The 72,089-nt window shown below is 42.4% G+C and overlaps 1 protein-coding gene across 1 annotated transcript; it reads right to left on the reverse strand.

Annotated features, from left to right (window-relative positions):
- Window positions 1–16,773: 16,773 nt before the first annotated feature.
- TMEM178B (transmembrane protein 178B) lies at window positions 16,774–45,635 on the reverse strand. Its single transcript, XM_089917311.1, has 2 exons — window positions 43,904–45,635; window positions 16,774–40,472 (listed from the first exon to the last, which is right to left on the reverse strand). Exons 1-2 carry the CDS (start codon window positions 44,283–44,285, stop codon window positions 40,345–40,347), a joined length of 510 nt encoding a protein of 169 aa, XP_089773437.1. The 5' UTR covers window positions 44,286–45,635; the 3' UTR covers window positions 16,774–40,344.
- Window positions 45,636–72,089: the final 26,454 nt, after the last annotated feature.

Genomic DNA, 72,089 nt, shown 5'->3' on the forward strand with positions numbered 1-72,089 from the left:
TATAATAAAAAAAATTTAAGTCAACTCTGGGGGTCCGTGAGAACTTTTTCCTTTTAAACACCACTCTACTCCTTACACACGGGCCTCTTCCTCAGATGTGAATGCCCCCTGGGGGTTTTCTGTTTTAACAATGGGCAAACATATCTTTTTAATTTTTTATACAATTTTTAAGGGCTGATTTCCATTTACAGTTATTACAGAATATTAGCTATATTCCCCATGTTGTACAATACATCCGTGAGCCTATCTTATACCCAGTAGTTTGTGTCTCCCACCCTCCCACCCCCACTGGTAACCACTAGTTTATTCTGTGAGTCTGCTTTTTCTTGGTTTATTCACTAGTTTGTTGTATTTTTTAGATTCCACATATAAGTGATATCACACAGTATCTGTCTTTCTTTGTCTGACTTGTTTCACTCAGCGCTAACTCCCTCCAGTGAATGCCCCTTTGTCGAGGTTGATCTTTGTATCCCCCATGGAACCCTGCTCCTAGCAGAATGCTCAACGAAGTTTGCCATTGATTGGGTCATTGAACTTTGCGCCTCATTCACCTGATCCCACTTTAATGTCTCAACAGTTTCTTGTCCCTTTCTCTTCCTTCTCCAGACTATAGGACCCAAGTTTTCAAATTTCCATAATTCCTACTTTTCATCAAATCAAGGGAAAGTCGGGAATCCTACGCCTGGCATTCAAGACTGTACACAATCTGATAACTCCAAATGTACTTTTAACTCTTTCCCTACAATAACGCTAACCCAGCTTTTCTGCTCACACCTGTTACATAACACTGGAGCTTCCTCTGCCCTTCCTCCCCACCCACTCACCTCCTTCTCGGGATGTGCCTAGTCCACAAGCTCCACTCACACAGACCTTCCCTTTTCCTTTCTGCAGTAGCACTCACCCATTTTGGCCTTTCAATGCCTTCTAAAGTAACCAAATGTTCCACAAGACTCCCCAAGCTATAAGCTTTCGGAAGACAGGAAAAATACCCCACTACACTCTTTAATTCCATAACTTAGACTGAATTCCCCACTAAAAGCAGAGTCTTTGCTAACAGCTTATGTTCACGCAGCAGGTTATCTGGGATGGATCCCAGGAGTGGGAGTGAAGAACTAGGGGTGAGAGAAACACAGGAGGGCAGAGAGCCAACACAAAGTTGCATGAATGAGTGCTCTCTGTGTGGGTCCTAGTGTGGCTCACTCCATCGCACTGGCCCCTCTGAAGATGAACAGAATATGGCTCAGAATCACCCATCCGAAGGACAAAGAAGGGAGCAATTCACCACCAGCTCCCACCCCTCACTGGTAAGGGACAACCCATAATAGGTGTTGACTCCTTTGCACTCCAACGGGCCTCCCAATGATGGCTCCCAGAAACCTATGAGCAGAAAGGGAGAGCTATGTGGTGCAGCTGAAGCAAGATGCTTTCTCGTTACACCTGTGTGAGGCTGCTTGCCCAGTAATGGCTGGAGTAAAAGATGGGTTGAGAGGATGTGAAGCAGGACACAGAGATGTCTGATACAGACCCTCAGTACCTTAATGCAATGCTATACTTAAAATAGGTGTGCTGTCCTTAATGGTGAAATTAACTCACACACTTCCTCCTTGAGGACCTTGCACACCAATCAGTGATATTCTGTGGTCATCTACTTTCAAACCTGGAAAACTCAAGGCTTCCTCTTTATACCAATTATAAACGTTCTTTGATCCCCATATTAAAATGCCCTTAACTGTGAAAACAGCAAGAAATATAATCATGACTTTAGATTTTTACATAGCATTTCTGAACACTTATTACCTAAATAACCTTCTCCCCCTGTGTGATGTAGCACAATTAGCATACCCAGAAATCAGAGGTTAGAGAGCTCAGATGGTGGTTAAATGGTGACCAAATTAAAATGGTCTCTTCAATTCAATTCCACAAACATTTGCCGAGTCCCCATTGTTTGCAATATGCCGTTATAGGTGCTGAAGAGATGAAATGAGTATGCCATGGTCCCTGGCCTCAGGAAGCTTACCCTCAAACTGAAGATGGTCCAGCTTATCACCAAGGTAGACAACAAGAGGAGCCCCAGAGAAACAGATGCACTGGAGTTCAGAGGGAGGGGGCTCCCATTCCGATGGGGGGGATTGGGAATGGCTTCCTGGAGAAGAGGATGTTGAGATGGGCTCTGACTGGTCATTCCACCTAGAAGGATGCTCCCAGAGAGAGGCATGAGAATAGGAATAAGAAGACTCATTTGGCTGGGCGATGTCTTCACCTGGGCCCTCCCACGCCCTTCTAGTCCAATGGTTATCAAGTCTGATAGTTTTCAAGCTGTGTTATGTGGAGTCCCGGGAACTCGGAGAACAGATGGACAGCAATGGGACAGATGGGACAGAGCACAGGACTTTGAGGTCCCCTTCCCACTTCAACTAGAGCAGCTGAGTTAGAAGAAAATGAACTCCACTGTTAAACAAGCATTTAAAAAGTAAAAACTGGGGCTTCCCTGGTGGCACAGTGGTTGAGAGTCCGCCTGCCAATGCAGGGGACACGGGTTCGTGCCCCGGCCCGGGAAGATCCCACAGGCCGCGGAGCGGCTGGGCCCGTGAGCCATGGCTGCTAAGCCTGCACGTCCGGAGCCTGTGCTCCGCAACGGGAGAGGCCACGACAGTGAGAGGCACGCGTACCACAAAAAAAAAAAAAAAGAAAGAAAGAAAAAAAAAGTAAAAACTGCTCTTGGAGTGGAAAGCACTGGTGCAGGAGTTAGGGACCCACCCTGCTACCACCAACCAGCCACAGGAGCAGGACCTGGAACCTCGAGGGCCCTCGGTTTCCTCACCCTCATCCTCAACACGTCTCAAAATGTCTCCAACTATTCCTGCCATTGCAGAATTGTTAGACAGCTTCAGGGGAAGCTACGTAACATTTGGAAGCCTGGTGGGGTATTCACTGATAGCCAATGGTCTGCCTCTGGCTAAAATGCAGAGCAAGCTCCCAGGTCACAATACACTTCACCTCTTCTTCCTCCTCTTCCCCACATGAGGGGCTTGAGCAGTAAGATAAATGAAACGTGCTCCGTGGCCACTCACCCAGCAAAAGCCATTTATCACCCGGGCCAAGTGGGTGAGTGGGTATTTGCAGAACGGAACGCACGGTTTTGAGGGGTGCTCTCACTTCTCTGATGAACAAGAGAAAGACCTTTGCTGTTACCTCCCTGGAGTCCTTAGGGTCACCCAGCTGCAGACCATGCAGAGATGTTCTTGCTAAAAGGTTAGGAACTGTGAAGTGGAAAAGAGGGGAGATTGCTGGTACCTTGACCTGAACTATTAGTAGATTTTTACATTCTAATCCAGTAATAAGACAGAGTCAGTGAGGTAGTTTCTGAAGATAAACTGCTTTGAGGCAAATAAATCTTCCAGAGTAGAATTAGCCCAAAAAGCATATGAAAATGTCCTGCATGTGTTTAATTCTTCCTGATGACCTATTATACACATGGGCAAAAAAGAAAGATCAAATATCAACAAATAGCAGGAAAAACAATTATTGACTTTGTAAATTGTGCATCCTTAATACTTCTGATCTAGAGACTAATGTTTCTGGCTTCGTCATGAAATGCCAAAATTGTTAGCTTTGTTCAACTACATCTATAAATTAGTATACACACTTTAGTTTACTGAAGAGTGTAATCCGAATGAAAATAGTGATATAAGCAAACACTCATTTCTGGCAATAGAAAAATAAATAGAAACACAATCAATCCATAGCATCATTCATTTGTCCTACTCTCTTTTCTCCTCGGAAAAAGTTTTTATAAAGTGTTCCAGCACTGTTATGTCTGAGGAGATGATGGAGAGCCTTTTTGATTCTGACCCTTCCTCCTTCTCTTTATTTTTTTTAATCCAGAATTAGCATCAGAAAATCCCGGGACCCTTTTAAAATTTGTCTTCTCAGATTCTATGAAAGCGGGCTTCTCTCCACAGTTGAGGCAAGAAGAAGCAATCCATATTTGAGGAACTTTCCCTAGGCCAAGGAATTGTCAGCAAAGACACCATCTGTGAAGCAATCCTATATAACATAAATGGAAATTTAATGTATCAGATAAACAGAGGTTGGCAGATGTCACATTCTTCAAGTTGTAGGCAGTTTCACATGCCCGTGTTAGTCAGCAAAATACCACAGACTGGGTGCCTCACACAACAGACATTTATTTTCTCACAGTTCTGGAGGGTGGAAAGTCCAGGATCAAGGTTCCCACACGGTTCAGTTTCTGCTGGGATCTCCCTTCCCACTTGCAGATGGCCACCTTCTCGCTAAGTCCTCATGTGGCCTGTCCTCCGTGTGTACCCATGGACGGAGAGCCAATGAGCTCTCTGATGTCTCTTCTCATAAGGACACTAATCCTTTCGGATCAGGGCCCCACCCTCATGACCTCATTTAACCCTAAGTACTTCCCATTTAACCCTTGTGCTTCCCAGTGTAGTACAAATATAGCTACACTGGGGGTTAGGGCTCCCACATATGAATTTGGGGGGAAGGTGGGGAGATCGTGTACATTCTATCCATAACAACACCACAACACCACCTATGGAGAAATTTGTTATTCTCTGGAACTTAGGTAAATTATTTACTCAGTCAGTCAGTATTTATTCAGTTCCTAATATGTGCCAGGCAATTTCCTGATGTGAAAGGGAAAAGAGGAAAAAGGGGAAGAAATGTTCAAAGGAAAAGAAACAGTGAACACATGTTCATGTCCTAACAATGACTGCCTCGCTTCTTCAGATCTTCAGTTTTATATATTCACCTTTAAAGTGAGCTTATTGACTCTCAAAATGCTGATCTATACATTAAGTATGGTGCCTCAGGAGGAAGTAGTACAATTCAAATCACTATTTGTGTGTTCTTCCCAAGTTCTGATGCAACTGTATATTCTCAATTGTATTACTGAATTTCCACTACTTATTTATCCAAAAAAAGTTCTTTCTTTAATCAGTTCTTAATTCTGGAAGCCCTGGGGGACAGGACTTTGCCCTGTTCCAATGAAACTCACAGCTACATAGTGTCTGACATGTACTGACATTCATACAGTTGCTGAATGAATAAAGAAACAACAATAACCTTGCTCAAAATTTTAAAACATTGTTTTAGTAAAATTGTTAAAGAAATAAGCTCCTAAAATCCAATCCTATCTTTCCTACCATATGCCTTCTTTTTCCTAGAAATTAGCTTTCAAAAATGGTGCAAGGGACTTCCCTGGTGGCGTAGTGGTTAAGAATCTGCCTGCCAATGCAGGGGACGTGGGCTCGAGCCCTGGTCTGGGAAGATCCCACATGCCACGGAGCAACTAAGCCCATGCGCCACAACTACTGAGCCTGTACTCTAGAGCCCACGAGCCACAACTACTGAAGCCCACGCACCACAACTACTGAAGCCCGCGCGCACCTAGAGCCCGTGCTCCGCAACAAGAGAAGCCACCGCAATGAGAAGCCCACGCACCGCAATGAAGAGTAGCCCCCGCTCACCGCAACTAGAGAAACCCCACGCGCAGCAACGAAGACCCAACGCAGCCAAAAATAAATAAATAAAATAAATAAAATTTTTTTAAAAAGTGCAGGATTGTGTCTTTTAATCAACAGATCAGAGGTATTGTCAAACCCTATTTGATTTTTGCTTAGGAGTCAATGTTTGATTCCTGTGCTGGCATCATCAAAATCCACAGGGCCCAAGTGGACAGTGTCTTCCCCATCTTGGGTCACATTACTACCATCAGCATGGGTCTTACCTTTCATTCAACAATTATTTATGAAGCTCCTACAATTTGCCAAGCACTGACCTAGACACAGAGTGATGTACCCATGAGAAGAAACATACACAGTCCCTGCCCTTAGGATGCTTATACTCTAGTGAAGGAAACAATCATGATGATAAATGTGTAGTTACTACCTGGATTAAGTGTACTGAAGGAGAGGAACCCAGGTCTGTAAAACCTAAGAACAGGAAGTCAGGTGAGAATTCAAAGGCCTCGTCATTACCCATAATGTAAGTCTTCCATCATCACAATTTCAGGGTCACACTCTTTGTCCACCACCTCCTGAAGTTTGCAGTTTACTCCCTCTAGTGACCCATCTCCAACAATTCTTTGATCCCACCAGGATTTACATTCCATCGATCCCATCACTTTTTCACTATCCCTCATCTCCTCCTGACCTTTCTCTTCACATTTTCAAGCTTAGATGCCACAGTCTCTTTCACTTCTTCATATTCTATTCTAGCGAACTCTCGGTTAACTCTAACTCTTTGCCTTCTCCATGCATTTGCTCACACAGCAAAACACTCTAGAGAAAAACACATAATCATGCCATGCTAGTCTCGTGTTAAATGTGGAACCGCAAGCCTTGACTGAACCTTTAATGCTGCCTGCAAGGATACTACATTTCCAAGTCCGGCCCTTTGTCACCTGCTTCCCATCTTCACAGGTGATGATCTTGCATCCTGCAACACTGAGAACTGAGGCAATTGATAGAATTTTCACAAACTCCCACTACCACATCTGTCTACCTACCAGCACGTGCCTAACTACCACACATTCTGCCTTGCCTCCTGTTACTATAAATGAGCTGCTCCTACACCTGTCTGATGCAAACTTGTGCACTAGATACCATCTCCGTGTGCCTACTCAGTGACATCACTGTAAGGATTCTCCCCCTCTCCCACATCCACAAATTTCCCTTCTCTATTGGACCATTCCTGTTATCATGCAAATGTGTTATTTCTCCCACCTTTAAAAATCCCTTTCCTAGGCCCACTTCTCACTGCAGCTAATTCTCCATTTCTCTACCACTTTTATGACAAACCATAGTTGAGTTATTTATACTTGAGTTATTTATACTTATTTATAGTTCAGTTATTTATACTTTATATTTATCCAATATCTCCTCTTCCATCCTCTCATGAACCAACCCAACTGGGCTTCTGCTCCTCTACCAAAACAACCAGCAATGACCTCCAAATTGTCAAACCCATTGGGCAATTCTCACTCTTCATTCCATTTGATCAACCAGCAATATTTGACACAGACTACTTCCTTCTCCTGGAAATACTTTATTCACTAAATTTCCAGAATATACTGACCACTCCTTCTTGGTCTTCTTTCTCCTGGACCTCCTTATGTTGTAGTGCCCCAAGCCTCAGTCTTAGGACCTTTAGTCTTCTCTCACCCACTCCCTTGTGGTCTCATCTAATCATAGCTTTAAACACCATCTATGCTGATGACCCTCAAGTTTATATCTCCAGTCCAGATTGCTCGGCTGAACTCCAGACACATATATCCAAGTGCCTACTCTGCAACATCTAACAGCCATCTCCAACTTAATATCCCCAAAACCAAAGCCCTTATCTTCCCAAAGCCTGCCGAATCATTGTGGTCTCCATCTTGGTTGACGGCAACTCCATCCCTGGTCAACTGAAAACTCTGGAGCCTTCCCTGAGTCCTCTCTTTCTCTCACATCCCTCATATCAATCCAGGTTCACTTTACCTTTAAAATATATCCAGAATCCAATCACTCGTCACCACTTCTACCGCCAACACTCTGCCCCAAGCCACCATCACCTTGTCCGAGTTGTGAATAGCCTAACTGATCTCCCTGCTTCTGTTGTTGTCCCCCAAGTCTGCTATCAACACAGCAATCAGAATGATCCCAGTGGCTGCGATCCCATCTCAGAGTGGAAGCCAAAGACCTTACAATGGCCCTACATGAGCACATCTCCTGCTGCTCTGCCCCTCACTCACTCACTCACTCATTCCACTCCACTCCGCTGGCCTCTGGCTGTTTCTCAGGCAGGCCAGGCATACTCCAGCCTTAGAGATTTTACACGGCTACTTCCTCACTCTTCCTTCTCTTTCCCTAGAAATCTATATGTCTCGGTCCTTTATCTCCTTCAATGTCATCTACTTGGTGAGTCCTTTCCTGTCTGGCCTCTTTCAAATTGCAAACCAGTGCCCCACTCCTTATGCCCCCTACCTTATCCCATTTTTCCCAAAGCACTCATCCGCTTCAAACACAGTATATCATTTACTTATCCTGATTATTATCTCCCTGCTAGAATGTAGGCTCGGCCAGGGCAGGGACTTCATTTATTTTTTACTCCTGTATCTCAGGTGCCTGGAACAGTGCCTGGCACATTGTTAGTGCCCAGTGAATATATGTTGAGTGAATACACACAACAAGAGGCAGAGACACGGTCACTCAACGGCCACAATTAAAATACTCAAAGCTTATCCTGGAGTGAAGAGGGCGATGAGTAAAAGGACGACTGTGTTCCCATTAATGAGTTAGCATTTATTAGTGTACTTACACATACGTTCTTATCAAATTATCCGATTGTTACTTTGCAAAGTGGCCTGAGGCCAAAAGAAGGCGTAAGTATTTCTAAAACTTTCTTACAACCCAGCAACCTACTGCAAAGAGTAAATGACTGGGAATTTGTACTCCTAGAGTAAATGAGAAGTGGGCATGGCCCACCAAAGCCCTAAATGTCTTTAAAGTGTCATGTTTTAGCTTTAAAAGTCGTATACGTTTTGTACTTCTCTCTGTAATACATCCATTTGTTTTAATATAAAAATAATGTTAAATTGTTTAATTACTTGATTTCCCAAACAATCTTAGAGTAAAATTCACAAATGACAAAGGGGTACCATGTTTGTCCTGGGTATCACATACTCCTAGGGAGTATAGGAACTCCACTTTGAGAATCACAGGGCACTTTGGAACTACCGAACAACAACCAAGAGGGTTGCAAAGCCACACGGAAGCGTCAAAACAAGCTGGCCTGTTTCATAATTTTGCCTTGTCGGACGCTAAGTGACCCTTCTTAAAGGTCCTATTGAGAGGTTCCTTTGAATTAAACAGACTCTGTGTAAATTTCTGTCTTTGCTTTCACAGTCTTCTAATGACCACACACTTTGTTCTAGAGAGAAGCTCTGTTATCTTTAGAGAAGCTGCATGTCACTTTTTTTTTTGCCGTACGCGGGCCTCTCACTGTTGTGGCCTCTCCCGTTGCGGAGCACAGGCTCCGGACACGCAGGCTCAGCGGCCATGGCTCACGGGCCCAGCGGCTCCGCGGCACGTGAGATCTTCCCGGACCGGGGCACGAATCCGTGTCCCCTGCATCGGCAGGCGGACTCTCAACCACTGCGCCACCAGGGAAGCCCTGCATGTCACATTTTATGTTTTCCCTCTAACATCCTTTAGCAGCTCTAACTTGGAAGAAGTCATTACAACTGATGAGAGAAATTAAGGAGGAGAGTAATTTTAAAGAAAATGATATTAACATGCATTTCCATTTGTGGCTAAATAAAGCAAAAGGAATAAAATATTCCAGCTTTCAGATAAAATCTTGGGGTGGAGGCTGAGCCAGGCGCTACAGCTCAGCCAGCTGGTCCTTCCCTCACCACATTCTGATTACTACTCTTATCCCCTCTTTTCTCTTTTCCCTTCCTCCTCCATCATGTCCTAACATTTAGACAAAAAGCCACATTGGGGTTGGGGGTATAAGTCTGACTTCAGTGCAACTGTCCTCAAAGCGCATGGAGAGTTCTGACTTTCAGCCCATGTTATAAGCTGAACTGTGTCCCCCAAAATTCATGTTAGAGTCCTAACCACTGGTACCTCAGAATGGGACTGTATTTGGAGACAGGGTCTTTAAAGAGGTAATTAGGTTAAAATGACATTATTAGAGTGGGCCCTAATATATACGACTGACATCCCTGTAAGAACAGGAGATTAGGAAACAGACACACACACAGGGAAGACGGTGAAGACACAGAGAGAAGATGGCCATCTACAAGCCAAGGAGAGGGGCCGCAGAAGAAACCAACCCTGCCAGAACCTTCATCTCGGAGTTCCAGCCTCCAGAACTGTCAGAAAATAAATTTCCGTTGCTAAGCTACCCGGCCTGTGGTACTTTGCTACAGCAGCCCCAGCAAAGGAATACAGCCCATAAACCGTAGGTGCAATTCAGTAATGATGAAAGCAAGGGTAGGAAGGCGTGGAGGTAATTGACGATGGTGCCCAGATGGCAGAAATAGAGCAGCAGGCAGAGGGAGAATAAAACTCTGGAAATCTGAGTATGTTTTTAGACCTAGAAAGGATCTTTGTTTTGTTAGACAGCAGTTACTCCCTGGCACCTAGTAACACATCCTTCCACCTGCAAAGGAATTTCACCTCTTTTGCTGCCAGTGGAAGGCGTTCCTGAGCCCCACAGGAGCCCTAGGTCAGCCTTTCTAGGTTCACTGTGCATAAACTATGGGCTGAAAACAGAGATCCCTTTGCCCCCACAGTAGGAACCAGGACAGCCCACTTCCTGTGAGCCTCCAGGTAAGACAAAGGCTTTGCCACCTGCCCAGATGCTCTTCCTGCATCTCGGGAGGCTGGGGGAACATGAATTCTGTTTGCTTTACATTCAACACTGGTCAAATTTCTGACTTTGCTCAGATTCAACTGAAACACTGGTAGCAAGAGCTTGAAAAATGAATGAATGTGTTCCCAGTTGTGCATCGCCAGGCGGTGAATGGAGAAGAAACAAAGAAAATTGTTTCTATTCTGATACCCAGTTGCCCCAAGTGAGGAAGACTCTCTTCTCTTCAATAGTGATTATGCAGAGGATCTGTAAAGTATCCTGAGTCCAGTCAACCCTGTTTTCCTTTGCTATAAGGTTTACAAGGGAAAACCCATAATTCCCGCACTAACACAGTTAGTAAAATCTGCCAATAAACCTTCAAAGAAAATCTGTCAGCAATGCTGTTAGTCAATAAGTGGAACAACATATTGCATGCTACAAATTCAAACAACACACCTCATTACTGCACAAATTCAGGTTTCTTCCAAATCAAATTTTGTCCCCTAAAACCCCTAGTCCTCCATCTGAGCCCAGCGTTAAAAGTTCCCTCAATCATTCAACCAACGTTCAGAGAAAACCTACTACATGCCAAGCGGGGTGACAGAAATGGAGGTAGACAGATGAGATACAGCCTCTGCCTTCAAAGAATTCATTATCAGGCAAATTAGACAGACAAATAAATCAACAGATTAGAATGTAGTGTGATACGTGCTACACTAGAGGCAAAGTGAAAGAGAGATGGAAACAGAGAAAAAGGTGGTCCTTGTATTCAGGATTCTGGAGGCACCTGAATTGTGACTTCCAAGCCCAGAGGATGAGAACCACAGAGCACGCTGGTTTTAATGCTTTATGATCTCAACTCAGTCTAACAATCTATGTCCACCACCAACTGCTCCTCTCTTTCCTGATCCCATGGTCCACGTCACATGATTCAGCAGGTCTAGACTGGTCTCTGCCTTCCAAAGTCCACAGAAAAGATGAGTTGGCACCACCTGGGGAGCAATCAATTTTTTCTCTCCCCACTTGAAAGAAAACTAGGCAGCAGGGAAATGACAGATATAAGAGTAGAGGAAACTCACAAATGGCATGAAGTGCTATTCTGGGTATCTTTGGGCCCCTGGGGATAGCAGTAAAGGTAGCTAGTGGGCTGTGATGGAGAGAGTTCCAGATGGAGACTCCAGAGTCCTGGCTCCACCCACCTCAGCCACTTAACTGGACACATTTTCTTTAATGCCATCAGCTTCAACTTTCTCGTCTGCAAAATGGGGTCATACCATCTACCCTGCCTACCTCACAGGAAGCTTAGAAAATCAAAGGAACTGTGATAAGTAGAAATGTTCTTAAGCCTGAAAAACACTGTACAAATATGAGAGGGTTATAATTAACCTAGCCACAAAGCTGCCTTAGGGCTTGATTAAAATATACTGTACCCCTGTGGATCGACAAAGTGTGAAGATGGTTAAAAAATAGGGACAGCTACTCCTAAACAGAGACAGTTGGTGTGTGGGCAAACCCCCATAAGCATTTTCCACGCCAGGAAACCTGCATATGCTTAGAAACTAGCACGTTTCTGTTGGCCTTATAGCAGCAGTGTAGGAGAGCTCACAAAATGAAATCTGCAATAGGCCAACGCCACTGCCAAACACAACTGTCCCAACACTCAAGAAATATGTTGAACACCAACCTCTATCAATGGAATAAAATATACCCTGCACTATTAGATAAAGAAACCCCATTCAGAGGACATACACAGGATAAATGCAGATAGAACCTCTAGCAAAGTAACCATGTTTTGAACACTGACTGTTATGGACCAGATGTTTGTGCCTCTCCCACCCCAAATTCGTATACAGAAACCAAACCCCCAATGTGATGGTTCTGGGAGGTGATTAGGTCATGAGGGTGGAGCCTTCATGAATGGGATTAGTGCCCTTATAAAAGAGACTCTTGTGCCACGTGAGGACACAGCAAGAAGATAGCTGTCCATGAACCGGGAAGTAGGCTCTCACCAGACATCAAATCTGCCAGGGCCTCAATCTTGGACTTCCCAGTCTTTAGAACTGTGAGAAATAAATGTTTGTTGTATAAGCCACCCTGTCCATGGTATTGTTGCTACAGCAGCCCAAACGGACTAAGACACTGACCTATACGTTTCAAAGCTTATGAGTAAAAACCCTTTCAATAAGATTTCCAGATAGTGAAACTATTTCCACAACCTGACAAATGATTCCCAAAAACAGTACTTTTTCTATCTGATTACAGTAAATTTTCCAATACAATGAATGCTTTGTTTGGCTGAACCATTTAATAGTCATTCACACTCTCTAATGAAACTACTAATTACAAAATCTCTGCATTGCAGGCAATAAAAAGGGGTTGCTAACCTCTTCACAGCGCTTTAGTTCTGCCATCAAGTAGCAATTACTCTTCAACGGCCCTCGCTCTCTTTCACTGATTCTCACCTCAAACATCCCAATCAAACCTACTGAAAAACTAAAACTCACTCAGACATATAGGTAGGCATGCAGCACGCACACGCGCACGCACACACACACAGACACACGCACACTCGCACACACACTCCTACATACACTATCCGAGAACTAGAAGAAGAAAAATAGAGGTAATGACAAAGATGGTAGGGGACCCTCATATTCAGGTCATTCCTTTGCAATGGCTGATTCAGGAAGAGCAGGGCTTCAGCTCTGCACACTGGAAATGTAATTTTTAGTAATACGGTCATTAAAACTAAACTCCACTACAACAAAAATATTGGATACCTAATAGAGAGGTTGTATCAAAATATGCTACATATATTTTTATTTCTAGATAGCTATCTGTCATCCATCAGTCTCTCCAGCTGCTGTCACCAAACAAGATAGAAGAAAGCACTATGACACAATGAGATATGTCTGTTTCAGGTCTGTTACCATTACAGCAGCTTCCAAGCCACCAGAGCCACCTCAGAGAGCTACACACCTTATGCCCCAAGCCCCAAGGGCATCACCACCTGTACCAGGAAAAACACAAGTTAATAACTTCAACCATTTCCACTAAGGCTCTTTAAACAGCAGTGAGGGCCATAGCTGAAGAAATCAATGTTTACTACATGAACACTGGCAAAAAGAAAGGTGAAAATCTATTATTCTAGTTTTTAAAGGTTAAAGGGAAAAACAGGAAGGCTGCATAAAACATTTTACTGTAGTTCATTAATTAATTCATCAAGAGTTAGACAACAGGCAACAGATTTGGAGTAACTTTTGCCAAACCCAAATTAGGTTCAAAAGAGCCAAAATATTTTTTCCCAGATTTGCAGGTTACAGGCTTAGAATTGGGTGCCTTATCTAATGTTTCAAAGAATGTATCTCAAAGGATTATTTCAATAACTTAGAAAGTACTCAAATCAAGCCTATGGAAGTCAATTTTTCTCCTTTCCAAAGATCCATGAAAAGGAGTAAGAGCTTTGAGGGTACTTAAGTCAGAACCTGTCTACTTATAAAGCAGACAAACTATTTAAAGGCATCTGCTTGTTTAAACAAATGCAGAATGTATACGATCACTTGATTGTCCCGTAGAGCCCTTTAACGCTTTACCTTTGAGGTCAATATAATTACTCCACTGCTCAAAACACTTCTGGAATGTTTCTTTTGAAATAATTGTTAGAATAAGTTTATGAGCCACACAAGAAAATCAGCTTATTGCCATGCACTATGCATGCACTCAAATGCATTCAACCCTCATTTATATCCACAAGAAGAACTTCAGAGTGAATGATGTAAAAATCATTTCTATTTGGTTGAGCATGCTTTTGTATTTTCCTGTTAGAATGTAGTTGTTTTGGAACGTCTATAAATTTATTTCAACTGAAATAACAAACCACATAATGATGGGGGGCCAGACTGAATCAGGAATACCTGGGAGGCTGACCACTTTTCCTGCACTCCCCACAGAATCCAGCTTGCTATCTACTCGAAGCTGGTTATCAAAAATGCTAGCATCTCTCACACTTTACAGTACAAGGAGAAGGTATGTGTATAAGTGTTTGCACTTACAGAGAGTGCAGACTAAGAGCTTTCAGAAAGAAAATACTCAGTCAAAAGATCCAAAGGACCTTAAAAATGGACCCATCCAGTAATTCCCAATCCAGTCTTATTATAGACCACCTAGCCCACTCAAACATACTAAATTAGAAGTTATAGAGTCGAGGTCTAAGAAGCTGCATAGTTTTAAGCTGCCCAGGTGATTCTGACTGCAGCCTGAATTAAGAGACACCATTTTCATTTTACAGACAGAAGCTATAAAACAAAGGAGGCAGTGACCCCAGGTAAATGGCAGAGCTAGAAGTAGGACCCAAGGCTTTGATTCAACCTAGCACAGTGATCTTTCAACTAAATGTCACCAGTAGCTGTGATTAAGGACAATAACACATTGACACCAGTTGATACATATGAAATTGTGATTTGCTATGGATCTACAACAGGACAAATCAAGCTACTGTGCCCAATCAAGAGACTGGAACGTTACTGAGGATGGGAGCTCTATTCTGATCTGCCTCCCGCTTTGACGGCCTCAGCTTATGGTTCTTTAACAATAAATTGCTAGCCACATTTAAGTCCATTTCGACAAGACTACAATTCAGTGCAGAATGAATTAACATATAAACCCTTAATCAGAACCGAGATATGTAAGAAAGTGGAAAAAGGTAGCTATTTATAAGGATGTTAGAAAAGAATGTGTGACCACAAAATATTCATCCCATCTAATTGCTAAAATTTCACATTAGAAATGTATTCCTTTAGCTTAACACTTCTCCTTATCTGTAGCAAGTTCCTCTGGGAAGGCCTAGGCATTGAGCTTTGTTGGTCATTTACAACTGATAGTAAAGAACCTACTCAGATTCCTTCCTCAGATGAAGAGCTATGATAGGAAGGAAAGTACATTAATGTTTTAATAGAAAACATGGGATTCAATCAAAGGAGGAAAAGATTCTGAAAGGGGACACAAGGGTACCCAAAGACAAATTGCACAGCTGTGCCTAGTTCCAGTTTTGCTGTGGATGGTGTTGTATGGTCAAGCTGGCTTTAGCAAAGTTGAAGAATTTTGTTTTGGGGTTTTTTAACAGATTTTTTATTTGTTTTTGTTTTGATCTGGTTTTTGTAAATAAAGATGACCAGTACTGGGATCAAAAATGGATTCTTAAAAGAGCAAACATCATCTGCTCTTGAAAGATGAAGAGAAAACCCCAAAGAAACTAAAAACTGGAGACTTTCAGATACGTGCTTACCCATAAGGCACTTCTGGCCACAAAGATCATTTTGACAATTATTTAATACCAGAGACCTACATATACTTTATCCTGTTTAATCCATTCTGTTTTCTTGCAAGTTTTAAATATGATAATAGCCAACTGTCACTGTGTGCCAGAACTGTTCTTAAATCTTTACTTGGGGGAGAGAGGGAGAAGATGGCGGAAGAGTAAGACGCAGAGATCACCTTCCTCCCCACAGATATATCAGAAATACATCTACATGTGGAACAGCTCCTATAGAACACCTACTGAACGCTGGCAGAAGACCTCAGACCTCCCAAAAGGCAAGAAACTCCCCCACGTACCTGGATAGGGCAAAAGTAAAAAGGAAAAACAGACAAAAGCATAGGGACGGGACCTGCACCAGTGGGAGGGAGCCGTGAAGGAGGAAAGGTTTCCACACACTAGGAGCCCATTCGCGGGCAGAGACTGCGGTTGGCGGAGGGGGGAAGCTTGGGAGCCGCGGAGGAAAGCACAGCAACAGGGGTGCGGAGGGCAAAGCGGAGAGATTTCCGCACAGAGGATCGGTGCCTACCGGCACTCACCAGCCCGAGAGGCTTGTCTGCTCACCCGCCGGGGCGGGCGGGGCTGGGAGCTGAGGCTGGGGCTTCGGTCGGAGCGCAGGGAGAGGAGTGGGGTTGGCGGCGTGAACACAGCCTGCAGGGGTTTAGTGCACCACGGCTAGCCGGGAGGGAGTCCGGAGAAAAGTCTAGACCTGCCGAAGAGGTAAGGGACTTTTTCTTGCCTCTTTCTTTCCTGGTGCGCGAGGAGACGGGATTAAGAGCGCCGCTTAAAGGAGCTCCAGAGACGGGCGCGAGGCGCGGCTAAAAGCGCGGACCCCAGAGACGGGCATGAGACGCTAAGGCTGCTGCTGCCGCCACCAAGAAGCCTGTGTGCGAGCACAGGTCACTCTCCACACCCCTCCTCCGGGAGCCTGTTAAGCCCGCCACTGCCAGGGTCCCGGGATCCAGAGACAACTTCCCCGGAAGAATGCACGGCGCGCCTCAGGCTGGTGCAACGTCACGCTGGCCTCTGCCGCCGCAGGCTCGCCCGCACTCCGTGCAGCCCCCCCCCCCCCCCCCGGCCTGAGTGAGCCAGAGCATCCGAATCAGCGGCTCCTTTAACCCCGCCCTGTCTGAGCGAAAAACAGACGCCCTCAGGCGACCTACATGCAGAGGCGGGGCCAAATCCAAAGCTGAGCCCCTGGGAGCTGTGCGAACAAAAAAGAGAAAGGGAAATCTCTCCCAGCAGCCTCAGAAGCAGCGGATTAAAGCTCCACAATCAACTGGATGTACCTGCATCTGTGGAATACATGAATAGACAGCGAATCATAACAAATTGAGGAGGTGGACTTGAGAGCAAGATTTATGATTTTTTCCCCTTTTCCTCTTTTTCTGAGTGTGCATGTGTATGCTTCTGTGTGAAATTTTGTCTGTATAGCTTTGCTTTCAACATTTGTCCTAGGGTTCTATCCGTCCGTTTTTTTTTTCTTTAAAAATTTTTTCTTCTTAATAATTATTTTTTATTTTAATAACTTTTATTTTATCTTACTTTATCTCTTTTCTCTCTTTCTTTCTTCCTTTCCTTCCTTCTTTTTCTCCCTTCCTTCCTTCCTCCCTCCCTCCCTCCCTCTCTCTCTCTCTCTCTTTCTTTCTTTCTCTCTCTCTCTCCCTTTTATTCTGAGCCATGTGGATGAAAGGCTCTTGGTGCTGCAGCCAGCAGTCAGTGCTGTGCCTCTGAGGTGGGAGAGCCAACTTCAGGACACTGGTCCACAAGAGACCTCCAAGCTCCACATAATATCAAACGGCGAAAATCTCCCAGAGATCTCCATCTCAACACCAGCACCCAGCTTTACTCAAAGTCCAGCAAGCAACAGTGCTGGACACCGTATGCCAAACAACTAGCAAGAGAGGAACACAACCCCACCCATTAGCACAGAGGCTGCCTAAAATTATAATAAGTCCACAGACACCCCAAAACACACCACCAGACGTGGACCTAGCCACCAGAAAGACAAGATCCAGCCTCATCCACCAGAACACAGGCACTAGTCCCCTCCACCAGGAAGCCTACACAACCCACTGAACCAACTTGAGCCACTGGGGACAGACACCAAAAACAACGGGAACTACGAACCTGCAGCCTGCAAAAAGGAGACCCCCAAACACAGTAAGATAAGCAAAATGAGAAGACAGAAAAACACACAGCAGATGAAGGAGCAAGATAAAAACCCACCAGACCTAACAAATGAAGAGGAAATAGGCAGTCAACCTGAAAAAGAATTCAGAATAATGATAGTAATGATAATCCAAAATCTTGGAAATAGAATAGAGAAAATGCAAGAAACATTTAACAAGGACCTAGAAGAACTAAACATGAAACAAGCAATGATGAACAACACAATAAATGAAATTAAAAATACTCTAGATGGGATCAATAGCAGAATAACTGAGGCAGAAGAACGGATAAGTGACCTGGAAGATAAAATAGTGGAAATAACTACTGCAGAGCAGAATAAAGAAAAAAGAATGAAAAGAACTGACAGTCTCAGAGACCTCTGGGAAAACATTAAACGCACCAACATTCGAATTATAGGGGTTCCAGAAGAAGAAGAGAAATAGAAACGGACTGAGAAAATATTTGAAGAGATTATAGTTGAAAACTTCCCTAATATGGGAAAGGAAATAGTTAATCAAGTCCAGGAAGCACAGAGTCCAATACAGGATAAATCCAAGGAGAAACACGCCAAAACACATATTACTCAAACTGTCAAAAATTAAATACAAAGAAAACATATTAAAAGCAGCAAGGGAAAAACAACAAATAACACACAAGGGAATCCCCATAAGGTTAACAGCTGATCTTTCAGCAGAAACTCTGCAAGCCAGAAGGGACTGGCAGGACATATTTAAAGTGATGAAGGAGAGAAACTTACAACCAAGATTCCTCTACCCAGCAACAATCTCATTCACATTTGATAGAGAAATTAAAACCTTTACAGACAAGCAAAAGCTGAGAGAGTTCAGCACCACCAAACCAGCTTTACAACAAATGCTAAAGGAACTTCTCTAGGCAAGAAACACAAGAGAAGGAAAAGACCTACAATAACAAACCCAAAACAATTAAGAAAATGGGAATAGGAACATACATATCGATAATTACCTTAAATGTAAATAGATTAAATGCTCCCACCAAAAGACACAGACTGGCTGAATGGATACAAAAACAAGACCCATGTATATGCTGTCTACAAGAGACCCACTTCAAACCTAGGGACACATACAGACTGAAAGTGAGGGGATGGAAAAAAATATTCCATGCAAATGGAAACCAAAAGAAAGCTGGAGTAGCAATTCTCATATCAGACAAAATAGACTTTAAAATAAAAGACTATTACAAGAGACAAAGAAGGACACTACATAATGATCAAGGGATCGATCAAGAAGAAGATATAACAATTGTAAATATTTATGCACCCAACATAGGAGCACCGCAATACATAAGGCAAATACTAACAGCCATAAAAGGGGAAATCGACAGTAACACATTCATAGTAGGGGACTTTAACACCCCACTTTCACCCATGGACAGATCATCCAAAATGAAAATAAATAAGGAAACACAAGCTTTAAATGATGCATTAAACAAGATGGACTTAACTGATATTTATAGGACATTCCATCCAAAAACAATAGAATACACATTTTTGTCAAGTGCTCATGGAACATTCTCCAGGATAGATCATATCTTGGGTCACAAATCAAGCCTTGGTAAATTTAAGAACACTGAAACTCTATCAAGTATCTTTTCCGACCACAACGCTATGAGACTAGATATCAATTACAGGAAAATATCTGTAAAAAATACAAACACATGGAGGCTAAACAATACACTACTTAATAACGAAGTGATCACTGAAGAAATCAAAGAGGAAATCAAGAAATACCTAGAAACAAATGACAATGGAGACACAACGACCCAAAACCTATGGGATGCAGCAAAAGCAGTTCTAAGAGGGAAGTTTATAGCAATACAATCCTACCTTAAGAAACAGGAAACATCTTGAATAAACAACCTAACCTTGCACCTAAAGCAATTAGAGAAAGAAAAACAAAAAAACCCCAAAGTTAGAAGAAGGAAAGAAATCATAAAAATCAGATCAGAAATAAATGAAAAAGAAATGAAGAAAACAATAGCAAAGATCAATAAAACTAAAAGCTGGTTCTTTGAGAAGATAAACAAAATTGATAAACCATTAGCCAGGCTCATCAAGAAAAAAAGGGAGAAGACTCAAATCAATAGAATTAGAAATGAAAAAGGAGAACAACTGACACTGCAGAAATACAAAAGATCATGAGAGATTACTACAAGCAACTCTATGCCAATAAAATGGACAACCTGGAAGAAATGGACAAATTCTTAGAAATGCACAACCTGCCAAGACTGAATCAGGAAGAAATAGAAATTATGAACAGACCAATCAGAAGCACTGAAATTGAAACTGTGATTAAAAATCTTCCAACAGGGCTTCCCTGCTGGCGCAGTGGTTGAGAGTCCGCCTGCCAATGCAGGGGACATGGGTTCGTGTCCCGGTCTGGGAAGATCCCACATGCCGCGGAGTGGCTGAACCCGTGAGCCATGGCCGCTGAGCCTGTGCGTCCAGAGCCTGTGCTCCGCAACAGGAGAGGCCACAACAGTGAGAGGCCCGCGTACCACAAAAAAAAAAAAAAAAAAAAAAAAGTCTTCCAACAAACAAAAGCCCAGGACCAGATGGCTTCACAGGCGAATTCTATCAAACATTTAGAGAAGAGCTAACACCTATCCTTCTCAAACTCTTCCAAAATATAGCAGAGGGAGGAACACTCCCAAACTCATTCTACAAGGCCACCATCACCCTGATACCAAAACCAGACAAGGATGTCACAAAGAAAGAAAACTACAGGCCAATATCACTGATGAACATACATGCAAAAATCCTCAACAAAATACTAGCAAACAGAATCTGACAGCACATTAAAAGGATCATATACCATGATCAAGTGGGGTTTATTCCAGGAATGCAAGGATTCTTCAATATATGCAAATCAATCAACGTGATACACCATATTAACAAATTGAAGGAGAAAGACCGTATGATCATCTCAATAGATGCAGAGAAAGCTTTCGACAAAATTCAACACCCATTTATGATAAAAACCCTGCAGAAAGTAGGCACAGAGGGAACTTTCCTCCACATAATAAAGGCTATATATGACAAACCCACAGCCAACATCGTCCTCAATGGTGAAAAACTGAAAGCATTTCCACTAAGATCAGGAACAAGACAAGGTTGCCCACTCTCACCACTCTTATTCGACATAGTTTTGGAAGTTTTAGCCACAGCAATCAGAGAAGAAAATAAAATAAAAGGAATCCAAATCGGAAAAGAAGAAGTAAAGCTGTCACTGTTTGCAGATGACATGATATACTATACATAGAGAATCCTAAAGATGCTACCAGAAAACTGCTAGAGCTAATCAATGAATTTGGTAAAGTAGCAGGATACAAAATTAATGCACAGAAATCTCTGGCATTCCTATACACTAATGATGAAAAATCTGAAAGTGAAATCAAGAAAACACTCCCATTTACCACTGCAGCAAAAAGAATAAAATATCTAGGAATAAACCTACCTAAGGAGACAAAAGACCTGTATGCAGAAAATTATAAGACACTGATGAAAGAATTTAAAGATGACACAAATAGATGGAGAGATATACCATGTTCTTGGATTGGAAGAATCAACATTGTGAAAATGACTCTACTACCCAAAGCAATCTACAGATTCAGTGCAATCCCTATCAAACTACCACTGGCATTTTTCACAGAACTAGAACAAAAAATTTCACAATTTGTATGGAAACACAAAAGACCCCAAATAGCCGAAGCAATATTGAGAACGAAAAATGGAGCTGGAGGAATCAGGCTCCCTGACTTCAGACTATACTACAAAGCTACAGTAATCAAGACAGTATGGTACTGGCACAAAAACAGAAAGATAGATCAATGGCATAGGATAGAAAGCCCAGAGATAAACCCACGCACATATGGTCACCCTATCTTTGATAAAGGAGGCAGGAATGTACAGTGGAGAAAGGATGGCCTCTTCAATAAGTGGTGCTGGGAAAACTGGACAGCTACATGTAAAAGTATGAGATTAGATCACTCCCTAACACCATACACAAAAATAAGCTCAAAATGGATTAAAGACCTAAATGTAAGGCCAGAAACTATCAAACTCTTAGAGGAAAACATAGGCAGAACATTCTATGACATAAATCACAGCAGAATCCTTTTTGACCCACCTCCTAGAGAAATGGAAATAAAAACAAAAATAAACAAATGGGACCTAATGAAACTTAAAAGCTTTTGCACAGCAAAGGAAACCATAAACAAGACCAAAAGACAACCCTCAGAATGGGAGAAAATATTTTCAAATGAAGCAACTGACAAAGGATTAATCTCCAAAATTTGTAAGCAGCTCATGCAGCTCAATAACAAAAAACAAACAACCCGATCCAAAAATGGGCAGAAGACCTAAATAGACATTTCTCCAAAGAAGATATACAGACTGCCAACAAACACATGAAAGAATGCTCAACATCACTAATCATTAGAGAGATGCAAATCAAAACTACAATGAGATATCATCTCAGACCAGTCAGAATGGCCATCATCAAAAAATCTAGAAACAATAAATGCTGGAGAGGGTGTGGAGAAAAAGGAATCCTCTTGCACTGTTGGTGGGAATGTAAATTGATACAGCCACTGTGGAGAACAGTATGGTGGTTCCTTAAAAAACTAAAAATAGAACTACCATATGACCCAGCAATCCCACTACTGGGCATATACCCTGAGAAAACCATAATTCAAAAAGAGTCATGTACCAAAATGTTCATTGCAGCTCTATTTACAGTAGCCTGGAAATGGAAACAACCTAAGTGTCCATCATCGGATGAATGGATAAAGAAGATGTGGCACATATATACAATGAAATATTACTGAGCCATAAAAAGAAACGAAATTGAGCTATTTGGAATGAGGTGGATAGACCTAGAGTCTGTCATACAAAGTGAAGTAAGTCAGAAAGAGAGAGACAAATACCGTATGCTAACACATATATATGGAATTTAAGAAAAAAAAATGTCATGAAGAACCTAGGGGTAAAACAGGAATAAAGACACAGACCTACTAGAGAATGGAGTTGAGGATATGGGGAGGGGGAAGGGTAAGCTGTGACAAAGCGAGAGAGAGGCATGGACATATATACACTACCAAACGTAAGGTAGATAGCTAGTGGGAAGCAGCCGCATAGCACAGGGAGATCAGCTCGGTGCTTTGTGACCGCCTAGAGGGGTGGGATAGGGAGGGTGGGAGGGAGGGAGGCGCAAGAGGGATGAGATATGGGAACATATGTATATGTATAACTGATTCACTTTGTTGTAAAGCAGAAACTAACACACCATTGTAAAGCAATTATACTCCAATAAAGATGTTAAAAAAAAAAAAGAAGATGTGGCACATATATACAATGGAATATTACTCAGCCATAAAAAGAAATGAAATTGAGCTATTTGGAATGAGGTGGATGGACCTAGAGTCTGTCATACAGAGTGAAGTAAGTTAGAAAGAGAAAGACAAATACCGTATGCTAACACATATATATGGAATTTAAGAAAAAAAAATGTCATGAAGAACCTAGGGGTAAGACAGGAATAAAGACACAGACCTACTAGAGAATGGACTTGAGGATATGGGGAGGCGGAAGGGTAAGCTGTGACAAAGCGAGAGAGTGGCATGGATACATATACAGTACCAAACGTAAGGTAGATAGCTAGTGGGAAGCAGCCGCATAGCACAGGGAGATCAGCTCGGTGCTTTGTGACCACCTAGAGGGGTGGGATAGGGAGGGTGGGAGGGAGGGAGACGCAAGAGGGATGAGATATGGGAACATATGTATATGTATAACTGATTCACTTTGTTATAAAGCAGAAACTAACACACCATTGTAAAGCAATTATAATCCAATAAAGATGTAAAAATAAAAAGTAAGGTAGAGAAAGTAGTTCCACAAAATAATAACAACAACCAGAATGCAGTAATGGTTATTATTTATCTAAGCTTATCATGTGCCAGGCTCCATATTAAGCACTTTACATGCATAATTTAATTTGATCCTTGCAACAACTCAATAAAATAGAGACTGTTCCAGTTAAAAAAAAAAAAGAAGCCAGAGCGAGAACCTGGCTCAGATGCTAATCATGTTGTATAGAATGTAGTTCTGAGTCTCTTCCCTTCTAGATACCACATCGACAGCTGTCGATGCCCGTGGAGAGATAGGGCTTGATTGCCTAGAGCCACCATCAGCGCTTGCACTTCCTTTCACCCATCTGGTCCCTCTTATGGATGCAATGATGAAAGAGAGGTAGGAGTACAGAACAGGAAAGTATACAGGCACACCCCCAATTCAACCCAGCACTATGAGGCAGCATCCTGGTGTGTAGTGGTTGAAAGAATATGGAAAAAAGCAATAGTCCTTGTGTGGTTTCACTATTTACTAGTCACGCAGCAGATGGTAAACTTTTTTTGAGTCTCATGTGCCTCATATGTAAAATCATGGGAATAATTATATCTGCTCTCTAGGCCCCACATATCGGTGAAGTGCCTCAGGGTTTATCTGGTGAAAACAAGTCCTGATGAAAGGATATACTTGAGAGAATAAGCAACCTCTGAAAGAGAGAGAAAAAGTAGGTGAGAGAAGATTAGGGAGGAGAGCAACCTTTGAATAAACCTATTACTGTGACAGTTGTGAAAGAAAGTGGCAATAACCTAATCGGGAAATATGATAAGCTTAAAAATTTCTAAGAGCTTGAAAAACTAAAATTGGTCACGGCATACACCCTGAAAGATATTTTGTGGAAATTCAGAACCTGCTTGCTTCTAGATGGAACCAAATGTACTCCCAGCCACAAGCCAGGAGGGTAAAGAAAAAATCAAAAGTTACATGCAATTTTAGGTGGCAATGAATGACATTTCTCGCATGGTTTCCAAACTGGGACCTAATTTCCTCCCTATTTCTGAGTAGGAGGCAAAGGTGAAATTATACACCACCTGCTCCCCTAACTTGCACCTGTTACTCTTTGTCTCTAGAACTTATACAGTTTTTCTTAGATTTTTGAGTCTTTACAATCTGCAAAGAAGAAATCAAAGAGGCTAATGACAGCCACACCTTTTCAAAAAACATGCAGATAAGTGATTGCCTATAAATTCGACTCATAATTTTTTCACGATATCCAGACGCTTTTCTCCCCCAAGAAAGGGAGATTTTCTGACTTTAGTTCCTACACTAATCGTAGAAAATATTTGCTGCTGAGAGGTTACCAGAAATTCTTGGGCTTTGTTTTCCAGAGAAACTTACAGTATAATACACAAAAAAGACTAATTCCACACCACCATAGGTCTTCACTCATTTAACCAGTGGCTCTGAAATGCGGACACAGTGCGGCATTTTTAGGATGACAAGGCAAGAGTGTGTCTATTCAGACTGAAAATAAAGCAGCTTTATCTCAAAAATGAATGTCATCAGAGTCAAAGCATCCTAAGATCCTAATTAGAGTGATGCCTTAAATGAAAATACTGCAGAAGTTGTTGGTTAAAAGATCACTACAGGGCTTCCCTGGTGGCGCAGTGGTTGAGAGTCCGCCTGCCGACACAGGGGACGCGGGTTCGTGCCCCGGTCCGAGAAGATCCCACATGCCGTAGAGCGGCTGGGCCCGTGAGCCATGGCCGCTGAGCCTGCGCGTCCGGAGCCTGTGCTCCACAACAGGAGAGGCCACAACAGTGAGAGGCCCGCGTACCGCAAAAAAAAAAAATGAAGCCTTTTTAAACTTTTCGGAGCACCATACTTCAAGACACAACACATCACATTTTAACTAACACCTAAAGGCAAAATGTCTCAGAGTGTCCCACCGATCACCAGCCTACAACTGCCTAGAACAGTTAGGCTACCCTGACCAGTTCCTTTTTATAAAGCAGAAAGCAAAAGCAACACACATAACCAGAATGTAGTTCATTCTCCAATTCTGCTTTCTTCAGAGGAACTCCCATTAAATGCTCAGTGACAGTAAGATGCTGACATGATATAGAAACTCTCTTCTGAGACGTTTAAAGCTCTTGGCTCAAATTATCCCACAAGCTTGTAGTGTGAGCACGATGATAGATAACTTGCACCCAGAAAGATAGTCTCGGAGCCACATGTAAATCAATGAAGTTAGAACACTCCCTCACACCATACACAAAAATAAACTCAAAATGGCTTAAAGACTTAAATGTAAGACATGATACCATAAATCTCCTAGAAGAGAACATAGGGAGAACATTCTCTGACATAAACCATACCAGTGTTTTCTTAGGTCACTCTCCCAAGGCAAAAGAAATAAACCTAAAATAAGTAAATAAATAAATAAAATAAAATAAACAAAAGAAATAAAACCAAAAATAAACAAATGGGACCTAATCAAACTTATAAGCTTTTGCACAGCAAAGGAAACCAAAAAAGAAACTAAAAGACAGCCTACAGACTGGGAGAAAATATTTGCAAATGATGCAGCCAACAAGGGCTTGATTTCCAAAATAAACAAACAACTCATACAACTCAATAACAAAAAACAAACAACCCAATCCAAAAAATGGGCGGAAGACCTAAACAGACCTTCTTTCTCCGAAGAAGACATACAGTTGGCCAACAGGCACATGAAAAGATGCTCAACAGTGCTAATTATTAGAGAAATGAAAATCAAAACTACAGTGGAGGTATTACCTCACACAAGTCAGAATGGCCATCAGCAAAAAGTCTACAAATAATAAATGCTAGAGAGGGTGAGGAGAAAAGGGAACCCTCCTACACTGTTGGTAGGAATGTAAATTGGTGCAGCTACTATGGAAAACAGTCTGGAGGTTCCCTTAAAAAAAATAAAAATAGAAGTACCATATGATCCAACAATCCCACTCCTAGTCATATATCCAGAAAAGACAAAACCTCTAATTCAAAAAGATAACATGCACCCCAATGTTCACAGCAGCATTAGTTTCAATAGCCAAGACATGGAAGCAACCTAAGTGTCCATCAACAGATGAATAAAGAAGATGTGGTATATATACACAATGGAATATTACTCATCTGTGAAAAAGAATGAAATAACGTCATTTGTAGCAACATGGGTGGACCTAGAGATTATCATACTAAGTGAAGTAAGCCAGACAGGGAAAGATGAATACTACATGATGTCACTTATATGTGGAATCTAAAAAATAGTACAAATGAGCTTATTTACAAAACAGAAATAGACTCACAGACATAGAAAACAAACTTATGGTTACCAAAGGGGAAAGGCAGGGAGAAGGATAAACTAGGAGTATGAGATTAACAGATGCACACTGCCATATATACAACAGATAAACAACAAGGATTTACTGTATAGCACAGGGAGCTATATTCAATATCTTGTAACAAACTATAATGGAGGGGCTTCCCTGGTGGTGCAGTGGTTGAGAGCCTGCCTGCCGATGCGGGGGACACGGGTTCGTGCCCCGGTCCGGGAAGATCCCACATGCCGCGGAGCGGCTGGGCCCGTGAGCCATGGCCGCTGAGCCTGCGCGTTCGGAGCCTGTGCTCCACAACGGGAGAGGCCACAACAGTGAGAGGCCCGCGTACCGGGGGAAAAAAAAACAAACTATAATGGAAAGGAATTTTTAAAAGCATGTAGATATACACATACATACATATATATACACACACACACACACACACACACACACACATATGGATAACTGAATCACTTTGCTATGCACCTGAAACTAACACATTATAAATTAAACAGTTAAAAAGTACTAAATAAATAAATGATAATCTCAGATTTTTACTTACTTAAAACATGTGTTTCTTCCTGGGCTACATGGGCTACATCCCTTTCCTTTCACTCTTTTCTCTGTCTTCCTTTCTGCCTCAACCCTCTCCAGCAATTGCTCCAGCAATTCTTCCTTCTTTTTTCCCTGTACCATCAGTTTTGTCCCTGTCTACTGTGTCATTCCCATCAGCCTACAGTTACACTAATATTTCTCTAATTAAAAAAAAAAGTTCTTGAGTCTCTCTTAATCTAAATTTCTCAGTCCAGCTACCACTTCTCTCCTCACTTTTACATGGAAAACCCTTTTAAAAGTTGTCTAAACTCAGTGCCTCCAATTCCTCCCCTCCTCCCATTCACTCTTGAATCTACCACTGGAATCAATAACTTTCATGTTGTAAAATCCAAAGTTCAAGTCTCAGCCTCATCTTACTCGACCCACAGGCAGCCTTGCACACCGTTGATCACTTCCTTTTCCTCCTTAAACTACTTCCTTTACTTGGCTTCCAGGACACACTGCTAATTTTTCCCTCACTACACTAGCTGTTCTTTCTCGGTCTCTTTTGCTGATTCTTCCTCAACTCCCTGAGGTCTATAAAGCCCGTGTGTCCCAGGATTCAATCCTTAGACCTCCTCTCTTCTCTATTTACATGCACTCTCTAGGTGATCTCATTCCGTCTCATGACTTTAAAAATACGATAAGCTGATGACTCTTAAATTTACATCCCAAGTGAGACTTCTCCCCTGAACCCAGGCCAACATATCCAACTAGCTATAGACATTTCCACCTGAGCATTTAAAAGGTATCTCAAATGTTATCATGTCCAAAAGTGTGGATTCCCAAATCGAGATCTTCCTGTAGTCCTGACCATCATATTTAATGGCAACTCCATGCTACCAGGTCCTCAGGCTAAAAACCTTGATGTCATCTTTGACTTTGCTTTTTCTCACCCACCTGTGTCTGATCCATCAGCCAAAATCCTGATAGTTTTTCATTCAAAATATATCCAGAACCCAATCTCTTCTCCCCCACTCTAGTTCCATCCACTACCTATGTGGGCTAGTCTCCCTGCTTCCATATGTGTCCCACTGCATCTAATTATTAACTTAGCAACCTAAGTGATCCTTTTAAACCATGTCTAGTCTAATCATGTCACTCCTCTTCTCAGAACCCTATGATGGCTTCCCATCTCACTCCTTCCTATGGCCTTCAAACCCTGTGGGAGGTGGCTCTCTACTTTGCTGACATCATATCCTACTACAATCCCCCCTTCATTTCTTCCTCCCACCCAGCCATTCTTCCATCCTTGTTATTTCTCCAACATGCTAGCTGTTCTCCCACATCAAGGCCAATGTCCTTGTTACTCCCTCTGTCTGAAATCCTCTTCCCCCAGATCTCCCCATAGCTAGTTTCTGCATGCCCATCAGGTCTTTACTCAAAGTCACCTTCTCAGTGAGGTCCTCCCTGGCCACTCCATCTATAATTCCAACCCTGCCTCCTCACATGTCCTTTCCCTTTCCATGCTTTGTTTTTTCTCCGTAGCACTAAACACTGTCAAATATATTACATATTTTACTTATTAATCTTTTTATTGTCTCACTGGAATATAAACTCCATGTGGGCAGGGGGTTTTGCCTATTTGGTGCACTACTATACCCTAAGCTCCTAGTACAAATCCTGACATAAAAGTATTCACCAAATATGTGTTGAATAAATGAATATCTAATTTATTCCTGCATCATGAAGGAGAACCACTGAGTAGAAATTATCACACACAACCCGGAAAAAGTCACCATCCTCTCTGACACCATATTCCTAGGAACTCTCCTGTACATAAGTACACTCAGCTCAGATATAACCTTGACTCCATGTGTCCACAGCCTTCAAGTCAAGAACCTTAGCCAAGGAGCTCTGTGCCATCTTCTGTAAGTTTCCACCATCCTCAAACCCCAGCCATATCACTTTGTGTTAGGGTCACTACTTTTCCCAACTTCTCACTGATGCTGTATACAAGCCCACCCAAGTCTCTTAAAAAATCAGTGTTAAAATTATAAGAAGACTTTTTTAAATTAATAGGACAACAAAGTTGCAGAACAACTACAATCAAGGCGTGTTTGAGGCCAAGAGAATTAATTCTGTACTTCTCCATCTGGGAATTCTTCTATTAAAACAAACTGAATTTGTTTGGAACAGAAGATCTCCTCTGGACTTCCCTGGTGGCGCAGTGGTTAAGTATCTGCTTGCCAAGGCAGGGGACATGAGTTCGAGCCCTGGTCTGGGAAGATCCCACATGCCTCGGAGCAACTAAGCCCCTGCGCCACAACTACTGAGCCTGTGCTCTAGAGCCCGCAAGCCACAACTATGAAGCCCACACACCAGAGTCCGTGCTCTGCAACCAGAGAAGCCACTGAAATGAGAAGCCCGCGCATCGCAACAAAGAGTAGCCCCCACTTGCCGCAACTAGAGAAAGCCCGCGTGCAGCAACGAAGACCCAACGCCGCCAAAAATTAATTATTCTTTTCTTTTTTTTTTTTTTTTTTTAAAGAAAATCTCCTGGAGTATATGTTTAGCATGTTAAAGTCTTTATCCTAGGACTCATCACCTTGAGAGAGTCCATTTCTCTCTTCTAAATAATAAGGCTCTCAGTACAGGGATATCACTGTTGTTCCTAAATGCACTTCACTACCTGGAGACAATCTATCTTCTGTGAAGAAGCCATTACACTCTCTGATGCATCTCCCCTTTTAGCAACTTACTGATCTACAAGCACCCAGCCAGCCACCACACCACTACGGATATGTGTAATAAAAGCTGATACAGGCGTGCTGCTGGCACAGGAGCACAAAAGTCCTTTTCTGAAATGTTAACAATTCTGCTGACCCAAAAAGATGAAATGCCACCTTCCAGTTTGAAATAAACCTCTGGGTTCCTACAGGTTTTAAAACAAGCATATATGACAAAGAGACAGTTTTCTAGGGTAAGGGCTACCCTCCATTTTATAAGACCCACATTACTGCATAGATCACTAACAGTTTTTATAATTATATTTTACAATTAACCCAGCTCTTCAAAACACAAGTTTAGTGTTTAGTTGGGATGCCTACCCAATGGTTACTACTGAATGTACAATCTAAATTTTGGACTATAGCACTTTATGCAACTTAGGCAGAAGGCGCTGGAAATCATTTTTCTAGGTTAAACCCAGCATAGACTTAACTAATATAAATCCAGGAGATATAGTGGTCATAGAAGATGTTTCCTTGATATGAATCATTTATTCAACATAGTTTAGAGAACCAAGCAATGTAGCTGAGTGTACATTTATCTGCTGAAAACAAAAGAATTACTCTACTAATCCGAATGACAACAATGGCTCTGCCCTTAGTAAATCACATGGCTAAAGAAGAGGTCCTTAAAACCTTCCCCATGAGATTATCAGCCTGAACAACAGTCACTGTCATTCCGGAAAAGAATCCACTTCCCAGTGACACCCTGAGAGTGAACTGAACTGGGACTCGGTGGTCTTCATAAGCCAAGGTGTATTGGTCGGTCATGGTGTCTTTCTGGCCCCAGACCCTCTGTAGGGGATGGATGTTTCCTGTGAGCAATGTTGCTCACCAGCCACAATGGGGCCAGATGCATCAGAGACCTGGAAATAGATACTGGCCGTGTCTTCCCAGCATCGCTGACCCACCCCAGCTGGAAGTTATGAAAAGCGAACTGAGGTATGAACCAGAAGGGAGGCAGTCACAAAAGCACATCCTCTGTCTTCTGGCCATTATCTGACCAAAATCTCTACTAGAAGAGATTTGAGAAAGCTGCCCTAAATAAACAGTTGAGAGGGGGGCTTCATTGAGACAGCCTGAAGACATGCCTGGTGATAAACACTGCGAAACTTGAGGGAATGGTCACATATGCCTGACCCAGAGGTAAATTTGGCAATTCTAATATCCATGATGGGGACAAGAAATGGAGCTAGGCTTCTCTTTATCTAATACACTACGGGTGGGAGGACCTGCCTAAGGAAAGCATGCCGAGAAGAGAAAGCGGGTACGATCATAATGAAGAGGTCTAGTCCAGGGAAAATGGAACAATCCCCACTTGAAATTCTCCTCTTGTGAATCAGAGATGTGGACACTTTAAGCAAATACAAACCTTAACAAAGAAAATAAAGTGAAGTTGATCGTATGCATTACAGAACAACTCACAGCAGGTTTCCTTTTAATAGTGAGTTTCCCTAGTCCAATGAAATTATGGCTCTTCGCTAAATGAGGTTTCCAGGTCGACTGCATTAACTGAAATAAACCTTCATTCATTCAACAGCTATGTATTAAATACCTATCATGGCCCATGCATTATGCAAAACACTGCAGATAAAAAATGAATAATAAACAGGTCAAAAATAGTCTTTGAAAGGAGGGAAACATATGGGGAAGCAAAATGTCACTGGTGCTAGGAGGGGAAAGATGTCTCGTGTGTGACAGAGGGCTAAGGGGGAAGAAGGCAATTCTCCCTGGGAGATGGAGGTGACAGAACCCCAGGCGAGACTAGGAGGAGGGGCTGAAGGCTGACGCCTAGAGCATGAGAAGGTGCTGGCCAGGCTGGCTTGGGGGTGGCCGTGAGCAGGGACAGGGACCTTCAGGAGAAGAAAGAAGCTTCATAAACAAAGGCTCCCAAGGCACCAAACAGCTTAGCCTGCTTGGGGACCCAGGAGTCCTTAATCTCTCTATCTCTCTATCTCTCTATGGAGAGAAGTAGACAAAAGGATGAGATGGGCAGGCTGGGGGGTGGGGAGGGGAGAATGTTGCCAGACCTGTGAAGCCTTACGTGCCAAGGTGAATGAAGATTATGGACCTTATTGTGACGGATAGGCTGCGAGGAGCCACTGAAGGGTTTTGAGCAAAGAGATAACACGATTAGATTTACATTTTTTAAAAAATCACTCTATATAGAAAGCATTTACGGGAGATGAGATTAGAGAACAGGGAAACCAAATAGAGAATGCTACAAGAATACAGGTGAGGAGGACCTCACCGCAGCAGCGATACCCGAATAGCATGGGGAGATGAGCATGAATGTATCAACAGGAAAAGTGGCTTGTTCACTGCTTGGATGAGGAGGGCAAGAATGAAGAGATCCCTAAGGATGACTCTCAAGTTTCCGGTTTGGGCAAGGAGAGAGGAAGTGATATCATTCCCCCAGATGGAGGAAAATGAAAGAGGAATGACTCTGGGGGAAAAAGAGAAAATAGGTTCTTTTGGACAAATGGAACCTCCACGTGGTGATATCCAACAGGCGAGATGTTTGGGTGGAAGGTCTGAGTGAGAGATTCCCAGTGCAACGGGTTGTGAACATCAAGGGCTGAAACTGGCCCTGGGCATGAGTGAGATGGCTCAAGGAGAGGGCAAAGGGTGAGAAGAAAAAGTGGTACCCTGGAGAACACTCACACGGGCTGAGAAAGAAGAGCCAGTGACTGAGAGGGGGTAAGAACCAAGACAGAAGCAGACCAAGAGAGAACGGTGTCCTCAAAGCCAGGGGAGGTGAAGTTTTCACAGAGAAGGAGTAGTCCCAGCTTGGGGGTCGGGGAGGAAACCCACTGGCAGGGGCCTCAAAGTGCACTGAAGGTGAAGGTGAAGAAGACAAGAGACCCAGGCGAGGAGGAGAGGCCACACCTGAAAAGAAAAAGGGCCAAGCAAGATGATCTTCTGTTTCGCTTGTGTTAACCCATTCCGGGAGGAGGGAGAGAGAGGGAGAGGCTGGAAACACAGAGGCCAGCCCTTCCCAAAGTCGTTCATTTAAGGGTGGGCAGGAAGAGCATCCCAGCGGAGCATAATGAATAAAGCAGCTCACCCACCTGGGACCTGGCGATGCAGGCCTGCCCAGAGCTACACGTGGGCACCTCTTTAGCCCTGTGGTTACTAAAATGTGATCGTGGCAGTTATTCAGCTTCAACACCCCTGAAACCCCCTAGGACTTTCGTGATCCCTAGTAACTTCAGGCCCAGTTTTGGTGTTTTAAAAGCATTATCAGGTGAAAATGGAACCCTTGCTGTAATTCCAATGGGACTTTCCTGTTCCAGGTGGAACTTGTATGGCATGGGAACATACCACTACCATAACAGACGGGCTCCTGGCTGAAGTCATCCCCACAATTTTAAGACTACAATTCTGATTCCTTCTTAGCAATCCTTAGCTTTTCCTTTCCTAGTTTATGCTGAGTTCCTCCCTTAGGGCTCACACGCCTTTCCAGGTGTTCGTGCTCAGTCTCTGGTTTGTCCCGCTCTCTCTGCCTCCGTGCCTTAGCTATTAACGTTCAATGTCTGATCAAGTTCATTGGAGGGGTTAACTTTCTGGCCCTTAGAACTCTTGGTTTTTCTCCACAAGCTGCAGGAAATCTACAAAGCAGGGAGTGACATGTACACTAGTCTCTATCTCACAAATAAGTCTTTTTAAAGCCCTGATTTCCTCTTCTTACATTACATCAGAAGGGAGTAAAACATGATTTTAGCCTTTCTAAACCCTTCCCCGGGAGCTACTTTCGGTGAAAATTGTTGGTTAAAGGTTACCTGATTCTCCTCTTTGCTACTACTACTTACAAAAGTCAGTCACAGATTGCCTCAAAGCAAAGTTTTCCAAGAATTTTCTTTAAAGGACCTGCCTCCTGAATGCTGAATAGTAGAGTCTGAATAAAATGTTAACTTTTTTTTTGTCAGAACGGCAACAACTTTCCAAATAGCTTCAGTGTGCATGGATGTGTGTGCCCCAGTTCCTTCAGATCTTTTCTGCTTTTCAAGAAATAAAATATCACAGATGAAAGCACCGCCCCAATTCCATTTCTTTTCTTGCCCTGAGAAAGATAAACACCATCCTTCATTTTGTGTTTATCAGTCACATGCATATTTTTATAAACACAAGGCAAATAAACAATATCTAATGTTATTTGATCTGTTTTTGAGCTTCATATAAAGAGCATCATACTCTTCATTTCAATCTGCACCCTGCTCTTTTCACTCAAATTTTATGTTTATCCATTTGGAAATATGTAGATCTAGTATATTTATTTTAAATACACAGTGGTAGTTTCCACTGTATGAACATACCATGCCTATTACCCATTCTCCTATTAATGAATACAAGTTTTTCCTTTTTGTTTACTTATTTATTTTATTATTATAAGACAGTGATGCCATGGAGAGTCTTGGATGTAGTCCATGGACTCAGGAGTATATAGCCAGGGGTAGAAGTGCCAGGCGACAAGGCACATGTGTCTTCAGCCTCACAGGATAGTATCCGATGCTGTATTAGTTAGCATACAGCAGCATATGAGCCCAGAGCTTCTTCTAGGTAAAAATCACCCTATCCCATCCAGGTGTGCAAAATACTCCAGAGCCTTGGGGAATAAGAGTTGTGTCTGCCTAAATAGAATTGCTCTTATAAAGATGAAAAGAAATTGAGGGCAAAACTGAATGAGAGATTGCTCTAGAGCAAATAAAGTGTCCAACAGAGTGAGCTTCAGGATATAGAACAGCAGGGCATTTTCAAACGTAGGAAATGATATAAATTTATGAAGATGACCTAATATAAAGTAAATTGCCTTTTCTTGGCAAACTACTTGGACACCAAAAAAAAAAAATCAATTGAAATAATTCAGATACTGCACTCTCCCATAAAAGCAGCAAATCTGTCAAACTTCTCTGAATGCCAACAGCAGCCTCCACTTAAAATAAACATCACCTGTAGAAGATTCCTAGTGACTCCTGGAATGGGCCTTTAAATATCATCTCTGTGTATACAAATTTACAAAAAAAATAAACTTTTTTCATCCTTAAATCCCCTGTTCATTGCCTGACCTATATTTATACTTGCTGGTATTTTTAAATATTGCTGAACAGAATATCTCTGATATGATTTCTTAAAATCTGGTAGCAACAGCTGCCTCTTCGGAGAAGCACTGGGAGTCTGGGGGACAAAGGTGGGTGGAAAGCAGACTGGACAAGTTATTACTTTGTCATTATTAATTAATCATTTTTAAATGAGGCTAAGACTTCACCTTATCAACCCACAGTCAACCTCTCTAAGTACATGTTAGGACTAGATGTCCCCTTTTCTGCAAAGCTTCCTCTAACTCCTCCAAAACTCAAGAATCACTCAAGCCCCCAACACATAAATCTCTCAAAGAACCAAACTTGGATCTCCAAAATAAACAAACAGCTCAAACAAAAAGAATAAAATACCTACGAATAAACCTACCTAAGGAGACAAAAGACCTGCACACAGAAAACTAAAAGACACCGATGAAAGAAATTAAAGATGATACAAACAGATGGAGAGATATACTATGTTCTTGGATTGGAAGAATCAACACTGTGAAAATGACTATAATACCCAAAGCAATCTACAGATTCAATGCAATCCCTATCAAACTACCACTGGCATTTTTCACAGAACTAGAACAAAAAATTTCACAATTTGTATGGAAACACAAAAGACCCTGAATAGCCAAAACAATCTTGAGAAAGAAAAACAGAGCTGGAGGAATCAGGCTGCCAGACTTCAGACTATACTACAAAGCTACAATAATCAAAACAGTATGGTACTGGCACAAAAACAGAAATACAGATCAATGGAACAGGACAGAAAGCCCAGAGATAAACCAATGCACATATGGTCACCTTATCTTTGATAAAGGAGGCAAGAATATACAATGGAGAAAAGACAGCGTCTTCAATAAGTGGTACTGGGGAAACTGGACAGCTACATGTAAAAGAATGAAATTAGACCACTTCCTAACACCATACACAAAAATAAACTCAAAATGGATTAAAGACATAAATGTAAGGCCAGACAGTATAAAACTCTTAGAGGAAAACATAGGCAGAACACTCTATGACATAAATCACAGCAAGATCCTTTTTGACCCACCTCTTAGAGAAATGGAAATAAAAACAAAAATAAACAAATGGGACCTAATGAAATTTAAAAGCTTTTGCACAGCAAAGGAAACCATAAACAAGACCAAAAGACAACCCTCAGAATGGGAGAAAATATTTGCAAATGTAGAAACTGACAAAGGATTAATCTCCAAAATATACAGGCAGCTCATGCAGCTCAATATCAAAATCACAAACACCCCAATCTAAAAATGGGCAGAAGACCTAAATAGACATTTCTCCAAAGAAGACATACAGATTGCCAACAAACACATGAAAAGATGCTCAACATCACTAATCATTAGAGAAATGCAAATCAAAACTACAATGAGGTATCACCTCACACCAGTCAGAATGGCCATCATCAAAAAATCTACAAACAATGAATGCTGGAGAGGGTGTGGAGAAAAGGGAACCCTCCTGCACTGTTGGTGGGAATGTAAGTTGATACAGCCACTATGGAGAACAGTATGGAGGTTCCTTAAAAAACTAAAAACAGAACTACCATATGATCCAGCAATCCCACTACTGGGCATATACCCTGAGAAAACCATAATTCAAAAAGAGTCATGTACCACAATGTTTATTGCAGCACTATTTACAATAGCCAGGACATGGAAGCAACCTAAGTATCCATCAACAGATGAATGGATAAAGAAGATGTGGCACATATATACAATGGAATATTACTCAGCCATAAAAGGAAACGAAATTGAGTTATTTGTAGTGAGGTGGATGGACCTAGAGTCTGTCATACAGAGTGAAGTAAGTCAGAAAAAGAAAAACAAATACTGTATGCTAACACATATATATGTAATATAAAAAAAAAAAAACTGGTTCTGATGAACCTAGGAGCAGGACAGGAATAAAGACACAGACATAGAGAATGGACTTGCGGACACAAGGAGGGGGAAGGAGAAGATGGGATGAAGTGAGAGAGTGGCACTGACATATATACACTACCAAGTGTAAAATAGATAGCTACTGGGTAGCAGCTGCATGGCACAGGGAGATCAGTTCGGTGCTTTGCGACCACCTAGAGGGGTTGGATAAGGAGGGTGGGAGGCAGATGCAAGAGGGAGGGGATATGGGGATATATGTATACATATAGCTGATTCACTTTGTTATACGGCAGAAACTAACACAACTGGTGGGAATGTAAATTGATACAGCCACTATGGAGAACAGTATGGAGGTTCCTTAAAAAACTAACAATAGAATTACCATACGACCCATTAATCCCACTACTGGGCATATACCCTGAGAAAACCATAATTCAAAAAGAGTCATGTACCACAGTGTTTGTTGCAGCACTATTTACAATTGCCAAGACATGGAAGCAACCTAAGTGTCCATCAACAGAGGAATGGATAAAGAAGTTGTGGTACGTATATACAATGGACTATTACTCAGCCATAAAAAGGAATGAAACTGGGTCATTTGTAGAGACGTGGATGGACTTAGAGATTATCATACTAAATGAACTAAGACAGAGAAAGACAAATATCATAGGGTATCACTCATATGTGTAATCTAATTTTTTTAAAAAAAGATACAAATGAACTTATTTACAAAACAGAAGCAGACTTAACAATATTGAAAACAAACTTATGGTTACCAAAGGGGAAACGCAGTGGGGGAGGGATAAATCAGGAGCTTGAGATGAACTCATGAACACTACTATCACAAAGGATAGATGACCACTGGGGATGTATTGTAGAGCACAGGGAACTCTACTCAATATTCTGTGATAACTTATAGGAGAAAAGAATCTAAAAAAGAATGAGTATATGTTTGTGTATAACTGAATCACTTTGCTGTACACCTGAAACTAACACAACATTTTAAATCAACTATACTCCAATAAAATTAAAATATTAAAAAAAAAACTTGGGGTTTGTATTTGTTTCTCTTCTTGTATACTACCTTTTTTTGTCTCTCTGAGGACAGGAGCTATGTATTTCACTCAGGATCCTCTACCCCAAGTAATGTGCCTGAAATAGTTGGTACTCAACAGACATCTTTAGAATAAGCACAGTGAAGTGTTCTTTACCATACAATGGTTTTAAAATGACCCGAGGAATGTATTCATTACTTTTACTTGTTTTACATACTGGTGCTCTTGGAAAGTTTTGTTTAGAAAAAAGATACAATCCTTGAAGGTGTTTCAGGGTAAGCCCTATGAGAACAGGGATTATGTCTGTTTTATTAACTTCTGTGTCCCAAACATATCTGAGCTAGTGCCTGGCACACAGTAGGTGCTAAAAAAATGTGTTGAATAAATGAAGATCCTCAGTTTTGAAGCATTCTACATACCAGGAATCCAGTTCCTTTCCCTATTAAGTTTTTTAATTCTTTTAATTCACTTATTTATTTATTTTAATTGTGTTAAAACATACCTAACATAAACTTTATCATTTCAAGCATTTTTAAGAGTATGGCTCCGTGGCATTAAGTATATCCACACTGTTGGGCTACCAACACCACCTTCCTCCATTAACTTTTCAGATTTTTAACCCCAATCTGCAACATGGCATTTCAAATCATTAGAAAGAGAAATAGTTCATTCTTATTACGAGGTCCTACATTAGTATGAAATTAGCTGCTTTGTTCTCCACCTCTTCCTTTTACAAGCTAGCAGCCCGCCATGATCCCTTCAGAAGCATCTCTGTCTCTGTCTCTCAATTTGCTCTTTCTCTCCCTTTCCTCCCCCTGATTTCCCATCCCTCTCTTTCACCTTCTCTCAGCCATTCACCCTTTATTTACTGTCTATCACATAAATTTAGCTTTCTCATCAAATGTGAAAGGGTTTGATGTTTTTACAATCCAAACCCACTATTTTTTTTTTTTTTTTTTTTGCGGTACACGGGCCTCTCACTGTTGTGGCCTCTCCCTTTGCGGAGCACAGGCTCCGGACGCGCAGGCTCAGCGGCCATGGCTCACGGGCCCAACCGCTCTGCGGCACGTGGGATCTTCCCGGACCGGGGCACGAACCCATGTCCCCTGCATCGGCAGGTGGACTCTCAACCACTGCACCACCAGGGAAGCCCAGAAGTGATTTTTAAATTTTATTTAATTTTGGTTATTTTAAGTTAAGTAGCTGCGTGTGGCTAGCAGCCATCCTATGGGCCGCACTGCTACAGGGGATCTGAGCTCACAAGCTCCTTGACTTGGCCCTCGCCTGCTCTCCAGCTGTTGGTCTGCTCCTCTCCCTCGCCCCAGAAATCAACACTCACATGGCCAAACTGCTGGTTCACACGTCCATGGCTGTGCATATGCTGGCCTCTTTGCCTGAAATGCCCTTCTTCCCCATCCACCTCCAAACTTCATGAAAATCTTGTTCAAATTTCATTTCCTCAGGGCAACTCTCCCTAACTCCTTCCCACCTGACCTCATCCCACTGCCGACACAGTCCAGCATCACCTCCTCTGTTTCTCTGCATCTGTTTCTGTTGCTCTCAGTGTCTTGCACTTGTCACTTATTCTATGTGACACTAACAGACTATGGGAATTCTAAGGACCAGGTCTTATTCTCTCTTCGTTCTAGTGATATGTGCCCATCCCATAATACATGTGCAGTAAATATTTGCTGAGTAACATTATTAATTTGTGAATACGTGCAATGTTCCATTAAAATATACTTCAGAACATTGACCATCACTCCATGATTATGAAAACCATTTAGGTCAAATTCTATTATAAGGCTTATTTTCAAATAATAAAAAAGTTCTTAGAGTCTCAGTTGAAGGTCTGCTGGTTTCAAGCCATATCAATATAAGATTTCAGTACTAACCAAAGAATATACATGTTCCCGGGAACAAAATCCTACCTGTAGCTGGTCCTCCTAAGGGTCTGGAAGTCTCTTGGATTTCAGAAGCTGATCCCGCCATTGATCTGTCCCCAGTGCAGTGACTTACTAGGGAGACACAGATGAGGTTGAAAAGCAGGCAGACAAGAGGACATGAGTATGGACACAGATGGGAATTCAAGAGTGACTGATCCTTGCTGCACCCTCTACCCAAATCCTACCCTCGAGAAGGAAATAATTAAAATCTTATCTAATGTGAAAAATAATGATTGTGCGTGATATGTGTTTTTTCAATGACATGCGTTATGCAAAACTCTACGGTGTTACCTTTATTCCTTAGCAAAGCTTTTGCTCAAGAAATCCTCCTTGTTAAATTATGTAGCCTCTGTTGCAATATTAACCTGCCCTGAGAGCTACACTGGTTCATTTTCTATCACAATTTTCTGACTAATCCTTTATTTGGATTCCCACACAGTGTTCCTACAATTAGAATAAGCTCTTAATGGATAAGTTTCTGTGAACCTAATTTGTGTATTTCCCGAGTACCAAGCATCTAGCCGATGTATTTTACAAATGATTATCTTTCCTGCCCTCCAGGAACTTATTGTTCAGTAAGACAAACAAATAAATACGCAGTGATCAGAAATGCCTTTTTGTGGGTACAGTCATGTCAGCAGGGCAAGAAACGGGTTCCAGAAAGAACATGAACCCCAAGGACTTTATCTTCAAATCAGATATGGATTTGTTTTGTTTTCTTATTAATTATGTGGTTTTATTGTAAAATGCAAAAACAGCACTTTCTAATGTAATGAACATTGATTTAACAAATGACTGAGTTCTTTAGGGCTATATGATCATTTAGATAAATCTCTAATTTTCCCATAATATTGACAGATTTTAAGCAGTCTTTTCTCTGATTTCCCTTTCCCCCTGCCCAACACATATCTCCAGAATTTTAATCGAAGATGTTTCCAAAAAAGACAAAGGCGTAAGATAGCTTTTGAGGCTGCTAATGAATACCATGAGAGAAATAGCTTTCTCTAAGGTGTCCTAAAAGTAAATATAGGGATATCAATTTATTTTTTAACTTCCTTCTAAAATCTGTACTTCTAGGAGGAACATTAAGTCTAGAGGTTACATTCTATGTGCCATTGGAATTGCTTGTGAATTCTCCTAATATAAGATGCACTTATTTCCAAAATGTGTCCATCACTACTTAGAAAAAGCAGATCTGGCTTTGAAAGATTATGTTTTGAGATTAAAAATGAAGATAGTGACCTTAAGTCTCTCAAGATTTGTAAGGCTGGCATGCCATCTATCTCAATAATAACTAACAAGAATGTCAAACGGACAGAAACAGCCATGGTAAGCAAGGGCTTGCAGCTGACAATGATTGCTGTATTTTGGGTGATGGGGAACAGCGTTTGCATTAGTTCAAGAGAAATACAGTGCCCTCCCAACTCTAGGTATCATTGTATTCAATCCCCCTGCTGGTCCATTTTCTGTTGCTTCAATTAAAAATCAGTCGATACAAAGTCAAAATGTTGTACATCCTTCCCCTACCCCTTTCCCTGTCACTGTGTTTCCAGCTTCACCGGAAGAACATGTCACTATGGTAACCAATCCCTCTGGTGCACAGACCAAGTCAACCTTTTCTAGTCGGATCGCCAAGCAGAGCAACATGGAATCAAAGCTCTCAATGGAACCACCAGAAGCCACGAATTCCATCCCCCTCTTTCTAAGTGGGGTTAACCAGTACCAGACAGAAGGATACCAGTCTTGTTCCAGGAGATGTTCAAGAAAGGAAATTCAAGAATGTCCTTCAGCAAGTCCTACCAGTGTTTGTCAGTCATTATTAACATGAATTCTTCCTCACATGTCAGCTAACTTCCTACGACTGCAATTTTAATAAAAGCAGAAAATGACGGATAAAACAACATTTTCTGAATCTGAGAATTTGAAAACTGCTACGAAGTCACCCATTGTCAAAAACTCTTCCGCTTCCTCTCGTTTTCCCACTTCTAAATCCAAACCCAAGTTGTTCTCTTCTTCAATTCTCTAATATCCTGTACAGCTTGACAAAGTTGTAGAGCTCCAAGCGGGACACCCTGCTCTAATAAGAGTCTAACCATGAAGCAGATGTGATATTTGTAATAGTAATACATTCTTAACTAAATCAGCTAAAATCCCTCGTCATTCTACAGAAGCTGTAAAACAAACATTAAGACGGATTCTCCTTCTGGACCTGCCCCACCTAAATCTAAATCCATACCCACTGTTTGCCTTTCTTAAACAACTGACTTTTTTTTCAAATTAACCATTTTTTTCTGATCCATGTCAACATTTTTATAAATCAAAGAATATCAGTTCTCACATATAAGATTTCAAAACAGCAGCAACCTTGCATTATAATTACTGAGACACTAAGAAACTGCTTGGTATCTTGGCCACAGAGACTTTGCAGATAACAGCATTGTTTTCACTTTGGTATCACCACTTAATAGATGAAGAAAATGAAGGGAGGTGCGGGGAACAAGACGTATAGAATTGCACCACATCTTCCAGGGTGCAGCTACCATCAATGCATATTCCCTTCTTCAGAGCAATATTAGTATACATCGAAACAACATCTCAGTAGGCTAACGGAACAGGATAGTCCCCAAAGTATAAATCATGCCAGATTTACAAACTGCATCAGATGAAGAGACTTTTAAAAATTTATGTGATCATATTAAAGTATCAAATAAATTTTTATCATTAGCAAATGCAGTTTGTTTTCTGTTTTGGTATACTTTGGGTATTTTTTATACAAATCTTCTGAAAATAGCATTTTTTTGTCCTAAGTACCCACTTTGGTGCTGCTGGAAGAACTGCTTTTTGTGTGCTTATTAGATCTTGTTCATATTCAATGTGCATAAGACACTTTTGTCAACCACTTTCTCAAAATGAGAAATCAAGAATTGTGGCATGATGCTACAGGTCAACGGGCTTTTGGGGTGAAACAGGGCAGGGGCTGTGATTTATTGTTTATATGACCAATGCCTGCAGTATGCCCGGTATAGCATAGCACTTAAACGCTTCCGGCATGAATAAGGCCTTCTCTGTGAGATGTTTTCCCAAATTTCCCTTGATGAATCAGTTCAACAACATCTAAAACAAAGATTGAAACTAGGAGTGTGTCTACGCCGACAAATCACTCTTAAAGGGCTTCCTCTACTAAAAGCAGAACATTATAGATTCCCTTCCTTTTCAGAGACTACTGAAGCCATTTCCCTGTGTAAAAACCCTGGACCATGAGATTCTACTGGAATCCCATCAGACAAAACGCAAGGCAAGAGGCCGGGCAGAGAGAGGTAAGCCTCCATTACCAGCTACTCGGAGGCAAGATCTGGCCACTGCAAGCCTCAGCCGAGCCTGGATAACCTGACCTCCTGGAACCAGGAGGCCTGCGAGACTGCGGCCGCTCAAGGAAGGAGAGGGGGGTCCGGCCCAGAGGCGCCGGTCTCTCCGCAGCGCCACGCGTCGCGGCGAGCGCTTACCTTTCCGAATCAGGGCCGCGATCTCCGCGTCGAAGCCCTGTCGGTGGCACTTCCTCCAGAGGCCAGTGTTGGTGGAGTTGTACTGCCGGCTGCACTCGTCTGCGGGGCTCATGGCGAAGAGCTGCCGGCGATTCCGGGCCCGGAGGAGTGTGCCCTCCCAGCGGTCCAGGCGCGAGCGGCTGGCCCGGAGTGGCAAGTTGTTGTTATTGTTGTAAATGAAGCCAGGGTCGACCCGGCGCGTGTTGAAGGCCTTGCACCTGTCCCTGTGCTTCCTGGCGTCCGTCTCGTACCAGTGGTCTGAGCAGACGGCCACGGCCAGCATGCCCAGGGCGCAGAGCGCTAGCGACAGGCCCGTGTAGAGCAGGAACCTTCCGGCAGCCATGCCTCCGCTTCGCGGCTACACCGTGGGCATGACCCGCCGCAGCCTCGCCTTCCCTCCGCGCGCCCGGAACACAGCTGCGGGTGGGCGGGCTGCCGAGCCAAGGAGGGGGAGGGGCGGGAGAGGGGGTCGCGCAGCGGCGCCCCCTCGGCCCCCGGCTGCCGGTGCGCAGCCCAGGGACTGCGGGAACGCGGGCGGGCAGCCTAAAAAGTTCTCATCCGGAGAGGCTCCGGCAAGCCTCTGCGCATCCTGCGGAGCAGGTGCAGCCTCAGGCGGCGGCGAGCCAGACACGGCCGCCTCCCGCCCCCTCCCGGCTCGGCAGGAAGCGACTGCTCCGAACCCGCCGCGGCCGCACTCAGCCGGGCTTCGGGCGACGCTGCCCTCGGGCCGGAAACCAAACACCGAGTGCCCTCGGCTGCGGCGGGGCTCCTTGGGCTTTCTTTGTGTAGGGGGGCGATGGGACCCACTCGCTTGGCTTTCTTGGGAGGGGGATGGGGGGTGGGAGGGTGTCTCTATCAGGAGGAGCCGCTAGACGACAGGATGAACTGAAACACCCGCGATGCGGCCGGCCAGCGAAGGAAACCTCCAGATGCCAGGGCTGCCTGCCCTGCGTCCCGCCTGGGTCTCCCTCTCAGCCACTCTCCCCCTTCCGGTCTGCGAGAGAAGAAATGTTCTTCCTCTCTGGGTCGGGTCTTTTAAAAATCTCTGTCCTCTGGTCACCAGCAGGTCCTTTGCTTCTTCTGGCCAGCGCGCTGCGCTCAGAGGCGGGCTCCCAGTCGGCGCACGGTCTCGGCCGACCTTTCCCCGCGAGCTCCCGGGTCGTCTGCCTCTTGCTTCGCCATTCAGGCGGCCCCTCGGGCCGACGGTGCGGTCACCCGGACGGCGTTACCGGACGAGCCTTGGCCGGGGGTTTGCGGCGACGGGGCGGCAGCTCGCGGGCGCGAGAGGCGGGCTGCGCCGGGGAGGGCGCACCCGGCAGGGCGCACCACGCGGGGCTCGCGGAGCTCGGCGCAGGGCGCCTTCAACACCATGGACAGGTCGCGCGATGGCTGCGCCCCGCCAGCCAAGCAGCCAGCCCCCGGGGCGTCATGCCGCCCTCCCCAGTGCCGTCTTCTTCCTGGAGTGTCCACCCTGCCACCTTCAGACCCGCCTCTCCCGCGGCGCCTCCGCCTCACTTCATCTGGCTCCCGGGTAGCCCCGGGAACGTGCTGCCCGGGAGCTGCTGGTACCCAGGAAAACAACTGCCCCGGCCCTTCAACACAATCCGCCCCCTTCTCCTTACACCTGAGCCCCGGCACTCTAGCACCCCGTCTGCGCTGCCCAACTGGGGTCAGCCGCTCTCAGATTGCAGCATTTTCTTCGCAGCCCACCCAGGAGCTGAGGTGCCGGCTCGCTCGGCAGCGTGCAGAGAATCGCATCCCAGCCTCGGCGTTCCACGATCAGGCTCCCGGCGAGCTGGTCGCCGAGGTGAATGGGGCGAGGGTGGGGGAGGGAGGCTGGGTCGCTCAGCTTCCCCTCCCGGCCTCCTCCTCTAGCCGCGGCGGCTCTGGGGCCTTGCGGTCTCCGCCGGTGCCGGGGAGTGAGAGCCCAGGCTGCGCCCGGGAGGCTCGAGAAATAGCATCGCCCGATTGCGGGCGCTGTAGGAAGCCGCTGCTGTGCTCGCTCGGGCGCCGGGCGCTGCAGCCTTGGCTAAAACCCACAGACGAGAACACGGAGCGCGCAGCCAAAAGCTAGTGATGTCATCCGTGCAACGTGAGCCTCATCTCTTATTTTTCTAGCATTCTTAAAGATAAAGTGCACCATTTCCCAGGCAAAATGTCTAAGCCTTATTCTTTGACCAGGCAAGTCAATGGTGTCTAGAGAGGTTTGTGCCCAACCACATCCATATTTATGCACATATACATATATGTGGTATGTAGCATGTTTACACGCATTAGTATTAAATTAGGGATGTTGCCTCCATCTCCTGTTTATCTCTTTTCAGTCGTGGAAAATTCCCTTAAATCGAAGAAAAGACTGCTTATTGCGGAGTCGGCATTCAGAGGGGCTGAGGAAGTTCCCTGCATCCCCGGTTTCGGTCGCTGATGTCCTGGATTGTATTTGATCTTTGTTTTCCCTAGAAAGCCACAGGCGCTATCCTATTAGCTACAGGCGTTTCCACCCGGGGCTGAACGCGTGTCCGCGGGGTTGTCACCGCCAGCCCCGGTCCAGCCCCACGCCAGCGCCAGACACCCGACACACACCCACCTCCACTTGCCTCCACCTCCCTCCTCAGCGGGAGAAGAAAAAAGAAAATTGACTGATCCTTTCCAGACAAGAGGAACAGAATTTTCATGGGTGCGGGGCGGGGGGGGGGGTGCTTAATAGACATTTTGAAAACGCCCAGGGCCTCGCGCTTTGAGGAGGGGAAGTGGGGTTAAACGAAACCTCGGTGCGGGCTTTGTCCTTATCCGGGTGGGGGCCGGATTTGGGCTCTGCGAGGGCTCTGAGAGGTGTCGCGGGTAGACCCCAGACCTTGAGCGAGTGGGCCCCGAGCGAGCCCAGCTTCATCCCCCCCACACACACACCGCCCGGCTCACGTGAGACGGCGCCGCAGGGCTGGGAGCCTCCCTCCCAGGTCGAAACCTCAGGTTCTTCACGCTAAGCCTCACCCCTCATTTTCACCCTCATTCCAAAGCCGAGGGCCTGCACTGCCGGGTAAAGAGCTGCCCTGGGGAGTAAGAGAGGGTCAGGCACCCTGCTTTGAACAACTGGGCCTGCGATGCAAAATGAGCGCACCTCCACCATATTCTTTTTGTCTTTTTTCCTCCTTCCTGCATTTTGAAAATCGCGAACGAGGCGTTTCAGTGCCATCTAGTGGGGGAGGGGTGTGCCTCGCTTTTCGTCCCTGATGCTGCAATGGGACTCGCTGAAGGGACAGCAGAACCCGAGGATGTCCGCTCGGGTTCCTGGGTGCCCCACTGGTCGCGGGCTGCAGGCATGTCCCCTCTGCCAGATCCCGGTCCCGGGAGCTAAGGCGGAGCTAAGCGACTTTGGCCACTATGTCTTCTCACCTTTCTTTCTACACTCCTCTTACCCGCTCTCCCTCCGTCAACCGTGAAAAAAACAGAAACAAGTGCAGACACTTCGTACCCAGGCAGGCAATGTCTTAAATTTCTGGAGCTATTTTCTTCGGTAAAGCCCAGAGCACTTTTAGCTTAGCAGTATGCCTGCCTTTGACAATAGGAAGGAGGCAGAAAGGCGAAATGACATCTACAAGGTCACTCGGGAAGCTGGGGCACAGCCAGCAGTAGAGCCTCAGTCTCCTGGTACCCAACTCTCCTGCCCCTGAGAACCAGCTGAAAGTGGTGCGCCTGAGACCTCTGGAAGCCCAGGCAGCTTCTATTCGCAATAAATGTTCTTGTTCATTTTGTCTGTATCCTTCCTCTCTCTGCCATTATTCCACTCCTCTCTTGCTCTTGCTTTTTAACTTTTTCTCCTGGCCTGTGCCTTAGGCCTGCTTCCAATGATGTGCCTTGCCCCTCCCTCATGGTCCTCCTGAGCAGTCCTGCGGGGGGAAGGGAACAAAATGCACAATGTCATCATCTTTTCTGAACATCATTAAAATTGTATTTTGAAATGTTTGTCCTCCATCCCCAAAATCCTATGAAAGACACTGATTAGAGGCCTTCTTTAAAGTGCAATGTTCTTGGACAGCCCTAAACCATTTGGAGATGATCCTGGTCTTTGGGGCTAAAAAGATGGTGGATTCTTCCTCTAGACTATATGACTACAGGATTTTCTTTTCTCATTTGAGTGATCTACATTTCTTCCCTCTGTCTTCTCCCAATTCCTCATTAGTTACGGCTTCACAGTCTCTGTATTTCCAACCTAATCCTTCCCATTCGCACCTACACTGGCCTAGGATCACAGAAGCGCAAAATTGGAAGGAACTTTAGAGTTACCCACACAATAACACATGAATCTCTTCAAGAACATTTCCAAAAAAAGTGACTGACCAGCTTCTGCTAGCACACTTGCAGTGATAGAAAAATCACTGTCTTGGGGGACTTCCCTGGTGGTCCAGTGGTAAAGAATCCGCCTTACAATGCAGGGCATGCGGGTTCGATGTCTGGTCAGGGAACTAAGATCCCACATGCTGTGGGGCAACTAAGCCCGCGCGCCACAACTACTGAGCTCGCGCGCCTCAGCTAGAGAGCCCACGTGCTGCAGACTACAGAGCCCACACGCCCTGGAGCCTACGCACCACAACTAGAGAGAGAAAACCCGCACACCACAGCTAGAGAGAAGACTGTGCTGCAACAAAAGATCCCGCATGCCTCAAGGAAGATCCCGCGTGCTGCAACTAAGACCCGACACCACCAAAAATAAATAAATCTTTAAAAAAAGAAAAAAAAAATCACTGTCTTGGAAAGCACTACTGGATGGTGCATGTGGTTACACAGGTCTTCCTTATCCTAAGTCTTATCCTAGGTCCCTGGAATTCTACCCATTGGCCTTCGAGAAGCCCACAGATACCTGATCCCTCTTCCATATAATGGTCTTTCTCATATTTGACATCAGCCACCATGTTGTCTCTAAGCCTTCTTCCCTCCAAGCTAAATATTCTTTCTTCGTGTCCTCCTTGTGCTTGCTCCTACTGGGTTTCTAATACCTCCTGATTGTTAGTGCTTCCTGCATCAGATCGTGCTCCTGGATCTAACAGTCACGGCATGACCCATGTAGAACCAAAGATCCTCACCTCCTCTTCTAGGAGACTACAAGTCATCCCTTTGGAATGCTATCCTAGGATCTTGCCCCGAAATGACATTAAAATCATTTGCAATTTGTGAAATCTACATTTTTGAAATTTGGAATTCTATTTGCACACACACACACACAGGCATACACACACATCTATTTTTTAGTTCACATTCTCCAGGCTTTCTCCAAGGTCAACATCAGAGATTCAGAGATACCATTAAAACTTCTTTAAGTTTCCTGCGGTACAGCTCACACAGAGCAGATAGATGCTTTCCTATAATTTTTTTACCCATTGTGAGCTATCTTCAGATATCAGAGTTGTTCTACCCTACACCCCACCTTCAGTCTGAAAATCACTCTCCTTGACATTGTCAATTGGAAGCAAAATAAAGGTTGATGAGGTGTGCTTTCTCTTAGCCGTCCATCAAGATTACATCATTGCCCAGAGAAAAGGCCCTCTGTATATTCTTATTTCTATTGTCCTAATTAACTTTGGACATTATTTGAAACCCAAAAGTTATCTTCCACTTCAGCCCTCCTGACAAAGTCCCCCAAGTCTGTGACGCGCTAGTACTTATGCTTGAATAGGTACACTTCTTTCCTTATGAAGACCTTCTTCCTAAATCTCTCCTCATCAGAGTCATATTGGTGTGATACCTACCTTCCTCCTTTTTTTCCTTATTAGGGTCATTATGGCAAAAGGCTATTTTCATCTCACCCCTGGGTTTCTAAGTCCACTCCTTGCTTTTATTTTCGTCTTCCTCCACCACAGCATCATATTAATCTTCTTAAATTCTACAGTCCTTTACTCAAAATTCTGCAGTGACTTCATTTTACCTGTACAGTAAAGCTCAAACTCCGTACCCCACATAAAGCCCCCAAAGGCTTCAGCCAGTTTTCTAAAGCTGACCGTCACATTCCCTTAGACACACCCTCTCTGTTCTAACCAGGCAGCCCTCTAGACATATTTTGAAAAGCCCCACATTGGCATCACTCCTTTTGCCCATAAATATTTAACTGCTCTGCTTTTTAAAGTTCTTACAATTACAGATGCCTCATATCAATAGGTCAAATAACTATCATTTGATCATCTCACTAGAAGCTGAAAAGACAACCAATTAAACCCAACAAACATTCTTGATATTTAAAAGCTCTTCCTATACCAGGAATGGTTTAAAATGAAAAAGATCATCTCCTGCATAAAGAAGTATTTCAAACTAGTAGGAATGAAACAAATAACACAACAGGAAACCGGGCAAAGGTTATAAAGACAATTTACAGAAGAAGAAATTCAAATGGGAAATTAACATATGGGAAAAAACTCAATCTCACTCGTAATCAGGGAATACAATTTTTTTAAATACTGCTTTTTACGCATCAGATGGGGAAAAAGTACATGTCTGTTAATGTCAAGTGTTGGCCAGGGCATAAGGAAACGTGCTCCCATGCAAGGCTGATAGGAGAGTAAACTGACACTGCCACCCTGGAGGACAATTCGGAGGAGCTGTTAAGATGAAAAATACAGGCTTGCTATGACCCAACGGATGTGCTTCTAGGTATTTAGCCTGCAGAGCACTTGTACAACAGGCAAAGAGTATATTCATTATACTACCTATATTAGTTTCCTAGCGTTTCTATGACAAAGTATCACAAACTATGTGTCTTAAAACATCAGAAATGTATCGTCACACAGTCCTAGAGGCCAGAAGTCCAAAATCAAGTTGTTAGCGGGACATGCTCCCTCTGGAACCTGTAGGGGACAATCCTTCCCGGCCTCTTCTAACCTCCAGGGTCTGCTGGCAATTCTTGACATCTCCCAGTTTACAGATGCTTCACTCCAGTCTTTGCTTGTGTCAGCACGTGAACATCTTCTCTCACATCATCCTTTCCGCTGTCTCCAAATTTCTCTCTTCTTATAAGGACACTAGTCTCATTGGATTAAGAGCCTAGCCTACTCCAGCATAACCTCATCTTAACTAATTACATCTACAATGACACTGTTTCTAAATAAGGCCATATTTTGAGGGCATGAGGATAAGAACTTCAACATACCTTTTCGGGGGGGACACTATTTAACCCATGACTTTACCTTTCATGTAAAAAAGAAAGGGACATAAGAAAATATTCATGTGTCTGCTTATTTGTGCAAAATTAAAGGATGATGGAAGAACCAAGAAGCCAAGCAGGCAACAGGAGGTTGATAGCAAAAAGCCACTACCACCCTGCAGCTGAAGGCAGGCTCACCCCTAACAAAGAGCTCAGGGCGAGCATACAAATGGAGGCCCACATACCATATGTCTAAATGTTTAAAAGGCAGAAGTCAAGTGAAAAATTGTTAACTAAGAATTTTCTATCGTTCTACCTTTATGATGACAGAAATTTCAAATATGTGTAAAGTTATGGTTTTTGTATGAAAAAAAAGTTGGCAAAATATCAAAGACAACCAAATTAATTATTATTGCTCATGCATTGATGGGCCAACAACGTGAAAGTGAGTAAAATAAAGACTTCGTAATTAACTTGTAATATGTGTATCACAAGACTTAATCTTCTTGACTTTTATTTCAGAAAAATCATTCTATTGTTATAACCAGGATTTTCACATAACATTATATTCCATGGATGATAATGCCTAATGTTTTTGACAACTGTTTTTGATTCGCTGTAGTTTCTAGATAGTTTTTTTTTTAATTAATTTCAATTTGGAGAAACTTTACTGAGGCAATAACACTTCTATTGGAAGTGTCAATAAAATTCTTAAAGCAATACTTACATTTGGAATTTTACATGTTACATTCAAGCATTGTAACAATCACATATGACAAATTATTGTTAATGCAAAAAATACTATATTACTTTCACCATATAAATCATTATCACATACAGCATGATTTTTACTATCTCTTAAAGTAACATCTATATCCACACAATATTTATTAAGTTCTTCTTTCAAATATTTAAATGTCAGAATGAAGAAAACCAAAAATTGCAGCACATTGCTTAATTTATTCAGATCTCTCTACAAGACCATAACTTGATCAATAATGGTTGGAAAATAGTTACTACAGACATTACTTTGGGATTAATCGTATGTGAATCTTCTTTAAAGTCATAAAAACATTTGCATTTCCTTGTTCTAATTTCCTTATTTTTTTTTGGAATATCACTTTTGGTTCTACATAGTTCATTTCTACTTAGAAAAACATTTTACTTACAATTTTAAAATATTTTTAATCCCTTTAAGTGAGAAATTGACAAATTTAGATATGCTTTTTTATATTAAAAATAGCAAGCAACAGTTCATATCAAAAACTTTTGGATAGCACAAATCCAAAGTTAATTTCATTTTCCACCAAAGACCACATTTTGCTCTGTATTTAAAGATCTTCTATTGTTTCATTTAGCTATCCTAGTATATCTTATACCCTCTCTCAATTAAATTTAATGGCTTTAACAACATTTAATTGACATTTCCATTATATGTCTTAAGTGGCTATAAAGTCAAATTTAAATGTATTTCATCTATGGATAGATTCAAGACATATCATAAATAATCTTTGAGTTTCCCCAAAGAACTTCATGACTATTCGCTCAGTTGAGGCCACATCGCTAGAAACAAATTCAAACTATGTTCCACACAAGAATATTTCTGGATTGGGGGCCAAAATTCAGATTAGGTCTAGAAAAATACACTTGTAGTTTAAGAGCAATACGAATTGCAAGAGCATAATGTTGTAAAAAGTTCCTCAGTTACTGTGTGCTACTGTTCAAAATACCATGCTAATTCATGTGTAACTCCAGAGCCATGAATTGGAACACAAAGGGAAGGAAGAAAATGGATGCTCATTACTCCTGGGAAATGATACTTCCTTATTCAAAAATCTATTGTGGGGCTTCCCTGGTGGCGCAGTGGTTGAGAGTCCGCCTGCCGATGCAGGGGACACGGGTTCGTGCCCCGGTCCGGGAAGATCCCACATGCCGCAGAGCGGCTGGGCCCGTGAGCCATGGCCGCTGAGCCTGCGCGTCCGGAGCCTGCGCTCCTCAACGGGAGAGGCCACAACAGTGAGAGGCCCGCGTACCACAAAGAAAAAAAAATCTATTGTGGGCCTGCTATCTGGGAGGAAGGTTTTGACAAGTTAATCATTTCATCTTTTCTTTTATCAATGTGCCTCCACCCTCAGATCCTCTCAGCACTCCAAAGCAGTATCTATCGCCAACATCAGCAGCAACTCAACCCGCACAACTTGAAGGCATTCAGATGCAGTTGTCCTTTGTTTTGAGGACACAGGGCAAGAGGTATAGATAAGCATCTCCTTGGGGCCTGTTCTGTGTTAACCAGAAGAACAGATGTTTTGGGTTGCAAGCCATGCTATGCCAGTACTGATGCCGGATCCCAAGACATAAAGGCAACCATGAGGTCTTCAACAGTTATTTCGTGTGTGTTTGTGATATGTGGGCCCTCTAAAACAAGGGGTCTAGGGCAAGGGCGCTCTTGCTGGGGACTGAGGGCAGCCTAGCTGGAGGAACAAAAAGAGGTCCTGAGCCCAGGAACCAGATTCACCCAACAGATGCTGGAACCATGGAAACACTTGACTGGCCAGAGCTGGAACCATGAATTGAGGCAGCTGTGGCTGGAGTTGTTACCTGCGGCAGAGAATAGGGGAGAGATACTCTGGATGCTCCCTTTCTTTTGTTCGTTAATCTCTTCCCAGGACCTCCCATTGGCTGAACCCAGATGGACACCAGCTGACATGGGAGCCTCAGGATATGTAGCCTACAAATGTCAGCCCCCTGCAGTAGAACTGAGCAAGGAAAATCAAGGAACAAATCTGAGGGCAAACAGGCCAGGATGGACTGGCCCAGAGCGGATATTTCCATAAAATCAGGACAAAGACAAGTATGCTTTCTCTACCACCACTATTTAATATTGGGGCGGTGAGGGGTGGTAATGAAAACTCAAAAGAAAAAAACCAAAAAGCTATTAACACCAATAAGGGAGTTCAATAAGATGGCCTGATATGAGAAACATACACAGGAATCAATACATTCTAATATAATAACAACTAATTGTTAGAACAACTACTGGAAAAGTATCCTATGCACAGTAACAACAACAAACAAACAAACAAAAGACACCCTATAATATACTTAAGTGTAACAGTTACAAAGAAAGTGAAGGCTTTATATGAAGAAAACCACAAAATTTTATCGATAGACATAAATGACCTGAAAAGATGTAGAAACCTACCATGTTCCTGAATGAAACAACTCAATACTGTTAAAATGCCAATGCTTTACAAAATCATTCATATATTTACCACAGTTCCAATCATAATTTCAATAGGTTTCATTGAAACCTAGGTATTTATTGGAAAATAATTCTAAAGTGCATCTGTAAATATCTACTAGTGAGAATAGTTATTTTTCTGTGATAATTTCTCTCTCATAAGTATGTATGTATGTATGTATGTATTTATTTATTTTTGGCTGCACTGGATGTTCGTTGCTGTGTGTGGGCTTTCTATAGTTGTGGCGAGCAGGGGTGGGGGGGTGGCTATTCTTCATTGCGGTGCGCGGGCTTCGCATTGCGGCGGCTTCTCTTGTTGCGGAGCACAGGCTCTAGGAGCGCAGGCTCAGTAGTTGTGGCTTGCGGGCTCTAGAGCACAGGCTCAGTAGTTGTGGCGCATGGGCTTAGTTGCTCTGTGGCATGTGGGATCTTCCCCACCAGGGCTCGAACCCATGTCCCATGCACTGACAGGCAGATTCTTAACCACTGCACCACCAGGGAAGTCCATCTCTTAAGTATTTTTAAAAGCCACAATATTTTAAACTGTGTGATTATCTGCTTCTCAGACTCTGTAATTCTTCCCCAGGAGCCCCAGGATTTTTTTTATAAATAAAAAGAATAAGAAACCTGATCTAATCATTCACCAAAAATCATGGCACACGTGATTTGTATGAAATTAGACCTCTTGGGGACAACAATTCCACAGGATCTGGAAATGTGATGAGTAGACACACTTCTCCCAGGCAGGCTTTGACCAGTACAGGTGCACTGCAATGCCACCCAGCCAATGCAATACCCTGAGGTTTTCCAGGCATCGACCTCCTGGACTGAGGACTCCCTTTGGGAAAAGGAATCACTCTTCAACTAAGGCCTGTGCAAGACTTGAAGGTACTGCCCAGGATATTGCATTACAGGGCGCCTACATGGCTACAGCCTGTAATAGGCGACACAGACACAGAAACCACTCCTTCATAACATAAGCAAGCTAACGTAACAAAAGCGAGCTGCCTTTGTCAAGTTTACCATTTCATATGCGCCAAGCAACTAAGCCCACTGGGAAGAGCCCCCTCCTAGAAGGTAATAAAAAGCATCTTACCAGAGAGCATCCTCCACCCATCTTTGGTCCTTAAGCCCCACTGTAGTTGATCTCAATGGTACCCCATGGACAGCAAACCAGAGCTTCACCAACAGCCAGAGGACCTTGGAAATATAAAGTGCTCACAAAGAATCTATTTGAAGGGTATAACTGGATAAGTACTCAAAAATGAAAGTTCAAATATTTACACTGAAGTATTATTTCTAATAGGATTCACAAATGTCCAGCAATAGGGGTAGATGAGTAAATCATAATACAGTCATTCAATAAAATGATAAGCAGCCATCAAAAATAATGTTTTGGAGGAGTATTTTTTTAACATCTTTATTGGAATATAATTGCTTTCCAAAGTTGTGTTAGTTTCTGCTGTATAACAAAGTGAATCAGCTATACATACACACATATCCCCATATCTCCTCCCTCTTGCGTCTCCCTCCCACCCTCCCTATCCCACCCCTCTAGGTGGTCACAAAGCACCGAGCTGATCTCCCTGTGCGATGAAGCTGCTTCCCACTAGCTATCTATTTTACACTTGGTAGTGTATATATGTCAATGCTACTGTCTCACTTCATACCAGCTTACTCTTCCCCCGCCCCATGTCCTCAACTCCATTCTCTACGTCTGCGTCTTTATTCCTGTCCTGCCCCTAGGTTCATTAGAACCATTTTTTTTTTAGATTCCATACATATGTGTTAGCATACAGTATTTGTTTTTCTCTTTCTGACTTACTTCACTCTGTATGACAGACTCTAGGTCCATCCACCTCACTACAAATAACTCATTTCGTTTCTTTTTATGGCTGAGTAATATTCCACTGTATATATGTACCACATCTTCTTTATCCATTCGTCTGCCAGTGGACACTTAGGTTGCTTCCATGTCCTGGCTATTGTAAATAGAGCTGCAATGAACACTGTGGTACATGACTCTTTTTGAATTATGGTTTTCTCAGGGTATATGTCCAGTAGTGGGATTGCTGGGTCATATGGTAGTTCTAATCTAGTTTTTTAAGGAACCTCCATAGTGTTCTCCTGGAGGAGTATTTTTAAATGTAGAAAGACACTCCAGAGATACTGGTAAGTACAAAGAGTAGGATATAAAACCATGGATTTTCCAAATTTCATAAAGAAAAACAAATGACAAGGACATACACCAAAATGTTAGGATTATTTCTGGATTATTTTCTCTTTAAAGGTTTTTGTATTTTCTAGGTTTTATATAATGAGCATGTATTACTTAATTACCTAAAACAGTCATATTAAGACAGTAAAGGTACTCAAATTCAAACTTTTATATGTATGATCAATTGCCCATGCAGATAGGCTTCCCCAGGTTCCAAAATGAACAAATTCATTCAAAAGTACAAAATCAATCAAAGAGTCACTGACATCCAAAATTAAAAGTATTCTCCTTAGAGACAATTCTGCTTCCAAGTGATTTGAACTGTATATTTTCACCCTATTCTTTTTGAAAGTGAAGATTCTTTTCAGGAAAAAATTATGAGTCGTGGTTTTTCCAGGGTTCTCTGCTCATTGCAAGCCAAAAGCCATCTCCTCCCTCAACTGGATCCTTATGTATCAGTCTGACAAGCACATGCCATAGAGAAACACAGGTATGGTACAGGACCTGAAATGATTTTGCCAAAGTTAGAAGGCAGGTTACTGAGTGACCTGATGGGAGTGGTGCTCTAACCCAAGCCAAGTGAGAGCACCCAGAACTAAAATCACAGGAACACAGTCAATGAGCAAGTTGATGGGACCCAAAACATCCACTAAATGAAGGAGGACAAACAGCCAGAAAGGAAGCAGGAACTGTGGTCCAAAAGCAAGATTCTAGACCAGGACAAGGATAGTCCTGCAAGGAAAACCAGAACCTCTGCAATTAACTCAGATAACTGGAAGGGAGGGCAGGTCAGAAGGACAGTTATGAGCATCCAGCCCCCCATTTGTTGGCTGCCTAATTTGTGCCAAGCATTGAACAGAGGACTTTTCATTTGATCATCAAAATTCTATAAACCTGTATTATGTACTTTTATCAGATGAAGGGAGCCACTCAGTAATTTGCCCAAGTTGATCCAGCTGGTAAATAATGGATGTTAATAACTAATCCAAGTCCATTTTCAAATAACACTATACCACTTCATGGGTAATCCAAGTACTTTATAACAGGGTATTTCCAATCCCTCATAACAGCACTGTCATTCATTTCACTATGCATAAGCTACAATCACCAAATACCTTGTTTCTATTATTATTTTGAGCAAACTATTATGTTAGATTAAGAATGAGAAAAGTAAAAGATTTATATTACCTTTATTTATTCCTTCTCTAATGCTCTTCCTTTCTTTATGAGGCCTGAGTTTCTGACCTGTATCATTTTTCTTTCTGTCTAAGAACTTCTTTGGCTGGGGAAGGGGAGAGGGTTGCAAAGGGAGGGTTCCTGAATAACTTCTTTTAAGAAGAAAGTGGGTCTACTGGCAACACATTCTCAACTACCGCTAACCAACCAATCACTAACTGGGCAAATTATTTAACTTGTCTCATTCCGCGGCTTCTACAAATATGAAATTATCATCAAGCATTTTTCCTGTTCTGAATTTCCAGAATTCTAAGCACAGTTTTATACATTAAGTCAAATAGCTTACTCACTAGGGTAAATATTAATGGGAAACATAGAAAAGGCTTTGTTTCAAGTGAAAAATCTTTTTTATACAAATAATCACTCCTTCAAATAGTCATTTCATAAATATTACTTCTCAAATACCAGCTTCTCTTAAAGTGAAACTCATTTAAATGACTCTGCTTTTCCTGTATCAGTAAGTACAGAAAATGTACGATGTAAATGTCAGTAAACTGTGGACTTTAGAGAAAGGTTTAAAAAAAATTTTTTTAGCTAAAAAAAGGAGGTGGTACATTTCTAATATTTTCACTTTGCTTTTAGTGGCTAGCAAATATATTTGGACCCAGAATTTACTCTGGAGCATGGATGTTGGATATGAAGGCTTTTAAAGGAAAAGTCGGACTTGATGAAATGGAAGGGAAAGGAAAACATTGCAGTAGGACAAATTAACACAGTGAGGCAATATAGTTAATCCTTGACATTGCAGATTTAGCATTCGAGGTTTAGTCTCCTCTTTAACAGTCCTAAAGTCTGCATCCTGTAGTAATAGATAATTTTGCTAAAACATTAATTTTCAGAATCCTATGCCCCAAGCAGCTGGTGCATGATCCCAGTACCCAAATTCCACTGCAGCATCTTCAGTCCTTGACTTGTCATTATGGACGTGTGCACTCTCACATGTGCATTTAGGAAGGAATTATATGCCACAATGGCAATTAATAATCAGGGATCCATGAAGGTCTCTAGGAGATCTCAAAAAACATGAAGCTTTACTCTATTTTTAAAAAGAAAAAGAAATAGATAATAGACAGATAGATATTTTAAGATATATATTTTTTTTTCTTTTTTTTTTTTTTTTTTTTGCGGTACGCGGGCCTCTCACTGTTGTGGCCTCTCCCGTTGCGGAGCACAGGCTCCGGACGCGCAGGCCCAGCGGCCATGGCTCACAGGCCCAGCCGCTCCGCGGCATGTGGGATCTTCCCGGACCGGGGCACGAACCCGTGTCCCCTGCGTCGGCAGGCGGACTCTCAACCACTGCGCCACCAGGGAAGCCCTAAGATAAATTTTTTTAAGATAAATTTTTTAAAACAGTGGTACAAGCTACCATGAATAATACAAAGCTCCATAGTCTGTTTTGCAATGTCAGGTAGCTGTCCTGTTGCAAGTGACAGAAACTCAACTCAAACTGGCATCAACAAAGGGTTTTGATTTGTTATTGAAAAGTCTCAGGATGATTTTCAGGCATGATTTTCAGTGAGCTGGAGCCCAAATGATGTTATCAGGATGACAGAGTTTCCTTCCCTCTTGGCTCTGCTCTCACTGTTGGCTTCATTCTCATTCTCCAATCGGCAGCTCTCTGAGCTCCCATCCTCCCTGGTGTATTCTAGCAGAGAAGACAGTGCCTTTTTCTAATACCTCCCCTATGAGTCCTGGATTCACACTGATTGGATCAAGTTGGGTCACTGTCCACTCCTGATGAGTCAGACGTTGGTCATATGTTCCACGTCTGGGGCCAGAAAGGAGCCTCACCCAATCCAAAATCCACAGGGTTGAGTCACGGGGAAAGGTTCACCAGAGGAAATTCAGGATGTTCCGACCCAGAGGAAGAGCAAATGTGTGATGGGTGACCAAAACAGTCACTGTTGCCTATGGATGTTTAAGATAAAACTGAAGTAACCTGTGGCTGCTATGGAGAGAGTTGGATCCTAAACAACTGTAGTTTCAGTATCAGACTCTCCTGTTTGGAAAGCAAGGGAAGGTCCAGGGCTCTGGCGAACGCGAGTGTTCCAGGAACTGTGGCAAAATGTAGCTGCTCCATGGTTTTCCCAAGAAAATGTCCCAACACCCCTTTAGTATCTGTTGCCTCTCTGTGTTCAGAAATTTAACTATTAATGTAATTGTCAGAGAAATCCTGCTAATGGTCAAGCCTTCTGTGTGTATTGGCGACCATGTTTTTTCGCTAAGCCAGCCTTTAGTGAAGTCAACCCTTGAACAATACAAGTTGTTCATACATACACAGATTCTTTTCAGTAAATGAGTACTACAGGACCACACAATACAAGATTAGTTGAATCTGAGAATAGGGAACTGGGGATTTGGAGGGCTGACCATAAAGTTATGCATGGATTTTCCACTGTGAGGAGGGTCGCACCCCTAACCTCTGCATTGTTCAAGGGTCAACTGTACTTCCACATTTATTTGTCAATGTGTTTATTTTTGTATTACTAGCAAGACCCAGGAGTGCCTACATTTATTACATGTTCATTTTTGTATAAAAGCAACTTGGGATAAAGAGCCAAATAAATTTTAGGGGGGAAAACTTATTTTATGTTATTAGAATTTTTGGACTAGCATTAGGCTATACAGAAAACTGACACTATGTTTTAAACTCCCCGGCCTCAACCAGGAGAAAGTCCACTTGTATCTCAAAAGGATGAGTGGGGCTTCCCTGGTGGCACAGTGGTTGAGAGTCCGCCTGTCGATGCAGGGGACACGGGTTTGTGCCCCGGTCCGGGAAGATGCCACATGCCGCAGAGCGGCTGGGCCCGTGAGCCATGGCCGCTAAGCCTGCGCGTCCGGAGCCTGTGCTCCGCAACGGGAGAGGCCACAACAGTGAGAGGCCCGCGTACCGCAAAAAAAAAAAAAGGATGAGTGACTCAGAGTGTGAAGAACCACTGGCTTAAGCCCATGACCTGCAGAGCACCATTCTGCCCGTCTCACTGGGAGGGTGATTGGGCATGAGAGTGACATGCAAGGGCTGTGGAGACAGATTCAGAGTTAACCCAGCTCTACTCTGTGACCTTAGGCAAGTTATGTAGTCTCTCTGTGCGTCATTTCTCTCATCTGTAACATAAGGATAAAATAGCTCCTACCTCAAAGGATTGTGGTAAGAATTAAAGGAGATAATTCATGTTGAGTATTTAAACCAGAAACCAATGTGTAGTAAGTATTAAATAATTATTAATATTATAACTGTATATATTGGTTTTCATGTTTCTCTTCTCTGAGTTTAAAAACTCTATTTGTAACAATATAACTTATCCACAGTTCATCCAACCTCAATGTCAATCACCCACCATATGTATTTACATAATGAGAACTTATGCACATGGAATTTGGGATTAAAATTTTTTTAATAAAAAATATTTTATTTAATATACATATATATAGCACTGACTGTGTATTGAGACTGTTATTAAATACTTCACTATATCAAACCATTTAATCCTCATAATAATTTTATGAAGTAGGTTCTACTATTATCTAACTTTATAGATGAGGGAACTGAGGCACAGAGAAGTTAAGTAACTTGCCTAAGGCCACACAGCTAGTAAAGTTTAGATTTAGGATTTGAACCCTGACAGTCTGATTCCAGAGTCAAGGTCCTTAACCACTTTACCATTGACTTTTCATCTTTGCTATTCAGTTGACAGAGAAGGAAGTGTTGAAAGAGAAAAATAATTATCAACTTCTCACATTTATTAAGCACCTACTGTGCTGGAGCTTTCACACCTACTTATTCCAATACTTTAATCACCATTAGTACTTTTAAGAATAACCATAAAAAGATTTTTATAGAGTGATTAAATACCAGAATTTATTTCATTTAATCCTCTAACAGCTCTATGAAACAGATGTTATTATTATTGCCATTTTACAGATGGAGAAAGTAAAGGTATAAAAGGTTAAGTAACTTGCCCAAAGTCATGTGGGTAATAAGTAGTAAAGCTGGGCTTCAAACCTAGGTTGTCTGGCTCTAAAACTCTTGTGTTTAACCACAACACAAATACTCTCCTATCTCCTTAACCGTGTGGGGTAGGTACTACGATGCTATCATTAATAAGTCACACAAATACTTATTCAGAATCCACTCAGAGGATACTGACCACTGGCACTATTACCTATCACTCAGAAGATGGGAAAATGAAGCCACAGAGACTAAATAGATACGAGGCTGCCACAATGAAGCGTCAGTCTCATCACTGGGAAAGCTAACTGCAGGCAAATTTGTGAAGCAAATGAGTATTTCCTTTTGGGTTTCTAAACTCTCTTTCAAACCCTTTTCTCACTAGTAACTCTGATTCCCCACGGTGCTATTGGAAAATAATATATTCTCTCCAAATTATTATGACTCAGTTAAGAACTCAAAATGGGTTGGAGAGGATATGATGAAATATAAATGTGGAGTTCCAAGAATGCTAATGCTGTCAAGTAGACAGTTCAAAGGCAAAATGTTTCAGTTAAATAAGAATTTCTAACATTCTGATGTATGGCTGAGGACAAGAACTCCTGCCACCCAGGGCAGAATAGTGGAGGAAACTAGAAACTTTGAGAGAACTTCTGGATTCAGAAATTAAGAAATATGGAAAACATTCTAAGAGCAGACAACTCAGAGATTCGGATATAATGATAACAAATGTCCAAGTAGAGTTTAATTTCTGTTGACCAAGTCCAGAGATACGTTCCAAGGTTTAGGTAACTCCTAGGAAGGCAGGTTCAACCTTAAACTGAGAGGAATGAGTAATGGCAAACACCATGTGGTTCACACATTATATTTATTAATTCTCACGATGGTCTTGCTAAATAGCCATTACCAACCTGTTTTATTGATGAGGAAAATAGCTAAAAGGGTATCTAGATCTCTTAAGCACGGGACATAGGATTCAGACCTAGTGCTATCTGATTCTGAAACTTTTGTTTTTAACCATGCTGCCCCCTGGAGCAGAAAAAGAGCATGCCTCTTCGAGGATTGCAAAATCCACCCCAATGGTGGGATACAAAGGGGAACTTCCAAAAGCTACAGTGAGAAGGAGTGGGTCAACGCAGCAGACAATGAGCCAAGCTAACATAAGAGTGTGTGCCTAGGGCTTCCCTGGTGGCACAGCGGTTAAGAATCTGCCAGCCAATGCAGGGGACATGGGTTTGAGCCCTGGGCTGAGAAGATCCCACATGTCGTGGAGCATCTAAGCCTGTGGGCCACAACTACTAAGCCTGTGCTCTACAGCCTGCGATCCACAACTACTGAAGCCCGCACATCTAGAGCCTGTGATCCGCAACAAGAGAAGCTGCTGCAATGAGAAACCTGCGCACCACAATGAAGAGTAGCCCTCACTCGCCACAACTAGAGAAAGCCTGCTCGCAACAACAAAGACCCAATGCAGCCAAATAAATAAATAAATTTATTTATTTACTTATCTTTAAAAAATACATTAACCAATTAAGAAAAAAATAAAGAGTGCGTGCCTGCAATTTACACAAGGCATCACGCCCCTTAAACAAGAGCCCTTCTAAATGACCCGTGGGCTGTGCTAGACTGTGTTGATTTCCTGTGCAAGTGATCTAAATGATAAGATTCCTGGTCACTAATGGAAACATGTTTTTCAATAACCTCTGTGATGACAACATCTTTGGATCCTTTTTCTCTGGTATTGACAGGTGTGACTTTTTGCTCTCTCAGAGTTATAACAGTTCCAGGATTTGAGTTTGGGTTTAAGAGTCAGAAGGCCATATTGCCCCAGATTTGGATATTCATGAGTCATCAGGCCAAATTACCATGATAATGTTACTGCTTATTCGCACTGCATTACAAGGTCCCGAAAAAGGCTGATTTTATTTTAAATAAACAAAAGAAAGTCCCAATCTTTTAGACATGTATGCTGAAATACATGCATGTGAAATCATATGCCATCTATGATTTGCTCCAAAATAATATTAAAGGAGGGGAAGATGGGACATGAAATCGGGTGATGGGTACATAGGGGTTCATTCTGTCACTCTTTCTGCTTGTGTATATGTTTGAAATTTTCTATTAAAAAAACTTTTAATACATTCTTGCCACTAAGTTTTTGTTTACAATATTGTATCAGCCTGCTATGCACTTCCCTTCCTCTTTCTGAAAATGCAGGTCCCATCTTCTCTGTGATTCTTTCTCTAGCTATGCTAGCTCACAGGGTTCTCACCCTCCTCAGAAGTCATCATTTCTTTAAATGCACATAGTAGGAAAGAAGACAGGTTTAAAATCAATATGCTAAGGGGCTTCCCTGGTGGAGCAGTGGTTAAGAATCCACCTGCCAATGCAGGGGACACAGGTTCGAGCCCTGGACCGAGAAGATCCCACATGCCATGGAGCAACTAAGCCTGTGCACCACAACTACTGAGCCTGCATTCTCGAGACTGCAAGCCACCACTACTGAGCCCATGTGCCACAACTAATGAAGCCCGCCTACCTAGACCCCATGCTCTGCAACAAGAGAAGCCACTGCATTGAGAAGCCCATGCACCACAACGAAGAGTAGCTCCCACTCGCCGCGACTAGAGAAAGCCCGTGTGCAGCAACAAGGACCCAATATAGCCAAAAAGAAAATAAATAAATTTATTTAAAAAATAATGAAGTAGATTAAAATCAATATGCTAAGCATCCACATTTATAAGTAGTAAAAACAAAAAAAAAGACAACAAATTCAACCCAAACAGAAAAGAAAGAAGATAATAAACATAGATGAAAACAATAAAATAGAAAACAAACATACAGTAGACAAGATTATCTAAGCCAAAAGTTGGTTCTCTGAAAATGGATAACCCAGGGCCTACTGTGACAATAAAAAGTTAGGCTACATGGAACACTAATGATGAAAAATCTGGAAGAGAAATTAAGGAAACACTCCCATTTACAATTGCAACAAAAAGAATAAAATACCTACGAATAAACCTACCTAAGGAGACAAAAGACCTGCACACAGAAAACTAAAAGACACCGATGAAAGAAATTAAAGATGATACAAACAGATGGAGAGATATACTATGTTCTTGGATTGGAAGAATCAACACTGTGAAAATGACCATAATACCCAAAGCAATCTACAGATTCAATGCAATCCCTATCAAACTACCACTGGCATTTTTCACAGAACTAGAACAAAAAATTTCACAATTTGTATGGAAACACAAAAGACCCTGAATAGCCAAAACAATCTTGAGAAAGAAAAACAGAGCTGGAGGAATCAGGCTGCCAGACTTCAGACTATACTACAAAGCTACAATAATCAAAACAGTATGGTACTGGCACAAAAACAGAAATACAGATCAATGGAACAGGATAGAAAGCCCAGAGATAAACCAATGCACATATGGTCACCTTATCTTTGATAAAGGAGGCAAGAATATACAATGGAGAAAAGACAGCGTCTTCAATAAGTGGTACTGGGGAAACTGGACAGCTACATGTAAAAGAATGAAATTAGACCACTTCCTAACACCATACACAAAAATAAACTCAAAATGGATTAAAGACATAAATGTAAGGCCAGACAGTATAAAACTCTTAGAGGAAAACATAGGCAGAACACTCTATGACATAAATCACAGCAAGATCCTTTTTGACCCACCTCTTAGAGAAATGGAAATAAAAACAAAAATAAACAAATGGGACCTAATGAAATTTAAAAGCTTTTGCACAGCAAAGGAAACCATAAACAAGACCAAAAGACAACCCTCAGAATGGGAGAAAATATTTGCAAATGTAGAAACTGACAAAGGATTAATCTCCAAAATATACAGGCAGCTCATGCAGCTCAATATCAAAATCACAAACACCCCAATCTAAAAATGGGCAGAAGACCTAAATAGACATTTCTCCAAAGAAGACATACAGATTGCCAACAAACACATGAAAAGATGCTCAACATCACTAATCATTAGAGAAATGCAAATCAAAACTACAATGAGGTATCACCTCACACCAGTCAGAATGGCCATCATCAAAAAATCTACAAACAATGAATGCTGGAGAGGGTGTGGAGAAAAGGGAACCCTCATGCACTGTTGGTGGGAATGTAAGTTGATACAGCCACTATGGAGAACAGTATGGAGGTTCCTTAAAAAACTAAAAACAGAACTACCATATGATCCAGCAATCCCACTCCTGGGCATATACCCTGAGAAAACCATAATTCAAAAAGAGTCATGTACCACAATGTTTATTGCAGCACTATTTACAATAGCCAGGACATGGAAGCAACCTAAATATCCATCAACAGATGAATGGATAAAGAAGATGTGGAACATATATACAATGGAATATTACTCAGCCACAAAAAGAAATGAAATTGAGTTATTTGTAGTGAGGTGGATGGACCTAGAGTCTGTCAAACAGAGTGAAGTAAGTCAGAAAGAGAAAAACAAATACTGTATGCTAACACATATATATGTAATATAAAAAAAAATTGGTTCTGATGAACCTAGGAGCAGGACAGGAATAAAGACACAGACATAGAGAATGGACTTGAGGACACAAGGAGGGGGAAGGAGAAGCTGGGATGAAGTGAGAGAGTGGCACTGACATATATACACTACCAAGTGTAAAATAGATAGCTACTGGGTAGCAGCTGCATGGCACAGGGAGATCAGTTCGGTGCTTTGCGACCACCTAGAGGGGTTGGATAAGGAGGGTGGGAGGCAGATGCAAGAGGGAGGGGATATGGGGATATATGTATACATATAGCTGATTCACTTTGTTATATAGCAGAAACTAACACAACTGGTGGGAATGTAAATTGATACAGCCACTATGGAGAACAGTATGGAGGTTCCTTATAAAACTAACAATAGAATTACCATACGACCCAGCAATCCCACTACTGGGCATATACCCTGAGAAAACCATAATTCAAAAAGAGTCATGTACCAAAATGTTCATTGCAGCTCTATTTACAATAGCCAGGACATGGAAGCACCCTAAGTGTCCATCAACAGATGAATGGATAAAGAAGATGTGGTACATATATACAATGGAATATTACTCAGCCACAAAAAGAAATGAAATTGAGTTATTTGTAGTGAGGTGGATGGACCTAGAGTCTGTCATACAGAGTGAAGTCAGAAAGAGAAAAACAAATACTGTATGCTAACACATATATATGGAATCTAAGAAAAAAAAAGGTCATGAAGAACCTAGGGGTAAGATGGGAATAAGGGCACAGACCTACTAGAGAATGGACTTGAGGATATGGGGAGGGGGAGGGGGAGGCTGTGACAGAGTGAGAGAGTGGCATGGACATATATACACTACCAAACGTAAAATGGATAGCTGGTGGGAGGCAGCCGCATAGCACAGGGAGATCAGCTCGGTGGTTTGTGACAGCCTAGAGGGGTGGGATAGGGAGGGTGGGAGGGAGACGCAAGAGGAAGGGGATATGGGAGCATGTGTATATGTATAACTCATTCACTTTGTTATGGGGCAGAAACTAACACACCATTGTAAAGCAATTATACTCCAATAAAGATATTTAAAAAAAAAGAAACTAACACAACACTGTAAAGCAATTTTACTCCAATAAAGATGTCAGAAAAAAAAGGGGGGAAGCAAAAAGCCATCATCTGATAAATAATGTCTACAGTAAACCTCAGCAAGCATTATATTTAATGGTAAAAAAATTGGAAGCTGCCTCTTTTTGAAATCAGGTGCAAAATGAGATTCCAGTTATCATTTCTATTAAACATTTTATTGAAGTTCTTAAACTGTGAAGAAAGACCAGGAAAAAAATAATATAAGGATGAGAAAAGAAGAAATTAAAGATACGTGGGCTGTTCAGGAAACTAACAATGGATGGTGAAGCATCCCAACTGCCAAAACAGAAGGCTATTACTGCCCATAGGCCTGAAGGGTCCAGAGCAGGAGAGCAGTTAGCAGAGCTCAGCAAGAGCTGTGACTGTAGAGGAGGGCTGCCCAATGGCTTTGGGTAGAAGACGTAGCCACCCAGGCTGGAGAAACTCAAGGGAATAAATACCCCCACCCTCCAATCTCTTGGTGGTGCCTCCCAATGCCTGGGCCCAATGAAACGCAGTCCTAGGAGGTCAGCTCCTACAGCACAGGGCAGGGTGGAAAAGAATGGAGAGTACATATGGAGGTGCAAGTGGGAATACCCAGCACATGGGCTTTGAGGTGGTGGTGGGACACTCAGGTAAAAGTTTCCAGCACATCCTTAAAGATGTGGGTCTGGAACTCAAAGAGAGCTCAAACAAGACACACTTCCTGCTCTCAGAGAAGCTAAACTGCAGCTAGAGAGGGGGAGGCCAAAAGACTTCAATACATAATTGGGTTAAATGACGTGGGTCAGATTATAAGTACCATACAAATGTAAAGAGAAGGGATATCAGTAAGAACAAAAAACAGTCAGGATGCATATACATGCTACTATATATAAAAGAGATAACTAATAAGGACCTATTATAGAGCACAGGGAACTCTTCTCAATATTCTTAATGACCTATATGGGAAAAGAATTTTTAAAAGAGTGGATATATGTATATGCATAACTGATTCATTTTGCTGTACAGCAGAATCTAACACGACATTTTAAATCAACTTTACTCCAATAAAAATTAAAAAAAAATAAAGGATGATTTCAAGTCAGACATGGAACTTAATCTGAGCCTTCAGGATAGATGGGTTGGTTAAATAGAAAGGAGGGGACAGGACATTCCAGGAAAGAGGAATACCGGTATAATTATAGTAACAATCAGCATTTACTAAGAGCTAATTATTTATCAGGCACTGTTCTAAGTGCTTTACCTATAATACTACATTTAATACTCAGAATAAGGGGTGGGATAGGGAGGGTGGGAGGGAGGGAGACGCAAGAGGAAAGAGATTTGGGGATATATGTATATGTATAGCTGATTCACTTTGTTATAAAGCAGAAACTAAAACACCATTGTAAAGCAATTATACTCCAATAAAGATGTTAAAAAAATTTTTAATTTAAAAATTTAAATTAAAAAAAAAATACTCAGAACAATCCTATGAAACAGGTACTAGCATCAGTCTGATTTGACCGAGGAGGAAATTAAGGCACATAGAGGTTAAATAACTTGCCCAAGATTTAGGCACAGAAGGGTTAAATAACTTGCCTGAGGTTGCACAGCTAGTAAACTGCTGAGCCAAAATTTGAATCCAGGGAACCTAGCTTCACAGAATATGCTCTTAACCACTCTGCTATAGCACCTCACACCACGAGAACCACTGTAACAAGCTTGGGAATGAGATCATTTTGGAACAGCAAAATAGGTCTGCTAAAGCTAAGCTATGTGGCATCTGCCCTGTGTTAGATGGGCAGTGAGTGGGATTGAAAAATCACTTAAGGATGATGGTGATGGTGATGCTTATATGCTGCTGCTGCTGCTATGATGACAATGATGATGATGACGATGGGCTTCTAGAATTCCTATGAGCAGATAGCAGACAAGATTCACTGTGAAGGGATGAGGTAATTTCCCCATTAGTAAATTTTTAAGAAAAAGAAATAGGGAAAAGTACTGAACAAGCAAGTAGTGGGAAGAAACCATGATGTGCTGATAATACAGTGTTTGATTAAGAAAAATTGGCTAAGAAAGAAAGAAAAGCAATTCAATTAATAAAATTAGAAATAGCTAGAGAAGGGTTTCCCTGGTGGCGCAGTGGTTGAGAGTCTGCCTGCCGATGCAGGGGACATGGGTTCGTGCCTCCGTCCGGGAGGATCCCACATGCCGCAGAGCAGCTGGGCCCGTGAGCCATGGCCGCTGAGCCTGAGCGTCTGGAGCCTGTGCTCTGCAACGGGAGAGGCCACAACAGTGAGGGGCCCGCGTACCGCAAAAAAAGAAAAAAAAGAAAGAAATAGCTAGAGAAGAACACTTTTTCAGTCAGACTGGCTTCAAGAATATCTTCTGCATTTACACACACATTCCTTCACATTTCTCAGTTTGGACTATTATAAATAAGGCTGCTATGAACATTTGAATACAAGTCTTTGTGTAAACATATTTTTTCATTTCTCTTGGGTGGAGTGGAATTTTGGGGAATTCTGGTAAGGATATACTTAACATAATAATTTGCCATATTGTGTTCCAAAGTGCCTGTACCATGTTCCAATTCCACTAGCTCGACATCCACACCAACACTTTTATTGTCTGTTTTTAATTTTAGCCATTCTAGTCAGTAAGTTGCCTTTAGTTCACATTTCTCCGATGTTAAGCATCTTTTCACGTGCTCATTTCCCATCCGTATATCTTCTTTGGTGAAGAGTCTGTTCACATCTTTTGCCCATTTTTAATTGGGTTGTTCGTCTTATTTTTTAGTTGTAGAGTTCTTTATATTTTCTGACTGGACATGAGTCCTTTATCAGGTATAATTTTTGCAAATATTTTCTCCCAGTTGTGGCTTACCTCTTCATATTTTTAACAGTGTATTTCAAAGATCAGAAGTTTTACATCTTTGATGAAGTACAATTTATCAACTTTTTATTTTATGGTTTGTATTTTTCATGTCCTATCCAAGAAGACTTTGCCTAACCTAATGTCACAGTAATCTTCTTGTATGTTTTCTCAAAGAAATTTTATAGTTTTGGTTCTTACATTTAGATCTATGATACATTTTGAGTTGATTTCTGTACATGGAAATACAAGGTCTCTGGATGAGACAACAGGCCATTTATTACTCAGAGAGCATCTTAGCACCAGTTCTGATGCCCAGTTCCCCACAGAACAACACAATGAGGGCCTGACGTTACCCTGCAGATGCAGCAGTGCTAAAACCAGAGGTGAAGACCCCAAAATTATGAGACTCAGAGTTTATGAAGGGACTGATGGCAATCTCTTCTCAAGAGGATGGGAAAGATTTTTACTCTGGAATGTAAACAGATCATCTCTGGGTAATAGGTGATGAGTTTCCTTTTGTTTTTCCTCTTGTATCTCCCAGATTTCACCCGAGGGTGGCCCAAGTGAGGAACTGTGCAGCAGCACAGGCAGCAAAAAACTCCAAGAGAAACACTGTCTTACTGTCTTGAGGACCAAGAAAAGGGGAACCTGAAAGCCAGAAAGTATAGGGAAAATGCACTTTTTCCTCTCTTTTTTCTTTTCTAGCCTTGCCACAAGGTTAGCCCCAGTCATGGGGCTGCACTACAGTGCTGGTGGTGGAGCAAGCTTCTGAAACCTCAAGAGGTAACTTATCATTCTGAACACAGGAAGTGCAGGAGGGGCCTTGTCATCTAAAGACTGCAGAGGAACCCCTACCATTTTTCTCTCTCCCTTTTTCCTCCCTATTTGGCCCCATGGGTGGCCCCAGTCATGGCAATGCACGTAACTAAACTCCTAAAAGAAACATGTCTTTATAGCAGCCAGAGGATGAGGAAAAAAAGAGGCCCCTGAGAGCTAGAAAGTGTGAAGGAAATCTCAGAAGTCAGAAACATAGAGAAAGGGAACATAATTCTCTATATAAGCTGACCCATTACGGGGCTCACTCCCTAATCCGCACATGCTTAGAACTGACCCAGGGGACTTCACTGCTGGCGCAGTTGTTAAGAATCCACCTGCTAATGCAGGGGACACGGGTTCGAGCCCTGGCCCTGGAAGATCCCACATGCCACGGAGCAACTAAGCCCGTGCACCACAACTACTGAGCCTGTGCTCTAGAGCCCACGAGCCACAACTGCTGAGCTCACGTGCTGCAACTACTGAAGCCCGCATGCCTAGAGCCCATGCCCTGCAACAAGAGAAGCCACAACAATGGGAAGCCCGCGCACCGCAAAGAAGAGTAGCCCCCGCTTGTCGCAACTAGAGAAAGCCCGCGCACAGCAGTGAAGACCCAACGCAGCCAAAAATCAATCAATCAATCAATAATTTAAAAAAAAAAGAACTGACCCAAAGCAGCATTGCAAGGGCTTTGAAAATTGTACTGACATAGAAGCCACACATAACTTGCAATCCAAATATAGCCAAGCTGACTGCCTACTAAAACAAAAAATCAACATTCTCCAGAGAATTTTAACAGGGCTGACAGACTCACCACCTAATATTCGAAATACAAGATACAATCCAAAGTTACTCAACATACAAAGAACCAGGAAACTGTGATCAGTTCTCAAGGGAAAAGAAAATTAAGATATGCCAACCCCAAAACAACCTAGATATTGGAAATATCAGTGACTTTAAAGTAGTCATCATACCCATGCTTCACAAAGATAAACATTCCTTAAGTGAATAGAAACACAGTTCTTGCAAAATAATAGAATCAATAGCAAAGACTCAAATT

Source organism: Delphinapterus leucas, chromosome 9 (assembly GCF_059928025.1).
Source record: "Delphinapterus leucas isolate spDelLeu-1000000601 "Yukka" chromosome 9, BTC_Dleu_Yukka2, whole genome shotgun sequence".
Classification (NCBI taxonomy): Eukaryota; Metazoa; Chordata; class Mammalia; order Artiodactyla; family Monodontidae; genus Delphinapterus; species Delphinapterus leucas.

What these genes read in the sequence shown, in the direction of transcription:
- TMEM178B (XM_089917311.1), bottom strand. Translation starts at nt 44,285, where the DNA reads ATGGCTGCCGGAAGGTTCCTGCTCTACACGGGCCTGTCGCTAGCGCTC. An exon ending in CGCGGCCCTGATTCGGAAAG is followed by an intron (nt 40,473 to 43,903) that starts GTAAGCGCTCGC and finishes GTGTCTCCCTAG; the next exon opens with TAAGTCACTGCACTGGGGAC.